Below are 71,257 nucleotides of genomic sequence, written 5' to 3' on the forward strand. Positions count from 1 at the left end.
GATCACAGCATGAGCCACCAGGCCTGTGTTTGGCTGTTCTCATGCAGCACTTTTGAGTCTTAGCGATGTACCAGGCAGTGGGCAGGAACTTACAGAAGCCCGACAAATAGCCAGGAAAGACAGACAGTATTATCATTTTTTTGTTGCACAGATGAGAGTGAGAAGTGAATAGTGTGTGCATGTGTGTGTGTGTTATAAAACTGTGGGGGCAATTGTGTATGTGGTACATGCTATATGGCATGTGTGTGTGTTTGCACGTGTGTATGCATGTGTATGCACATGTGCACGTATGTTGGAAGAGTGAAAGGTGGCTCAGTTTTGTAGCATGTTCAGTTGTGAACACGGCCCACTCTTTTTCTCCTTTCCTTTCCTCTTTATTGTGATATCTCAAATCCATTTCCAGAAAACTACCTGAGGAAGCCACAAATTCTCTCTTTTGTTATTGTTTCTTCTCTTTTTAAATCATATTGTTTATTTTGTTTTTTTGCATGTTTGGTTTGGTTTTTTGAGCCAGGGTTTCTCTGTGTAGCTTTGGAGCTTGTCCTGAAACTAGCTCTGTAGACCAGGCTACCCTCAAACTCACAGAGATCCAATTGCCTCTGCCTCCTAAGTGCTGGGATTAGCACTTAAAGGCATGCACCACCATTGCCCAGCTCTTAAATCGTATTGATAATTAACAATACATATTAACTACACAAGTTATTTTGTTTCATTATAATGTTTCTATGCATGATCCCTCTTTCTATACTGACACAAGAGAGTTTAATACCAACAATAAAAACAGACATATCTCCTCAAGGGCTGGGGCCAACTTCATTCTGGAGCAAAGGGACATGAAGAGGACAGGGAAAGGACACAGCACGCTGAGCCCTGTGCTCTGTTGTTTGTTGTCGCCCTGCTTCACACCCAGGTTCCCTTTGCACCTGCGTGTTTTTCCACTCTATGCAAACTAACTCTCCGGAATTGAAAGGCAGAAGGGTGAGGGTGCACACCATAGACGAGAAGGCCTATTGAGAAGGAAACACAAAGGACATTGTCCACAAGGTCCCATACCACAGGAGCGTCTGGCATTGGCTCTGCCACCATGGGCAAGACCATCTTGGGCAAGCTACTTCAGTCTGCATCAGCCTGCATGTCTTTACCTGCAAAGGGAAAACAACAGCAGCTCCAGCCTCACGAGCTTTTATTGCGCATGTAAAATAACAGCAAGGATGGAACGTGCTGGTCGCTCTAGAGCAAGAGCTGCACGAACCGTGGCTCTTTTTATTGGCTCTAAGTCACCCTTGGTGCTAAGAATGGAGTGCACCGCTACGTAGCTGCTATTCACAGCAGCTGGGTTAGACAAACAGGGCTCCTGTATGGAAATGGTGGCGCATGCAGACTTCTGTCATCTGAATAATACAGGGCGTGAGTTACAGAAGGAGCAAAGGAAGAAGTAGCTATAGAATTAGATGAAAATACAAATGGAAGAACAGGTGGGTAATTTTATTGCTGTCACAAGCAATTGGAAAGAATTGGGAATACAATCCAACTATCCTGATTCACGAGCTAACAGTGCTCCATGAACCTGTGTCATAACACTACCCACACTGCAGTGATCTACAGCTGGAGAGTCCTCTGGACAAGCTGCACATTTCACGGGCATTATTTCATTAAATCTTCATAACAGGGAGTAAGGGATTGCATTACCCCCATACCAATGAGAACCCTGCGATACGGGAAGGGGAACAATTTTCCCAAAGCTGTATGGCCATGAAGTATGTGGTTCAGGGCTTCAGTGAAAGTTTTTAGTGACTTTTAAGAGGGATCATGGGGAGAGGAGAATAAGCTAGCTGGAATCAAGGGGACTGGCAGACTGTCTCTTCATGGTGGAAGTGAATGTTTGATGGTTTTACAGCTGTCCAGGCTTTTAGAGCTGATCTGGTCACAGGCAGAATGAAGAAGCGTTCAGGGGGTGGAGGGGATGACACCAATAGAGACTTGTGTGACAGATCTATATGAGAATGGAGTGTTCTTCAGGAATCCACTTCCCAACCTCCAGCTGACACTCCCCACTCATCTACCCCACAGGCATTTCCCACGCCTTATCAAAAGACGTAGTCCTCTGGTAATCATGAAGGTTCTCCACTACCAGAGATTTAGATTCATCTGGCTCACCAAGTCAGCTGGCCGGCACTTTCACAGAGACCCCCAACTCCGGACGCCTCTGACACTAGCTGACTTTGAAGCCATAAATCGCCTTGAGAAGCCATTACCCAAGAACTTTAACTTTGCTGCGGATGTGCTGGACCAGTGGTCCCAAAAGGAGAAGGTATAAGACAGCAGGTCTCCACTGGCCCTGTTGTTCTGTCTTCCATGTGTCCACTATCACGAGGGCAGGAACCTGGATGGCTCCATGGGGACTTATAAGAACCAAGAGCCCATACACACTATTCTTCATTCCAATCAGTTTCTATCTTTTTGTTCCTCTCAGGGATGGGATCAGATTAATTTAACCTTGGAAACATGCTCCCTCCCTGTCGAAAATAGGCAAACCCCCAGAAGGGGTGTGTTTCTAAGACAATGGAACTGGAGAGAAAAATCTCTGCCCCAGCATACTGGGGAGCAGGTGTGGAGAAGGAGTAGTGGCAGATAAGTCTTATCTGCCTTCTATGGGGTCAGCTTTCCATGACCGTGACATAGGACCTAAGAGACACAACTTAAAGAGAAGAAAGATTTCTTTGGGTTCGTGGGTGCAGAGATTTCAGCATATGCTCAGTTAGCCCTGTGGCAGTCTAGGGCATCCCAGGGAAATGCATGGTGAGGAAGGCTGCTCGCTACAGAGCAGCTGAGCGGGAGGTCCAGGGCCTGGGGTTTGATTATTCTCTTCTTTCCACTGGGCTCTAGGGCCACAGGATAGGGACCAGTCTTTTAAGCATACACGTCTTTAGGAACCATGCCTTTAACACATGTGTCTTTAGCTGACACCTCCAAACCATAGCACATTACTTTCTCTTTTCCATTTGTTCCTGGCCAGTCTGGAGAGAGGCCAGCCAACCCCGCCCTGTGGTGGGTGAATGGCAAAGGAGAGGAAGTGAAATGGAGCTTCCGAGACCTGGGCTCCCTGTCCAGGAAGGCTGCTAACGTGCTCACCAAGCCCTGCGGCCTGCAAAGAGGAGACCGGGTGGCTGTGATTTTGCCCCGAATCCCCGAATGGTGGCTCATCAATGTGGCTTGCATGAGAACAGGTCAGTATAACAAATGTCATGGTTGTAAGTAAAATATAAAACAAAGAGACCAAAACTTGAGGATTTTCTGATCTTTCAGCTTTGTACAGCTATCCCTAAAGACAGAGGAAAAAAAGGAAAGTTGAAATTGAGAGCAAAACAGGATGTAATACTAATAACAACCTTAAGAGAGAGATCGGTACTACTGTGATAATCATTTTGCAAGGCACAGTGGTGTGAAGACGTTTGTCAAAAGTCGTTCCGCTTGAAAGTTACACAGTTAGGGATCTAGGGAGATCGCTCAGGGGGTAAAATGCTTGTTGTGCAAACATGAGGACCTGAGTTCTTACATAAACACTTGGCATTGAAGAGACAGGTGCCTGTAACCCCAGCACTGTGGGGCGGAAGCAGGCACATCCTCAGGGCCCGCTAGCTAGCCACGTCTAGACAAAACAGAGTTCTAGGCTCACACACATACACCCACACACACAAATCAAAGCTGAGAGCGAGACTTCCATGGTTCGGAGTTACACACAAAGCTCTACAGAGGCCAATGTGAATGTCAGTACTTCTTCACAGCACAGAGTGCTGTGCTCACCCCTCAACCCAGAGTGCTCTCTTCTGAGTGTGTATCTGGGTTATCTGCAACATGAAAATAAAAAAGAAGAGCAAGTATTGGGGGAAGCAGAAACTTGCAAGAATATGAAGTACTCTGGACCCAAGCTGGAAAAACATCCACTCAAATGAACTGTTATATCCAATTACACCTTTTCCCCAGTGTAGTAATATAGTGAACCCCAAGTAAAAGCTTGAACTTTGGCGGGATCAGTGAGCCATAGCCTGCAGGCTTCTCTCTTTGGGTAATAGAATTTTTTTTGCTCTGCAGCAAACATGCTGACTAAGACCAAGATCAATTCTACAATCCACAGAGTCTAACATACTCACCAGGCCCTTCACCTGAAGAATTCTCTAATTTCTGTTCTAAAAAAAAAACCCACAAACTTCAGACAGCAAATAAAATAAATGAGACTGCGTAAGGACAGATTACTGCGGAGAACAGAAAGATGTCTGTTCAATGGTATTAAAAAGCATACAGAAATGGAAACAACTTAAAAAATGATAAATAATTTATAACCTAGCAAAGATGTAAGTTTAGTTGAGGTGCTGATTGCTGATTGAATGTCTGACTCCTGATGGAGTAGCACTTAAAAGACAATTAGCCCTAATGATAAAATAATAATAATAATAATAAATAATAATAATAAATCAGGGGAATTTCATAGAATTTATATGCTCTTACTGCTAATAAAATAGATGGAAGCAGGAATCTAAAAATGTTTGGATTCACAATAAAAAAAGGAAATCAACCATGGTTGGAAGATTAAGAGTGGCTTACCTGTCATAAAATATGCACTTAATATTACTCAACATAGCTTATTTAAATTTTTAAATCTGTGAATAGAAACACATAAGCTAGTGTTTAATAAAACAGTTCATTTAGTGAAGGAAATCAGCTGCAGACCTGTTTTCTTCCCAGAATGTTAAATTATTTACGGGAATTTTTTAACTGCTTGCACTCCCCACATTGCAAACTGTTTTGATTTTTGCTTCAAGGCATACACAGTAAAGCCAAGACACTTGCCATCCAGAAAATATTTTCAGTCTGAAATCCGTGAGAAGACCCTGCCCCCACTCCCAAGGTCCAGTCTAGCCACTGAACACATTCACAAACCCCCCAAGGAAACCATACTTGTCAATCATTAAGAACAAATGATATGTAAGAGAAATCGTTTTGTATTTTTATATTCACTGGTCATTTTGAGATCCTCTAGCATGTTTTAGTAAGATCTTAACCAATTAAAATCTATTCAATCCTTTAGCATATTTTGTTAAGAGAATAAGAGCTTAACCAGCTAAAATCTACTCAGTAAAATAGCCTTGGGATGGCAGATGACTCTGTAGGTAAAAGTGATTGCTATGCAAGTCCAGAAACCTGAGTTTAAACCCTGAGGCCTAAAGGTGGGAGGAAAGCAGGGACTTCACAAAAGCTGTCATCTGTCCACATGCACACCATAGGATGAGAGTCTCCATGCACACACGCGTTCACATGCACGAGCACACACACACACAACTTCCTATTTAGCTGATTTCAGAATACTCAGCAAGGACTACATAACTATCCAGCTTAGGTCTTGGGAATAATGGAAGTGTCTTATTGGCTTTGTGACCCTTGGGTGAACGGTCATCCACTGGCATGTGATATATGCTGAGTGAGATCGTGTTCTGTATGACGTTGTCTTCATGAATTCACATTAGAGAGTCAAACCACCCTCTCTCTGCCTTACATCTAATCCTGCCCTGTGTGTTCTCATGGGCAGCTTTGAAAACCTGTCTCTGGCTAGTGTGTAGGATGAAGGGGGATTAATTAAACACTGCCCTAATCATCTAGGCAAATCTTGGCAGTACCAGACCATTGCGTCAGCGATCTGCAAGCTAGCCCTGACACACCAGCAATCTCAAAAGCTGCCTGCACCTAGGAGGGCTGCTTTGAAGGGTAATCCTGGGTTACTGAGATGGCTCAGTTAGTAAAGTCATCTACTGTGCAAGCCTAGCTACAGGAGTTCAATCCCCAGGACCCACAAAAAGGTAGAAGGAAAGAACTTAGTCCACAAACATATCATCTGACCTCCATGAGAAACACACACGCATATGCACACACACAAATAGTAGATAAATAAATATATATTTTTTAAGTCTTTGGAGAGTAGTCTCTAAGCATCTGAGCTGTACAATCTATCAAAAAATAGTGGGCAGGTATTTTTACATCTGCATATAGTTTTTCACTCTGTTCTGTTGTACTGATATAAGATATATATATATATATATTATAAAACATTTGCAAAAAAAGGTGGCACATGAAAAAAATTCTAGTATCTTGATACCTTTTAAATTTCTATTATTTTTTCCTCTCAGTCACAGGGGATTATCTTTCAAGACTCACCCTGGTTGAAAAGATTGAATGAGATAATGTTAATAGAAAATATGTCATAAAATGCAACATAAGGATTAATAACATAATCATTGCATAATCACATTCAAACATGACATTAAAATGGCTCTAGGATTAGTCCATCATTATGAACCAGATGCTGTCACTATCCCTATATTATTCGTAAAGAAGGGAAGGCCAGAGAGACCAAAGCCTCAAGGCTAGTAAGTTGCAAGACCAGGACTAGAGTCAAGGGCTGTCAGACTCCAAAGCCAGAGCTCTAATAATCCTACATGCCCAGGTCCTGTGGGATGCCCCAGGGAACCAAGACACAGCTGAGATCTGAGTTCTTCCCCACCCAGATGCAAGACCCACATTTCCCCATAGTCTCCAGAGCTCAGGAATTGTTTTCTGTTTCAGGGCTTGTCTTCATGCCAGGAACCATCCAACTGACCAGGAAAGACATCCTTTACCGGCTGCAAGCATCCAAGGCCAAGTGCATAGTAGCCAGTGAGGAAGTGGCCCCCGCGGTGGACTCTATTGTGTCAGAGTGTCCCAACCTGAAGACTAAACTCCTGGTGTCTCCGCACTGCTGGGACGGGTGGCTCAGCTTTCAGGAGTTACTTCAGTGAGTATTTGAGGTGGGAGGTGCTTGCAACAGCACAAATCATAGCTCCATCTCTGAATCTGCATATCCAATAACTCAGCAGTATCTTGAGCTGATCTAGGTGTCTTCCCCTCTGTGCATCACCTGCATGCAATGCCCTCAGAGGCCAAAAGAGGGCATTTGATCTTCTGGAACCTCTGTGCATCACCTGCATGCAATGCCTGTAAAGGCCAGAAGAGGGCATTTGATCTTCTGCATTTACAGATAATTGTGAGCTGTCCTGTGGGTGTCAGGAATTGAATCTGGGTTCTCTGCAATAACAGATGCTCTTAAACACTAAGCCATCTCTCCAGCCCCCCAAAGATTCATTTAACTAAATGACTTACTGGCAAAAGGAAGAAATACAGCTCTGTCCTGACTTTCCTGTTTCCTCCGTGGCTGGTGATGAGTGTGCTATAGAAACTGGCCTTTGCCCAGCTCCTGGGCCACAGCTATCACCAGTCTTGCTTTTATTCCTTGAACATGCTCTAGCACCAGTCGTTTTTCCCTAGTCATTTCCATAGCTGTTCCTTCTTGTCAGGTTTCAGATCACATTTTACCATTAAGTGTTGCTGTCCCTGACCAACTTGATGAGAGCCGTAGGTTCTTTTCACTTCACATCTCCGGTCCCTCTGAATGATCAGACTAGTCTCTTGCTCTCACAGATTTAGCTTCATCTAGTTCACCATTTGGTTTTGTAAATAAAGTTTTATTGGCACACAGGGGTGCTAGTTTATTTTTATATTGTCTGTGACTGCTTTCATGCAATGATGGCAAATTTGGGCATTTGCAATAAGGACCTTATTGCACACCAAGCCTAAAATGTCTGCCAACTGGCCCTTTGCAGGAAACATGACAGCTCCTGCCCTACATTATACGTTCAAAGGAAGCCAAGGCTTTGCTTGCATATTTGGCTGATGCCTTTGTCTTCTGCATCTAACCACACACAGCTGGGTGCTGATGAATACTTAACAAGCAGTTGGACAAACAGATAGCTTAACATTGGCTTTCATCATATGTAAAACAGGGATAATTACACTGCAAACATCTAATGATATTTGAGGATAAAATAAGTTAACATACAAAAAAATTTTCCAAAGTTTTTTAAAACTGAGAAAAATGATCATTGATAGCATTATACTTATTTAAGTCACTGATGTTTTGTAAACATAAGTAAGTTGTGAACCCACCTAAGTTAAATGACATTTCCTAATCTATGAAATCAGGATAATGACAATATAGGGTTGCAGCAAAGACAAATGGGATAAAGTAAGGGTTTCCATTGCTGTAAAGAAGTACTATAGCGCCGGGCAGTGGTGGCGCATGCCTTTAATCCCAGCACTCAGGAGGCAGAGGCAGGCGGATCTCTGTGAGTTCGAGACCAGCCTGGTCTACAAGAGCTAGTTCCAGGACAGGCTCCAAAGCCACAGAGAAACCCTGTCTCGAAAAACCAAAAAAAAAAAAAAAAAAAAAAAAAAAAAAAGTACCATAGCCACAACAACTCTTGTAAAGTAAAATTTTAATTGGGGCTGGCTTACAGTTCAGAGATCTCGTCCTTTATTATCATGGTGGGACATGGCAACATGCAGGCAGATATGATGCAGGAGAACTAGCTAAGAGTCCTACATCTTGCAGGCAACAGGAAGTGGTCAGTGACACTGGGTGGTATCTTGAGCATATGAGACCTCAAAGTCAGGCTCCATAGTGACACACTTCCTCCAACAAGACCACACCCACTCCAACAAAGCCACACCTTCTAATAATGCCACTCCCTATGAGTTTATGGGGGCCAACTACATTCAAACTACCACAGACATGCTTGACACAATGCCAAGAACAAATAGTAATTGCAATTGTATTTGAAGGCTGATTCCCACAGAGGATGAAGAAAATCGGAGTGGGGTTGGTTGACTTTGCATTGACTGGGTGGCTGGTGTACCTTCATTTGGAGAAAGCTGGGACTGCCAATGCAGCTTGATGGTACAGTGCTTGCCTTAGAATGACAAGGCCTTGGACTCCATTCCCAACACTGCAAAAATGGAAATTAAAAGCAGGAAGGGGTGTATTCAGGAAGTCAAAGCAGGATAATGGAGATCTTAGAAATCAGCTTAAGCTACACAGCAAGACACTATCAAGAGAGAGGGGGGAGGGGAGGGGAACAGGGAGGGAAGGAAGAGAACAGCAGAGATGACTATAAGATAGTAAGCTCAGGTTTAGGGGCAGGAGAGATGGCTCAGCTGTTATGCACACTGACTACTCTTCCAGAGGACTCAGGTTCGATTCCCAGCACCCACATGGCAGCTCACAACACTCTGTAAGCTCAGTTCCAAAGGATCCAATGCCCACTTCTGGCCTTCATGGGTCTACGTGCATGTGGTGCACAGACATACATGCAGGTAAAGCATGCCTTAAGATAATAAGTTAACCACCAGCCATTATAATATCAGGGGTCTCAGAAGATCCAGACGTCTAGCAGGTGGAGAACATGTGAGTCTCAGGTATAAAGATAAAAATCAGAAAGTTACCAGGAAAGAGTCAACTCTGAAACTCCAGAGTTTGGGACTCAAGGAAGAGAGGAAAAGCAGACTTCAGCGCAACCCCCTGCTCATCTTCCTACCTCTCAGAGAGTCTAATGTCTCTTCCCTTAGCAAAAAAGTAAACTTGTAATGAAAGCCTTGAATTAGTAGGTTTCCTTACTGAATTAAGAAATGTCCAGAGACAAGAGAAGTCCCCTAACCTAGGATGTTAGATAAATATTCCCAGCTCTGGTTCCCACAACATACGACTTCACCCAATTTTGTACAGAAAGAAAAAAAATTCAATGATCTTTTTTCTATTTTGAAGAAAGAGAGTTACCAAAACTATCTCAATATTCTGTGAAACTATTTTTGGCATTATGAGCTCAGTATGTTTATTACGTAATGGTCTCTATTTTACAGTTTCAATGGAATGGTGTCATTCATTGTTAAAATTAGTTGAGGATTGGAGATGTAACTCAGAAGATAGAGTTTGCCTAGCATGTGTGAAGCCCTGAACTTCTCCAATGCCTTGTAATCTGGATGGGGTGGCATGTGTGTGTGTGTGATCTCAGCACTTGGGAAGTGGAGGCAGGAGGATATTTAGCATCATTCTCAAATGCACAGTTTTCATCTAGCCTGGGGTCTACAGACAATGCCTCAAAACAAAATGATGGCACAAAATAAAATTCATTGAAATGAAACCTTTCACTTGAATTTTTTTCAAAAAGGGAAATGCATAATAATAAAATAATAATAATAATAATAATAATAATAATAATAATGCATGAGGCAGGGTCTGGTGGTGTATGCCCTTAATCCCAGCACTCAGGAGGCAGAGGCAAGCAGGTATCTAAGAGTTTGTAGCCAGACTGGTCTATATAGTGAGTTCCAGGGCAGTTAGGAGCTGCATAGTGTGTGTGTGTGTGTGTGTGTCTGTGTGTGTGTGTGTGTGTACTACTTCAAACGTTTTGGAATATTTATCAATTATCCATCACCGACCAAGAGCCTATTCAATATTTACTGATGTATAAATGAAAGTAATATTGTATTTACTTACTGCTGTGAGTCAGAAGTTCATACATGATTCACCAATGTCAGCTGGTCTCTGTGCCACATCATCTTGGTGCGGTCAGAATATTGGAAACAGGTTTATTCGCAAGCTAGCGGTGCTGACTGACAGCAGAGGCTCTTGAGTTCCATTCACACAGCCCCTCCTTCAAGCAAGACAATCTGAACATCATCTGGGGCTGTCCTCCTGTCCCTAAGGGCAGGAAAAACAACTGTGAAGTCTTTGCAAGCTGACCAAGCATCTGTTGTGGCATTCTGTTGTGCCAGATGAAGTCATAAGTCTCACCGGATTTAAAGATGGAGGACGTCTGCTCCATCCTTCAGTGGGAGTGGTGTTTGTCCAGGTATGGGAGGAGCTGGCATGCTGTCTGCATAGACAGCCTTATACAGATTGCTACCACCTAAAATGAATGCTTCCCACCTTAGTACTGATCCAAGTACCAAGGATGCAAACAGTATAGAGGGCTGCCATAACTGGCTGAGAAAGCTAGCATGGACCCCAGCTTAACTGTCTTTCATTGTCCCATCTTTGGTATGATGCCAGCATGACCAGGAGAGTCCCAGATGTATTGCTGCAGACATTCTATACATGCATAGTACTCATGGGCTGTGAGACAGGAAGGATGGGATTGGAGGCGGACAGTGTGGCATCCTGTCTCCATTACTCTGTATTTCTCATAAAGATGTGTGTGTGTGTGTGTGTGTGTGTGTGTGTGCGCCCGCCCATGCATATAGGCATACATATACATGAGAGTCCACATGTATGTGCATTTAAGTAAAGGCCTGAGGCTGACATAAGACGTCTTCCTCAGTCTCTCTCATTACCTTACTCATTGAAGCAGGGTCTCTTGTTGAACTCAGAACCCACCAATGTCACTAGTCTTGGTACTAGTCTGGGTAACTAGTTTGCTGTAAGGCTCCTGTCTCCACCTTCCAAGCAATGGAATTACAGATGGGCCACACACCTGCCTAGTATTTACATGGGTGGTGGCATCCAAACTCTGACCTTCATGAGCCATCTTCCCAGCCTTCATTACCCTTTTGTAAAACAAGCAAATGTCTCCTATAAGTAGGGCTTTATACGTATTGACTAAAATTCTCCCAGGCCCATTTTTAAACCAATCACTAAAAAGGAAAGAGTGATCCTGATTGGCTTAGCTTAATTATGACTTATTCTCCCCCCGCCACCCCAAGCAAGTTGCTACCTAGTACCTGAACAAAATCACACTTTTATTTGCTCAGGAAAAGGAGAGGATGGCTATTGGTCAGCTACTAGCTGTTTCTGTCAGAGTTATTGATGATTCTGAACAACAAAAACTTTTTTTTTTTTGGTTTTTCGAGACAGGGTTCCCCTGTAGTTTCTAGAGCCTGTCCTGAAACTAGCTCTTGTAGACCAGGCTGGCCTCGAACTCAGAGATCCGCCTGCCTCTGCCTCCCGAGTGCTGGGATTAAAGGCGTGCGCCACCACCGCCCAGCTTAACAAAAACGTCTTTAAGTCTGATCTCAATGTATTTGACTTTTGAGTATAAAGTTCTTCCTCTACGCCACAGTTCTTGAAATGATATCGATTTACAAAGATTCAATGCTATTTTCAATTTTTTAATATAAATTACAAAGACATTGAAACAACATGTATGCACTTTTGTTATTGACTTTGGAAGTTCTCTTGATTGTCTATTTGGCCTACAGAGAAATGAGCTTAAAAACAAGGACTTAGGCTGTTGAATTTTTGCCCTGATCTTTAGAGTCCCTCTAAGAAGGCCTGGAAGTTTCTGCTCAGGAAAGCTTTGTGGTAGGTTTAGTTCAGGACTCCCCTGTAGTGAGAGAGAAGCGAGAGCAGAACAATGACAGAGTGGACTGGTCTGTCTTCAGCCTCCATCTTGGGGTTCATCTACAGATCGGCTTCTGAAGAGCACAACTGCGTGGAGACAGGAAGTCAAGAACCGATGGCCATTTACTTCACCAGTGGGACCACAGGTTCCCCCAAGATGGCTCAGCACTCACAGAGCAGTCTTGGCATCGGGTATGCCCTTTGTGGAAGGTAGGAGAGAAAACTGTGGCTTTGTTCCTGTGTTGTTTGCGGCTAGGTCTCACACTGTAGTTAGCTCTGGACTGTAAATCACTGTGCAGCCTAAACTGACCTCAAATTTATAGCAATCCTCCTCTCCCTACCCCCAAATTTGGCATTTCAGGAGTGTACAACCACACCCACTTTGTTTTGTATTCAGTTTCCCAGGCTGCCAGGGTGTGTGTCCAGCTGCTCATGTGACACCTCTCTTTGAATGGCTATTAAGATATCTCTAACAGACTCAATGTCCCATCCCCACCATAGCTAAATGGTGCCATCTAATTAACAAATCAAGCAAGAATTTAGGACTGGTACTTGATTCATAGCATGTCTGCTTTTCTCTCCTCATTGCCAGGGGAATTTACCTACCCCAAAGGATCTTTAAAAACGTGTTTACCTAAAACTGTCACATTGCTCTGTTTAATTTTCCTTATACTGAAAGTTAAGACATTCAATGATTAATCTCAATCGTCAACCCGTAAGATCTAGAATACCCAAAGGATTGTCTTCTGTATGCCTAGGGAGTTGCTATCTTGATTAAGTTCACTGAGGTGGGAAGACCTGCCCATCGTGGGTGGCACCATTCCCTGGGCTAGAATCCTGGACTGTATAAAATGGAGAAAGTGAGCTTAGCACGAGCCATGCATCAGGCTCTGCTTCCTGATGATGAACCACGTGTTACCAGCTCCCTCAGGTACCCACTACCAGGACTTCCCAGCATGGTGGAATCTACCCTCGAGCTGGGAGCAAAACTAAGCCCTTCCTCCTTTGGTCATCATATTTTATCATGACACTTTAAAAGTAAACACCTTACCTACTCTTCCTATAACATGTGCATGCTTAGTTCATGTTATTGTATGCTTGTCCCTACTCTGTTTCCCTAAAAGAAGAGATCTGTCTGTGTGCTGCACGATAGCAGTGCCTTCTACACAACATTTGCTCATTACATATTTCGTATAGCAATGGAAAATCCCATAAAAGACACCAAACCCAGCCCCCCCGCAGTCCACTCCCAGATGACATAAGATTCAGAAAAGTCCTTTTAGGTAGAAGGGGAACTAGAACCCTGTACTTGCTCTAAGGATGCTTCCACTGTGTTGTAGGGCAAGGCTACTCCTCAAAAACACTACTGTCTACTTTCTAGTTCTATGTTTGTTTGTTTGATGTGGGATTCCCTCTGTATGCTGTGAATACCATTGGTTAATAAAGAAACTGTCTTAGGCCTGTGATAGGGTAGAGTAGAGCTGGGGGGGGGGCTAAACTGAATGCTGGGAGAAAGAAAGGCAGAGTCAGAGAGAAGCCATGGAGCTGCAGTCAGAGACAACCGCGCTGAAATTTTTCTGGTAAGCCATGACCTGTGGCGATACACAGATTAATAGAAATGGATTAAATTAATATGTAAGAGATAGCTAATAAGAAGTTAGAGCTAATAGGCCAATCAGTGATTTAAATAATATAGTTTTTGTGTGGTTATTTCAGGAGTCTGGGCGGTGGGGAAACAAACAAGCAGCTTAACACTTGTTTGTTTGTTTGTTTTTGCTCTGGTCTGTTGCTTTTCTGTGTGTAGGTATTGGTTGGACTTGACGCCCTCAGATATCATGTGGAACATGTCAGACACTGGCTGGATCAAGGCTGCCATTGGTAGTGTGTTTTCTACGTGGCTTCGGGGTGCCTGTGTTTTTGTGCACCGGATGGCCCAGTTCAACACTGATACCTTCCTGGATGTAAGTCTTGATCCCACAAAACCATAAAGAAGGGTTCCTCAGACTCCAGGGCTTCCCAAGGTTCTGGAAATCGGTTTTTTTTTCAAGGAGCAAGGTCTCAGGGAGTTGACTTCTGGAAGTTTCCGGTGGAGGGAGTCACCTACCACACTGTCAGAGGGAAGTGCAGGCAGCAGCTGTGGGGGACTCAGGGTTCACACGTGTGGGTAAAACACGGTAGCGGTGGAGCATATTTCTAAAAAGCAGAAGACTGAAGTTTAAACACAGCTGTGTACAAACTGTGACTTTTTTTTGCTAGCTGATCTAACAAGATAGATTGAAGGCCTCAAGAGAAATTTAGTAAGATAAAGCGAAGAGGGCTCTCTGCATCAAGTTTAGCAAGCATTCTGAAAAAGAACTGTTTACTCCACAGTTTCAAGACCTCCTTTGCAAAAATAAGGGCATTTTTTTACTTTACAAAGAGAATGTAGTTGTAAAAATCTCTAGAGGACTGTGTCATTCTCAGAGGTATACCTTACCCATACTAAAATGTTAAGCCTCTGACACGTAGCGAGAAAGTCTGTTTTGCGAATTAAGAGTCATTCTTGACATGTTGACAGTGCAGGTGGCCTGCCCCCTTGAGGACAACACTGCCCAGAATGCTTATGTTTAATTCCACCTGCGAACACATTGACCAATGCAGCAGAGCCTGCTCCTCCCCTAAGGGCTGCCCTGAAGCATGGCAGTTTCACTAGACTTACAGGTTCCACCTAAGGAACTGGAAGTGGAGCAAGCCCAGCACGGTTTAAGTCCCTCTAAAGTGCCTGTTCCTGCTCTTGCTTGCTGTTCTCTAAAGGTGGGCTGTCCTCGACAGAAATGGTGCTGCATGTGTCCGGGCTCAGTGCAGCACAGTCACGTGGGGTAAATATGGGTATGAGTTCACAAGAGTTCATCATATGAAGTTCTGAAGTTGCGTAAACCAGATCATACTTGGGATTGCTGTCAAACTCAGAACTTCACCTACTGAATCTGACAGAATATGCCTTTTGGTAGGATGGTAAATTTCTCTTTCTGTTAACTAGAAACAACCATCATGCCACTAATGACAGCTGGTGAATATTTACTTTTTTATACCATGTGATTAGCAGGCAGTAAAGGGAAAGAGAGGTTGGAAATGTCATCTCCAGCTTGGTCTCTAGCTGACCACTCTTGACATATCTGTCTTTCTGTCATCCAGACGCTTACCACGTATCCCATCACGACCCTGTGCAGTGCTCCTACTGTGTACCGGATGCTCGTACAAAAGGACCTTAAGAGGTACTGGGCAGAACTCTCCACTGGAAGCACAGAAACTGTCATCCAGCATGACAGAGCTTCCTCCACCACTCAGGGTGGCCCACGATTCTGCATCTCACAGTATTGGCATCTGGACCAATTAAGATTGTGTCCTGGAGCTATTCTGTGTGGTGTGTGATGCTGAGTAGGGGCCAATAGCATTGTTGCTCCTTTCTCGACATTCATGATAATCAAAATGTCCCAACATGTTACCTAGTACCATCTGGGGACAAAATCATATAGCAGCTGAGGATCCAGGGGAAGGGTTCAGGAGATAGTTCAACCAGTCACATGCTTGCCACTTAAGCATGAGGACCTGTGTTTTATCCCCAGAAACATGTGAAGAGAATCAGCCCCTTCACTCCAAAGCAAGACAGGAAAGCAAAAAGCATACCTTTGCATCCTTGAAGAAAAGCTAATAAAACTTGTGACTTCGGGATTATAAATGTGCTAGTCAAACCATCTGCCTGTCAGGTAGAGTCGCAATGTATTTTTATAAAACTAATTAAAATTTAGCACATGGTGTTGTGTGAAAAGCTCTTCCTGGGGAGACAAAACAACACACGTCTACTTACCCCAGATAGGCAGTCAATGGCAGACCAAAGTACAGATACCACCAAAGTTTAACTTAGTGAACCAATGAGTTTTATTGGGGTTACTTACTTGAGCTTGGGTAGGGGTTACAGGAACAGAAATGACTCAGAAACAGCAGTATCACCAAGGTGATCCTACCCCAGTGCCAGTAACAGCTCACAAAAGCTGGGGACCTGGTGCTCACTGTGCAGCCTGACAGCAGCTCTACCATGTGAAGTGTGTCCTTTCCAACTCTAACTTGGTTGGTTTAAACCTCTTGCAGGCAGCTCGGACATTTTCTGTTTCTTCCAGGCAGCTGATCTGGTCTCAGCCTTCTCGGCAGATCAGTCTGTCTGAGTCTTCTTTTCAACTTTTATTGCTTACTCTGACAGGGAGGGGTGTGAATCTGGTAAGTTTCAGGAACTTCCTGAAGCTAGTTTGAGTTATTTCCTTACAGTTTTATGAAGCTTCCCTGCAGGAAGGAATGTCTCAGCCTTGAATGAAACAGTTACACAACACATGGAAAGAGAAAGAAAAGAATCCTTGAGGCCTGTAGGCTTGGCCCTCTTCCTTTCCCACTAAGGCTGGATGTCCCGGGGAGGAATGCTGGGAGAGACACGGACAGGCCTCCCTCCTTTTCTTGTCAGTGTCGCCTTCTTGTGGCTATCAACGTGAGCATCTTGGCTCACATTTTAAGCATAATCCAAAGCTATATAGGAGTTACTTGAAGACAGAGGATATATTTTGCCCACATAGTCTCCTGTGTGTTTGAGGCCCCATTATGTATGCTGAGTCAGACTGTCCCAGGCTTTCTTGTAGGGATCCAATTGGCCACTAGTTAAAAACAAAAGTCAAGCAGGCAAGGCTTTGCTACTTGCCTGCTTGACCTCACTAAGACCCCATTCATTTCACGTCTGAGTCTGTGACAAGGATTCAGTGTGGATGACGTGCTTGGGCAATCTGCCTGAATCTGATCACAGTGCAGAATATCCTACTAGATGCTCCATTACTGGGAAGGTTTTTACAATTTCCTTAATCTCTCTAGGCCCCTCAGGCTCCCCACCTGTAAAATGGGGCCTGTGAGAAATCTAAGTGTTCCTAGATCTACCACCTAATCTGTGTTATAAATGATATAACACAATTGTAACTATAATACTGTGTTATTATTAGCATTTTTCTACCCCTTTCCCCTCTACCTTCTCCACCTGCCAAATCCAAGTTTCTCCAGGAACCTTCTTTTCGTCACTCACGTGTCCCACATGACTAGAAGATATCCAGCAATACAGGAGGCGTTCAGTAAATACTTTAGTCACGAACATTTCTGGGACCCATTTCTCCTAGCTCTTCTGTTGCTTGAGCATCTGAACTTGTGATGAAATATTCTCCCCCAAAGACCAGGCAACTCTGTCTCCCCAGATACCAGTTCAAGAGCCTGCGGCACTGCTTGACAGGAGGGGAGCCACTCAACCCAGAGGTGCTGGAGCAGTGGAAGGCGCAGACCGGGCTGGAGCTCTACGAAGGCTATGGGCAGACTGAAGTGGTACATTTGAAGGGCCAAGCTTAAGTTTGGAAGTTTTTCCTCAATGGCCATGGGAGATTGGGTCCAAGCTCCTAGAAGATACCAAAATCCTCAAATGTTCATTTTCCTTATATAAAATGGGACAGGATTTTCAAGGAACGTAAACACATCTTCCTTCATATTTTAAATTGCTAGATTACCTATGGCACCAAATACAATGTAAAATTACTATTTGAAGTTACTATTTAAATAGCTGCTTTGCTGTGTTAACTGGGAAATAACAGGACAGCAATGCTTGAATATATACAATATAGGTGCAATATTTGTTTGTTTTCTTATTTATTTTGGTTCTTCAAGATAGGGTTTCTCTGGGTAGCCTTAGCTGTCTTTGAACTCCTTCTGTAGACCAGGCTGGCATCAAACTCAGAATTCAGAGAGCCAGCTGCCTCTACCTCCTGGGTGCTGGGACCAAAGGCGTGTGCCAACACCTCCCAACAGGTGCAGTTTTTAAACCTATATTCTCCAAACCCTTAGTTGATTCCAGGGATACAGAATCTATGCATACAGAAAACTGGCTGTCTATTGGGGCTTATTCAGCCCCAGGATTAACCAGAGTCCTTGAAGTGCCCCACTCATGCTCTAAATCTTTATGACATTTCTCAGAATATCTTGTTGCAAATAGTTATCATAATTTGTGAATTGCTCAGCTTGGGATGGCTAAAGGGCAACTATTATTGGCCTTTCTGCCTCCTCCATGCCCAGGAGCTATCTCAGGGAACTTCGAGACTGATGGGCTTTTCCATTGCACTGAGAAGGACCTCCCCACCCCTTAGAGTCTCTGGGAGAACTTATTCCAGTGTATTTACAATGAAGCCTAGAAGGCATGGTTTGCAGATGAGTAGTCCTCAGCTACGTGTGGCAAGATATGCCTGTCATTCCAGTACACAGGTGACTGAGGAAAGAGGACCACACATTCAAAGCTAGCCTCAGCTATATCACAGGTCTAAGGTTACTCTTAATTATAATATAAGACCTTTAGACCTTGTCCAAAGCATAACAATAAGAAAAAAGTATGGTTCTCAAACAACACTAGATACCATATAGAAACGTAGCAGAATGCAAATCCTTAGATCCAACATCACTGGATCAGAACCTTGAGGGTGAGGCTCGCCCCAGAAGATAGCCCTGCATTCTGGGAAAATCAGACAAAATAGTGGGGAAGGGACAGGTGCAGTGTCTGCAGAGGTCAGAAGAAGAGTATTGAACCCCTGGAACTAGATTTACAGGCAGTTGTGAGCTGTCAGGCATAGATGTTGGGAGCTGAACTTGGGTCTTCTGGAAGAGCAGTTTGCATCGTTAAACACTGAAACATCTCTCCAGCCTTCTCCATCTTTTTGTTTCCTTGTTTGTTTTTGAAACAGGCTCCCTCACTGAACCTAGAACTTACCAATTAGGTTAGACCGGCTGGCCACCTCCCTGGCATTAGGCTTACAAGTTCACAACCACCACACATAGCTTTTTACGTGAGCGCTGGAGATCAAAACTCAGGTCCCCATGTTTGACGACAAGTGCTTTGTTAACTTGGCCATCTCCCCAGTCTCCAAAACTGAATCCTGTTTGTCAGAATTTATGCACCTATATAAAACATGTCCTCTTTATAGGGAATAATTTGTGCCAATCTCAAAGGACAAGAAATTAAACCGGGCTCCATGGGAAAAGGAGTGGCGCCCTACGATGTGCAGGTGGGTTAAGAAAATAGCTGGAGCAAGAAAGAAGAAAGAATGCTTTGGTTTTCCCCTCTTTGGACCACTATTGATGACCTGTTTCCATTTTATGCAAAAAAAAAAAAATGGAGGTAAAGGCTCAACTTATTTCTTTTATTCCAGATTATAGATGAAAATGGAAATATCCTACCACCTGGCAAAGAAGGGGAAATTGCCCTCAGGCTGGAGAATACTCGGCCCTTCTGCTTCTTCTCTGAATATGTGGTATGAACACGAAGAACATGTTAGTCATGCCTGAATATAGAAATGGGCCCATATTTCATTTCCACCATGCTTGCTATGTCTTTGGGCAAGTGTTAAATACAGGTTTATTTCATTAGCTGTAAAATGACGAGAATGACATCCACTCCATGAGAATAACATGGACATGAATTCTACATGTAAAAAACCCATTATAGTGGCTCTACTCGGAGAGGAAAGGTGGACAGCTGAGAGAGAAGTTGGAGGCAAGTCCCAGAGGTCACAGGAAGGCTTAGTTCTCAGATCTTTTGTGTTCTATGCTGGGAAGTGCCCTTTCTAAAAACCCTGACTTCTCTTAGAACGATGGTGTGAAAGTCACTCAGTGGATGACTCGGGGGTGTGATGTCACACCCCGTCTGTTCCAGCCAGACTAACCCCCCAAATGCCATCTTTGATTGGTAGGACAATCCAGAAAAGACGGATGCCACAATCAGAAGAAATTTTTATGTCACTGGAGACAGAGGAGTAATGGACAACGACGGGTATTTCTGGTTTGTCGGCAGAGCTGATGATGTCATTATATCCTCTGGGTTTGTAGATTTGCTTTCTTAGAAAGGGATGACATGGCAGGGTGGGAGATGCCCCGCTTGGGGAGTGTGGCAGGCAAAGGCTCCTCTCCTCTGCAGGTACCGGATTGGACCGTTTGAAGTGGAGAGCGCACTGATAGAGCACCCAGCAGTAGTTGAGTCGGCTGTTGTCAGCAGTCCGGATCCCGTCCGAGGAGAGGTAGAGCGCTTGTCAGAACTAACGCAGCAATTTCATTATCCAGTTCCGTTCATGTGTCTCCGGCAAAGGCCAACTCAGGGGTACTCCTTAGACTCTCATCAGAGGGTACATGTATGCAGGAAATCTACGTTACAAATGAGTTCTATCCCAAAGAGGTCTGGGATTCTTTGGGTGGCCCATGACAGGCAGAAACACCCTTCAATTCAGGGATCTAATTCACCCAAGCACTCCTGAGATATTAGAGGCTCAGTCTCTCTTGTCTGCCTCAGATCCTTCACGCGACTTCCTCCCATCACGTACCAGGCAGCTCCAGGAACAAGTAAGCATAACTCCTCCTTACTCCACCAGGAAGCAGTGAGTTCTCTTGCAACTGTTTCGATCCCATCACATACCTAGCCAGTGTGGCTCCGCAATTGGTTTAGCCAACTGGCTAGACCTGGACAATATGCTAGTCAAGGGAAGTAAGAGCCGGTCGTCCTGCGGAACAGGGCGAGGGGAATATAGCTTAGACAGCCTGGGTGCTGCTGTTCTGTGGGCAACAGACACCTCATAAGCAAAAGCATCAGACTTCAACTCCCACACAACTGTTACAGCTCATTACGGAAATGAAAACAGAACATTGTGCCAAGGTCCCCCCCAAAATTCCCGTGGGTCTGCTTTAGAGGAACATCTCCCTTTCCTCCTGGAGGTTTTCTGAAGACTTAGCAAGCAGAAAAATGTTGATCAGTATGGCTATCAGTACTCTCCCACATCTTTTTCTGTGCCCCCCTCTCACATGCCAGTGACCTTCCACAGGGGTATTCTAAACAGCCTCCTCTTGCCCCCTCCACTCTTGATCTAGTCCAATCTCCAAAATATCTTTCTCCTGCCACCACATCCTCATCTTTCCAATGTAACTGATTTCAACTGAATTCCAGAATTTGTCAGATCTCCTTCAGATCATATGCTTTAGAATCTCCATTCGCCCTGCTCAACATGCCTCTTAACTGTAGAATGGCATAAATGTTCACCTCTAAATCAAGGACTGCCATATACAATCAGCTGAGCAGAAATTCCAAGTCCAGGTGATAGAAACAGAACTCATCACACCCCACATTCACAGTCCAGTCCTCTGGAAAGAGATCCCCCACTGTACTTTATAATCGGGACCCAAGTTCATTCGGCACCTCTGGGCTTTGCACTGCTATGAACAGTCAATGCCTGTGTCCAGCAATGGTTCCAAGCCCTGCATGTGTCTTACAAGCCAATGGCTCTTCTGCACAGGTGGTGAAAGCGTTTGTAGTATTAGCTGCACCCTTCAAGTCCTCCAACCATGAGAAGTTAACTGCTGAGCTTCAGGATCATGTGAAAAATTCAACAGCACCTTACAAGTACCCAAGAAAGGCAAGTGCAAGTTACCTTTGTCTGTGATGGATTTGACTTTAGACTTGTTATGTATCCTAAAAGACGCCTTTTGAGTTTTATTATGGAAGTTTTTATTCTAAAGTGTCTTATATTTAGAATATTACAAATGATGTTTTTAAAAAAAACACTGCAGGGGCTAAAGGTATGATTCCTTGCTGGGTGAGGACCCCAAAACCCATGCAAATGCGGGGTGGGTATGCTGGCCCACCTGCCTATAATTCTAGCCTTGGAAGGCAGAGAAAGAATATTAGAACAAGCTGACCAAGGTGGAGATACGAGAACATCAGAACAGGCTGGCTAGCAAGACTAGTCATAACTTAGTACTCTGGATTTAAGAGACCTGGCCTCCATAATTGGATGATCCCTGTCCCCAATACCAGGTCTCCACAGACAGAAGTATACATGTGCATGTGTACCCACACAAAGCTATGCTCACACACATGCAAAGAAAACACATACACATACAAATGGTAAAAAAGATTGACTGCAATACTAAGACTGTTTTCAGGACTAAGTAGGCCCATTTTAAAAGGGGACAATGAATGGAAGTGAATGAATCACCACGTACCTAATTTTTAGAAGTGGCACCCGATCTGAAGAGTAAACTAGGCTATGGTAAGCCTATAAGCCCAAGATGTTCAAGTGGCCTCCTTCAACTCTCAGAAGAACAAGCACATATGAAGACAAAGATGGCCACAGAACCTCCCAGCACTGGAGTACCATCAGCCGCTACGGAATGACAAGGCCACTCCATCTCTGCTGGCATCATTTGGGCCAATATGTAGTTCACGTGATTTGATCCAACCATCCTCACACTTTCTCCATTAAAATGAGTAAACTGGTAACTCTTTTGGCTTTCAGAAAAGAGATGTGAAGGCACTTAAAGATACAGTATAATCTTGAGAGAAGAAATCCAAAACAAAAGTTTATAGGCAAGTCAGGGTGTAAGGTGAAAGCTCCACATAATCGATAAACTACCCCTAAGATTTTCCTCAGATTCTTTAGTTCCCAGCTCTTAAAGACCCATGGTTTTAAAAAGGGGCCTTTCTCTGAATCAGATGTAGAAGGCAGTTGAGTTCTAGGTCTAAACAGAGGAAAGCCAAAAAGGGGGGGGGGGAGTGAAGCGATTATTTTGGCAGAACACACAACGCTGGGAGCCTTAGTCAGTGTCTCCTATGCGCAGACAGCAGGGAGAAGACTAATGGAACAAGAGCTTCATGGTGTGTTTTTCTATCAATCAGGTGGAATTTGTTCAAGAACTCCCGAAGACAATCACTGGGAAAATCAAACGCAATGTGCTAAGAGACCAGGAGTGGGGCCGAGCGTAGCTGGATGAGAACGAGGAGGAACCATGTCATGGAGCAGTTGTTTTAGTACTTGCTTCCTGAAAATTCAGTGACTACACACATTCTTAAAATGCTTTAGGATTTTGTTTTTTCCTGTTAGAAAAGTTTTTGTATTGTACATAGTTAATAAAAAAACAAAACAGCAAAATCTAAACATATTTGAGAAGGATACCGTTATGATGCTCAAACCAACAGAGTGAAGGGTTTAAAATGGCCAGGGTCTAACGACTGCAACGTGAGACATGCCACCGATCTGTGCCTTATTCATCTTGTCCTGATTAATCCAAAGTAAAGGTGGGTGGTCTCGGAGATGTGGTAAGACATCTGCATAACTAGTCTTTAAGAAATCAGCCCGCTCAAGCAGATTAAATACTGTTCAGATCAGGAACAGAAATGACTCAAAGGCCAGTCAGTGAGTTTTTAATGAAATTCAGTATGAGACTGGTGTTTGTTCTGAAGTAAATATTTTAAATGTGCTTTTTATCTAGGATTAATTATTCATGAATAAATTTTAGCATCTTTACTTCTTGGGACTACGAACCTGGATTTTTAATACACAATCATACATCTAAGCATTTTTATGATAAACATACCATACACATAGAAAGCCATTTAATATGGGACAGAAAAAAAAGTACAGAATGCCAAACTTTACAGAACAAATTGATTTTTATTTTTTAAAATATCAGAAATTTGAAAACAACCTGAACGTTCAGTTGTACCAAGAACAAAATGCAAGTAAAAATATTTGAAAACCATGTTCATCTTTGGAGAAACATGTCTTACAGTACCAGGCGTAACTCCTTTGTCTGTAGAACAGAACAGGTGCACTGGGATTTGGTTTCTGCTTCTTTATTTTGTTTTCATTGCTATAGCTTAAACAACAGACAGACAGACAGACAGACAGACAGAAGCCCACTTGATTCCTATCCTGGGACCATCTGTAAACTAACACACTGAAATGTCAGTGAAAATAAAGTCGTCAACTCTCAAAGCAAAGCAAAATGATAAATGAACTTAGACCAAGAACATACAGCACCGTACAACTGGCAAACAGCCAGGCACACTCAGGTTCCACTGAACAAAAATAAATAAAAACACAATGGAAACCAAAGTATTAAATCACAATCTGAAGCGCAGCTACTTCGCTAAGCTCCAGAACCTTGTGTCTGAACAAACGGTACTTTATCCCAGGCCCTCTGTCCTACACTATTAAAGGAAAAGTCCTTTATCTCGGAGCAGGCCTCAAGAAGGCACTAGGATTTTCTCCATTCTTTCCCAAGTGACACTAATACATATCCTTTCAAGATGGTTTCAATCTCAGACCTGAATTAACATGTCAAAACCCGAGGATGCTCCAGTCCCATCTGCATTAGCAAGGTGCTGCCAGCTCTGCTTCTCCAACATCCTCTTGTTCTGGCTTACTAAGCAAGACTCTAGCATCTAAGAAAAAATATATTCTCATGTCACTCGCTCTTTGCTTAGCCGCTTGTGCCGGGAACTATAGCACTGATATTTCCTAACTAGTATTAAGATTTAAACACAAACCTTTTTCCCAGCCCAATGTTACAGCCACTTCGCAGTCCCCACCTGGACAGTTTGTTTTGCAGTGCTCATAGGTCGCTTTGACCCTTCACGTCTCTACCTATGAGGAACTCTTGAAAGCATGACAAACTGGAAGGACAGCTTGGACAGCAAGCAGTCCAGTGAAACCCAGGGGCAGTAGCTTTCCACTGTTTTTGTACTAGTGCACAGGGTGAGTCGGCAGAAAGAGTCCTCATCCCTAACCTTACGGGAAACACCCATGGGCCTACACCTAGGACAGCCCTCTTCTCTCACATCTTCTCTAGAACTACAGCGATGGCCATCAGACTTGCTTTGAACATTGAAACAAATGTAACAAGAAAAACAAAAAGTACAAAGTCATGACAAAGTGATTCCCATATAACCCACAGTGCCACTTCTCTGTGTATCCAATGAAACGGCAGGCACAGCTGAGCCGTGTGCAGCAATAACTTCCTCAGAATGAGAATGTCCTGCTGATTTCCCACTAAGACTCTGTGCAGTTCCACGTGAGTTGGCAGTGCTTAACGGGTAACTAGAGAAAGTAATCAGGAGGCAGAGGCCAGTGCCCTCTTACCACCCCCCCTAGGGACAGTACATGGGGCTGCACACACTGACATAAAGGCCTGAAGGGCTCTGACAAAACTGTCAATGGAGGCTGTGAGATCAGCATGAAGCAGCACACAAAAGTCAATACATATTATCACAATTTTACATTGAACCCCAATAGCTTGTTGCAGAACCCCAGCTGAGACCCACCTCCCCCATAGAATGACCTATGAGAGCTCATTTTCATTTGACTTCGGTCCTTCTGAGACTCCACTTTCAAGCTCAGGTTTAGCTTCTCCCTCACTTCCTGGGGGGGTTTCAGACCTTGGTTTTCTCTGCTCCAGCTCCTCGCGGCTCTCTGGTGCCACCTGCTGGCTATTTTTCCCTTCTGAAGGATCACTTTGACTCACCTTGGCATCAGGTTCCAACTTTGCTTCTTTACCATTTCCCAGCTTTGGGTGAGGCTGTGAGTCTTTCGTACTCTTCACTACCTCCTGGAGGTTGTATTTTCTAAATAGCACATAATCTTTCACAACACTCAGGCAACACACAGCTTTGATGATTTCTACTACCACCGTGTACTCTGGATTAGTGAGATCCACTTTATTTTCTGAATTGAGGCTGCCCACTATTCCTGTAACAAAAATAGGAAAATGAGCTAAGAAGGAAGATTTCATTAAGTCTGATATAGTCAAACAGGCTTTTATCCCTTACCATCTTGGATTTGTTAAGACAGGGTTTATTAAGAAGTCATTGTTCTATGTGGCCATCAATCAAAGTCTATTAATACTTTATTTTCCAGACAGGGTCTCTATGTAGCCCTGGCTGGCCTGGAACTCACTGTGTAGACCAGGCTGGCCTTGAATTCAGAGATTCACCTGCCTCCACCTCCCAACTGTGGGATCAAGTGCCTGGATCCATCAACGCTTTTAATAACTAAATACAAATGAAACCTTGAGACATTTAATAAGGAACATTTGGTGGAGTGGAGAGATGACTCAGCATCTGTTCAGCTAGACAATCACCTGTTAACTCTGGCTTAAAAGGCTATGACAGCCTTTTCAGGCCTCTGTGGGCAATGCACTCATGTAAGCAAACCCAATTAAGTGTGAATCAAAATACTTAGGGAAGAAAATAACATCTGTATTTAACAGATGTTATTAGTTGTCACTATCCCTAAACAAGACAGTTTAATTTTCATGGAAGTTCCATCAGACTTAGTATTCTAAGTTATCCAAAGATAATATATAATATCCAAGAGAATATGTGCTGATTATATGCAAATACTACACCAAAACAGTCAGTTTATATAAGACTTACCTGGGCACTTGCAGGTTTTGGTAGTCCTAGGGGATCTAATGACCAATCTCCCATGGGTATGGGTAGACAACTGTACTTTCCCAAATATCTTTTTACCAGAGACTCTGCCTCTCATCTATAAAATCACTAGTAGAACCCACCTGCCAATTCTTTAATAACTTCTTCTCTATTCATATGGCTGTTATTTCGAGATTTGTAGACAATCTGAAATGTCCCTTTGTTTGGGGCTTTAAACCAGGGCTCCAAAAATGTTTCTGCGTATTTTTTCATGTCTTCTAAGAAAGCTTTGCATGTGCCTGAGATGGGCAGCATTCTCAGAATAACTCGCGTCTTCTTTTTCTTAGTTTTGTACATATCCTGTAGAATATGATGCACCAGTTTCTCGGGTTCTAAGAGAAAAAGAAAAAACCAAGGTTCTGTACCAACTAGTGTTTCTCTAGTGCCTATCATATATCCAGGACTTTAACTTTCCATCATCTATACTGCTTTTGCTATAATAAATGTTGATGTTCTCGTAATACAAACTAAGAGCAACAAGCATTCTACAGCACATTTTTACAAAAACAAAATCTGTACTTTACTTGAAGACTTACTCAACCCACTAGTTACTGTGTACAGAAATCCAGCTTTAGCTGGGAAAGAATCCCAGCACCATGCAGCACAGCACAACACAGTGAATCACAGGCTACTACTTCCCAACTACATGTCATCGGAGACGTCAGTGTTAGTATTTTTGAATTAGTGATCATATTTGAAAGTCAAAGGAATTCCATTTCCAGGTCTTTAACTAATTGGATCAGGCCCTCCATTTCTAAATGGCAATTAAGCCTGGTACTAAGTAGAGGCTGCTCTTTTGAGACAGAATATATACTTTCATTCTGCCTTAAGTTACATACAAATAAAGGACCTAGCACTGCCAGGTCCCCACTCTTAAGTTAACGCTACCCTCACCACCTTCCACTTCTCCATACTATTATGTGACTAAAATAACACACTTCCAAAATATGAAGTAAGAAACAAATTCCCCAAATGTGGTATATGTCATCTGAAAATGGCTTCAGAAACATCTGGCACGGATCTACTGCTGATGGAACGTGGGGGACGTTACCACAACGTTACTTGACAGCCATACCATGAAGCCACTGTCTAGGCAGTATCTGCTAAGACAGAGATGCCCAGATACCATGGGATCAATGATCTCAGGGGTGTTATTTACACACACCTATCCCAAGGGTCCTGATGAAGACTACATTGTTTGCTCCGCTCTCCACTGACTGGAATCTTCTTAGCCTCATCTCCATAGAAGCCTTAATGTCTCCAACTTCTTTCTTCAAGGCAGCCTCCGCATCATCGTCTTCTCCCTCGCTCCCAGAGGGCTGCTGATTCTTGTCTATAAACTGTTTACATAAAACCAGTGAGCGAAAGTGGCACAACAGCTCACGTTAAAACACTGCAATTAACTATTTATGTGAAACCCCCAACGGCACAGGTCTCAACATTAGCTCTAAATGGTTTTATTAGGATATTAAAATAATACTGCTTCCAAAATGTAGGTCACACAGTGAATTCCCTGAATGTGGCATGTATCCTCTAAAAATGGTTGCAGAAATACATTGACAGAGGTGGCAATGTGTTCATTAGACTTTAACACCACCATTGCCTATCACTGAGGTCGACAGGGTGCTCTTTTTGGTAAGATGAGAACCAAGTCGGGTGGTGGTGACGTACACCTTTAATCCCACCACTCGGAAGGCAAAGGCGGGTGGCTCTCTGTGAGTTCCAGGCCAGCCTGGTCTACAAGAGCTAGTTCCAGGACAGGCTCTAAAGTTTCAGAGAAACCCTGTCTTGAAAAGCAAAAAAAAAAAAACAAAAAATTAGAACCAAATGCATAAGGGAACTAAAACCATGACTCTGCTCTACTAAGAAAACAAAGGCACAGAAGTAGGTCAAGAACTTGCTTAAGCCTGGCACAGTGGCCAATACTACAATCCTTACAAGTGGGAAGCTGAGGCCAGGCTGAGGTAGCCAGCAGTCTTCTCTCAGAAACAGAAGGAACACAACAACAAAAAGGAACTTGCATACGGCACTAGCATAGATAGGACACGCGCTCCTACCTAGGGGGTTTTCATTTCATTCAGGTAATAAAAATAACTGTGCACACTGAAGGCGCCGTAACAGGTTTATACTCTGTCCACTCCTCTCCAATAATGGGGACCGCTGCACTATCTTTCTCCACACTTCGGGGTGTGCAGAATCTAAGTGAATAATATCAGCTTCCAAATGGCCATAGAATGAGATTTGGGATTCATCAAATTTTTATTTTCTGAAATGTATTTTCAAGTGCACTTGGAAAATTAGCATCCCGTATCAAACTTCCACTATCTAAGAGAGATTTTAGCTTGTACCAACTTCACACGGTCGCAAGAAGCGCGCTTCTGAAAGTTCTTCAGCACACTACCTGGTCCACCGGGGGCAATCAATAAGTGGGAGCCACGGTCATTAGTGATGTCAAGAAACGCCCCAAAGGGCCAGCCCACAAGTACACACCCACCAGGCAGGCGACCTCATCAGCAGCCACACCGGGGGAGGGGAAGGCAGGCGAGGTCGTTAAAGCACCTTACAGGTGCATCGAAGCAACCGCCGCCTCCGCTCCCCGGAAGAGGCCTGCAGGCGGTTCGATCTCCCCGACGCCGGTACCTTTTCGGGTCCGTACATGTCGTCGCCATACTCGTTGAGCAGGCTGTAGGCCTCCTCCACGCACTTGCGCTCGTTCATGTTGCAAGTGATGAGGATGCCCTGAAGGCCGGGCTCCAGCTGCCTCGGTCCGCCTGCGTCACAGCGCCGGGCCCGCTTGGCCGGCAGGAACTGGGCCTTGCCTTTGCGCTTTCCGCCACCAGGCTGAGAGGACGGCTGAGCAGGGGCCGCCATGCTGCCTATGCACCACGTTCCTTGGCGACTACGTCTGCGCGGACGCAGAGTGCTTGCGTCACACGTGCGCGACAGCCTGCCCTGACGATCCTGCCCGTCACCTTCGGCGGCCCCGCCCCGCCCCGCCCCTCACGCGGAATGACAGCCGCTTCAAGGCAGAGCCAGCGTGTAAACGTAGAATTTGGACTCTAACTGGACGTAAACGCGCTCACGAAGAACTGGTTTATTTACTTATTCATATTTACTGATTTTTTAAAGTTAATATTTATCGTGCTAGGCACTATCTAAAATGCGGCGGTCGGGCCATCAGCAGGCTATGAAGTTTATTATCCTAATAATAAGCCAAGGTTTCTTGGGCGGGGAGAGATTGTGTCTTTACAAATCTGCATATCCAATACAATTTCCTCTGATGGTGCTGTAAGACTACACCAGATGTGCAAAGAAAAACAAGACACGGGAAACTGAAGGGATTCAGTTAAGGCAGACCCTGGTGCCATGGGAACATTAAACACTGGGTTGTAAATGTGCCTATATACTGTATTCATCAGTTTCTGCAAGCTTCTGTTAGACACTCAAGTCCTGAGACATGGGAGTGCCGTATGTAAGCTGTTCTGTCAGGGAGCACCGTGTAGCACAGGCCAGGGAAGAAGGCACTCTTTCCTGAAATTTTAAGGTCTATGTGGCAGCAGGAAGGTCCAGCCTCTTTTGATGGACTGAACCCTGAAAAGCCACACAAAGGTATTATTTATTGAAAGTTACACAAAGTATTTCCACATACCAAGGTCCCTAATCTCATTTACATGTCTTTTTTTTTCTTTTTTTTGGTTTTTCGAGACAGGGTTTCTCTGTGGCTTTGGAGCCTGTGACTAGAATCACGAAGGCAGGTGATGCTCTCATTTAATGAGCATCACCTGCCTTCGTGATTCTAGTCCTGTAATATGTGTCCTTTGCAATACACAGTAACACAAGAGCCCCAGGTGTGGCTGAGACGTCATGTAACCAATGTCATAGGTACAAGACCCCTTCAGCAAAACAATCACTGTTTCCCACAATGATTCTTCAAGGTCAAAGTACTTTTAAAAACAGTAGCTCATTCTAATATCCACCCCAGATACAGTGAACGCTAAATCTTACAGCATTCCCCCTTTTGCTTAAGCTCATTTAACTACGTTGAAGGTTATGCAGCTGGATGGTGAAGACGGCCTTTTCTCTTTCGTGTTGTCTCATAGTCCTACGTACATAAGTCTGAATACACTTGAAAGCCTCTAAGATTTTTACAGCAAAAACACGTATAACAATTGCTAGAATAAGAAAACTTATTAAATGATTCATAGGATTAAATGAAGCTATGATATCTGCAAGGGTTTCTGTAACATCCACTCCAGACACATCAGGTAACTTAGTTAATTTAGTCCTCAAATCATTTGAAAAGTGTTCGAGTGACTCAGCCAACGCATCTGAACATTTTCCCAAACACACTTGTTTCAATAAACCTTAAAGGTGTAAAACAGTAAGTTGTGACATTGCCATCACATTTTCACTTAATTTGTTCCTTTAAAGTCTCTAGCTGATCTCCCAAAGATAAACAGCTTGTCTCAAGTCAGCTATAGAATTAATCATCTCACTATCTTATTCTGTTGAGCCTGAAGTTCTGCAGAATGCTGATGTTAGTCTCTAACAAATTCAGCAGTTTGAATTTCTTTCGGAAGGGCCATTCTGGCTGTTGCAGCAGAAGCAGTCAATGCAATAATTCCTATAACCACAGCAATAATCAGTCCAACCATCTGACATTTTCTTCTTAACATTCTTTCAGTGAGTTTCTGGACTAGAATCAGCACAGGCGAGTCTTGTCATGGCCTTGACAACTTTACCAGTATCCAGACTGCTGGCCTTGCCCTAAGAATATATAAACTTTGGAAGTGACATCCAATAACATACTAGAATTAAAGCAGGTATGGAGAGTACAATGTTCACAAGTGATACTATAATTATTAAGGTGCCATTGTATAGCTCCTTTCAACAATATATAAGGCAATGGTACACTTGCTACAGAAGTGTGACTTTGATTCAGTCTAAAGGACAACGTATACTCAACATCATTAACATTTAACTTTCCAGAGCTTAAGAGGGCATAAGGCACTTGTCAATTTCTGCACTGAATTGAAAAATTGTAACATAGAGCCTGACATTCCAACTCCATCATTTATCAACACTAGAGCTAATTTCTAAAGTCCCATTCAAACTATACTGCTACCATCTTAACTCTGAGTGAGAATATTTTCCTCAAGGGAAGTTGTAAGGGCTCCAATTAACAACATCTCTGTGGGAGATGTTAATAAGCACTCAAGGATTTTTACCTTTACATTGTTGCCAATGTACCCGGTCAGATTCTTTGTTAGTAATCTACCTCTCACAAGATGGTAGATTTATAGAACTGGTAACATTAATTTCCTGTCCCCTAAAGCCAAATGCATAAAGCATATAAAATTTATCATGAAAACTCTAGGCAGTACTATGAATAAATAAAGATAGCCAAAATGTAAAAGTTATATTTAGACAGTGAGTTCTATTACCCATATGAATAAGAATTCCTTGCACTCACAGTATAATTTGTAATCTCCTTGCCCTCTTCCCTCAGCTTAGCAGTCCTTTCCTTTCTGGTCATAAGGACCAGGTAGCCAAGAGGATTCACTGAATACAACAGGGATATCCGTATCTCCCCAATTTACTCCTTTGTTAATTGGAGGGTTGGTATTATACGCCCAGTAAATATGATCAGTCCTGATTACTTGTACAGTTACTACAAACAGCATAGTGAGGAACAATGTTGTAGAATTCAAAGGTTTCTTTGCCTGTCTAACTAATGCTTCTTTTTTTTTAATTTCTTAAGCTGTTCCCTTATAGGAGGATCAGCTGTCTGTTTCAAAGGCTTTCTTTTTCCTCCCAAGAGCTGTGATATCCATTTCAGCAGTCAAGTCATCCAGGAGACCTCTCTCACTCATGTCTAAGTTTTACTAATTTTGATGATATCCACAACTTCTCATCCGAACAAACATAAGCATAACCGCAGCCCCATCATAACACCTGCACTATTTTCCATACTGATATCAAGGCATCCTTGTAGTTCACAGGCTGATTTAATTCAGCAGTTTTTTTTTCTATGATCCAATGCCTTTCAGCAGCTGTTGTCCCCGTTTCATTGGCATTTTAAAAAATTTAAAGTTAGTAAAATACTATGTCATCTGTCCTCATTGTTAGCATCCAGGCAAACCTGGCCCGGCCCCTTGAGGATCTGACAGTGTGTCAAGTATGTGTGTGTAGCAGGCAGTACCCTGTCCCTTTAAAAGGTGAAACTCCACCTACCCCTCTCTCTTCTTCCTCTTTCTCTTCCTCTCTATGCATCTGTCTGTCTGTCTGTCTGTCTGCCTGTCTGTCTGTCTTCTCTTCCATCGCTCCTATCCCTAGAGGCCAGTCACTTCCCTCTCCTTCCCCCTTCTCTCAATAAACTCCCCACTTAAAATCTGTCTGGATGGCATGTCTGTCTCTCACCCACTGCATGGGCTCTTGCCCACCAAGGTCTCTCTCGCCCACAGAATCGTTACACTCATACCCCTTTTGTTTTATAAGCATCTCTTTTAGAGGACGGTTATATCTTTTAACAACTCTTTGTCCTCTGGGATTATATGGTAGTCCTGTAATTTGTAATGTGCAAAACAAAATTGTTTCATTTTCCTGGAAACATAAGCGGGGGCATTATCAGTTTTAATTTGTATTGGTATAGCCATTACAGCCATTGTCTCTAATAAACATGTAATTACAAAATCAGCCTTTTCAGAATTTAAGGCAGATGCCCATTGAAATCAAGAGTATGTATCAATAGTATGATATTTTAATTTTCCAAATTCACCTATGTTTCCTGCCCCACAGTCAGTCATTCCTAATTTACTTGTGTCAGCACATAATTCCTGAAAAATTTCATGATTCCTGAAAAATTATAGGCACATCAGTACCTGAATCCAGTAATCCTTCAATCTCAATCCCATTTAGTTTTATTTTTCATTTGGGCCTTTCATCATTGATGACTGTTTGCCAAAATACCCTTTTCCCAGTACTTCCAAACCCTCCTGCTCTACACACTGGAGCTGATTTTAAGATATGGAAGCAATAGTAATTCTTCAGTTCTACCAACAGCTTCTATTTGCATAGTCTTTTTTATATAAGCCATCTATAAAAGCATTAAAAACTGTTTAGGATTTAAAGAGGTAAGTTTAGGCAATACTCATGGAGTATTTTTATAAAAAATTTAAAAGAAGATTCTTTTAATAGATCCCAAGCTGAAGCATGATTAATAAAAACTCAGAAACAGATATTGGTGTTCAACATGAAAGTCTGAAAAGCAAAGCATCTAGCCACTAACTCTTACCTTGATCTCAGTCCAAAAATGGCGATCCTGCCTCCAAGAATCTCAGAATGTGACTGTTTCTGTGAGCTGTCTCCTCCTGTCTTATATTCTTCTCTAGGGATGGTATTAAAGGCGTACATCACTGGGATTAAAGGCATGCATCATCTGGTTTCTATGGCAAATTAGTGTGACTTCTGGGATTAAAGGTGTGTGTTACCACTGCCTGGTCTGTAAGGCTGACCAGTGTGGCTGTTTTACTCTTTGATCTTCAGGCAAGCTTTATTTATTAAAATCCAAATGAAATGCCACTACAACAAGCAACATGTTAATGCTACTTGTCAATTGTTAACAGTGTGTAATAAACAATTTACCTGCATTTCATTTAATAGAAAAATAACTTTTGTAGGTTCTTTATCAGTAAGAGATTATTTTTATGAACTTTTAACTTAGTAACCACATTATTTAATAAGTTAACAACCTGCTCTGTTTCAGGTGTTACATTTTTATAGAATTAAACCAAGAATTTTCAGAAAGCAACTTAAAGAGGAGAGCCAAATTTTCAGTAATGATAAACAGACAAGAGAATACCCAATAAAATAGTTTAAAACCATGAATTTTGTTTTTATTTCATTCATTATGAAAATTAAACATTCATTTAAACATTAATTAGACAAGCAAGAGAAGACAACATCCTCCATACAATGAGTGACTAATACCTATTAAAATTTAAACAGCATTGACTTAGTACTTTATGTCTTGACTTTCTTTTTTTTCTTACTAGATGTTGGATTTGTTTTAATACATTTTCTTTCTCCCTTGAAGGAACCATTGATAATGAGTTATTCACATTATTAGGGAAAAGAAAAAAACATTTCCCACAAAGGGACTTTTAATATTGAGTTATTCCCACTCTGAGGGAAAACAACAACAACAACAACAAAACATTTAATCAAAGTTAAGCAAATGAATAACAAGAACCGTCTAAGCGCACGGCTGACGCACTTGCTCAGGCTGCAGCAGTGACACCGGCCTCTGAGTCTCTGTGATTCAGATGCCAGTGCTCTGTGCTGTGAAACCCACAGCCCTGAGTTTCACAAATCCTTCATTTTTTTCTATTATTGGAAAGAGCCTGTTTTTCCCTTTGTTTCTACTGGAAAGAGGCCTTTTTCATTTATTTTTCCTTCATAGGGCCTTTTTATTTCTAGGCCTTGATTTATCATTTCCTTTTTCTATGGGGAAAATTCTTTTTTCCTGATTAAATATTTCTCCTTTCTTCATCAAGAAATTTCTTTTTTCTTTTCTAATTTCCTTTCCTTCACCTTTCTCTATCGTGAAGCTGCCTCTTGAAACTTCCTTTTTTCCCCCTCTCTCTACTGGGAAGGGTCTTTTTCTTCAATTTATCCTTTGATTAGGAGTCATTTTACTTGTTGTGGCTCCTGAGATGGAGGCTTTAAATTCCCCATGTTCCTGCCCTATCCTGGACTAGTCTCGCCTACTACTACGTGTATATCTTACCTCCAAATGGGGGGTGTCTGGACCCTTCTTTCCCCATGCCTCACATCATTGGTCACCAAATGTCGGGGTGCATCATGTAGCGCAGGTCAGTGAAAAAAGAAGACACTCCAAGATGAAAATGTAAGGTCTGTGTGCAGCAGGAAGGTCCAGCCTCCACTGGTGGACTGAGCCCTGAAAAGCCATACAAAGGCATTAGTTATTGAAAGTTACATAAAGTATTTCCTCATACCAAGGTCTCTAATCTAATTTACATGTCTTACAAAAGGAGAGCATCACTTGCCTTCATGACTCCAGTCCTTCATTACGTATCGCTTGCAATACCCAATAATACAAGAGCCCCAGGGGTGGCTGAGATGTCTTGTGAAATGGCTGCAATGCCTCTTCAACAAAACCATCACTGTTTTCCACAAGGATTCTTTAAGCACTGCTTAATGGGCCATACTGTCAGGAGCATGGAAGACAGTGGTACTAAGAGTTATTTGAACTGGAACTGGCTCAAGAGTTTCAGAGGAGAAGAATTTTAGTAGTTGTCTAGAGATCATTCTTGTGATATTTTGGTGGAAAATGCAGCTGCTTTTGCCCTTTTCTGAATAGTCTGCCTGAGACTAAAGTGAAAAGTTCTGGATTATTCCATTAGCATAGGAAATCTCAAAACAGCCTACACAGACTGTTGTGTGGTTACTAGTGGTAAAACTAATGAAAATTTATAATGAAAAGGAGTAAACTGAGCAAATAAAATACAAAACATACAGATTGAGAAGGGGTGGCAGGAAGTGGAATAGAGCTAATCCTGCGTTCAAAGAGTTAAAAGGATTAAGAAAATAAATAAAGGAAGTGATGACCTCAGAGCAAGATCCCATCAGCTAAGTTTCCATAAATCTTCAAGTCAGTGGTGGTGCAACACTTTAATCTCAGCACTCAGAAGGGCAGAGGCTCATGGATCTCTGAGTTGGAGGCCAGCATGGTCTACAGAGTAAGTTCAAGGCTAGCTAAGCTTAGACAGTAAAGGTAACAAACAAACAATCAAAAAAAAAAAAAAAACAAATGGGCCGGGGTGGCGCACGCCTTTAATCCCAGCACTCAGGAGGCAGAGGCAGGCGGATCTCTGAGTTCGAGGCCAGCCTGGTCTACAAGAGCTAGTTCCAGGACAGGCTCTAGAAACTACAGGGAAACCCTGTCTCGAAAAAACCAAACCAAACCAAACCAAAACAAAACAAAACAAATGGTTGCTGCCTTCTAAACTACAGCTATCCTAGTCAGCAACTGCAACTTGGTCACTAGCAGTGGGTAGGCTGCAACAGCAGCAGTTCAAGGAAATTCTGTTCCCATAGGCACTGACACTTTCAAAGCTACGAAGAACACTTATTTAAGACTTTGCAAGTTCAGCAGTCATTTTTTCTGTGGGTCCCACATGTCCAGTTCATCTAGCATAACATCAAGCAGTCCATGCAAGGGCAGTTTCTATTTTCATTCTTCTACATGTTGATATCCAGTTATGCCAACACCATTTGTTGAATATGCTTTCTTTTTCCATTTGATATTTTTTGCTTCATTGTCAAAAATCAGGTGTACGAAGGTGTATGGATTGATATCTGGGTCTTAGATTTGGTTTCATTGGCCTTCCTGTCTGTTTTTATGTCAATACCAAGCTGTTTTCAGTACGGTAGTTTTATAGTAGAGTTTGAAGTCAGGGACTGTGATGCTTCCAGAAGTTCCTTTATTGTACAAGATTGTTTTGGATATCCTGGATTTTTTTTTTGTTTTTTCATATGTAGTTGAGTATTGTTCTTTTGAGGTCTGTAAAGAAATTTGCTGAGATTTTGATGGGCATTGCATTGAATCTGTAGATTTTTTTTTGTTAAGATTGCTATTTTTACTATGTTAATTCTACCTACCTAAGAGCATGGGAGATATCCCCATTTTCTGGTGTCTTCTTCAATTTCTTTCTTCAAAGATTTAAAGTTCTTCTCATACAGGTCTTCCACTTGTTTGTTAGAGTTACCCCGAGACAGTTTATGCTATTTGTGGCTATTGTGAAGGGTGATGTTTCTCTGATTTCTTTCTCAGCCCATTTATCATTTGTGTAAAGGAGGGCTACTGAATTTTTTGAGTTAATCTTGTATCCTCCTATATTACTGAAGCTGTTTATGAATTGTAGAATTTCCTTAGTATAATTTTGGGGTCCTTTATGTAAACTATAATATCATTAGCAAATAGTGATAGTTTGACTTCTTCTTTTCCGATTTGTATCCCCTTGATCTCCTTTTGTTGTCAAAAGGTTGCTCTAGCTAGAACCTCAAGTACTATATTGAATAGATACGGAGAGAGAAGACAAACTTGTCTTGTTCCTGATTTCAGTGGGATCACTTTAAGTTTCTCTCCATTTACTTTGATGTTATCTGTTGGCTTGTGTATATTGCCATTATTATGTTTAGGTATGTTCCTTGTATCCCTGCTATCTCCAAGACCTTTATCATAAAAGGATTCAAAATAATTTCCTTTTTCTTTCTTCTTCTTCTTCTTCTTCTTCTTCTTCTTCTTCTTCTTCTTCTTCTTCTTCTTCTTCTTCTTCTTCTTCTTCTTCTTCTTCTTCTTCTTCTTCTTCTTCTTCTTCTTCTTCTTCTTCTTCTTCTTCTTCTTCTTCTTCTTCTTCTTCTTCGTTTTTTTGAGACAGGTTTTCTCAGTAGCTTTGGAGCCTGTCCTGGAACTAGCTCTTGTAGACCAGGCTGGCCTTGAACTCACAGAGATCAGCCTGCTTCTGCCTCCCAAGGGCTGAGAGTAAAGTCGTGTGCCACCATAGCCCAGCTTCAACATAATTTCTTAATGGTAAGTTATCTAAGGTATAAAATAATATAAAACATATAAGCATCAATTATTAGCATAGCAATTACATCTTACTGCTCTACTGTATCCTATTTTGTATATTTTATTTGTAGCATACAAATAAAATAAAGCAACCCCAATAATTCTATTAGGAAATTCCTACAGCCGAGAAACACTTTCAATAATGTGACCCAATACAAGATTTACTTTAAAAAAAAAATCCACCAGGCAGTAGTGGCACACATCTTTAATCCACTCGGGAGGCAGAGGTAGGTGGATCTCTGTGAGTTTGAGGCCAGACTATTCTACAGAGTGAGTTCCAAAGCTACACAGAGAAACCCCTATCCGGAAAAACAAAAATAAATACAAAATTATAGTCCTTCTATATACAAATGACAAATGGACTGAGAATGAAATCAGAGAAACAACACCTTTCACAATAGCCAGAAACAATATAAAATATCTTGGGGTAACCGTAGCCAAGCAAGTGAAAGACCCATATAGTAAAAACTTAAAGTCTTTGAAGAAAGAATAGGAGAAGATGTCAGAAGTTGGAAAGATCTGTAGACAGAAGTTTCTGTCCTGCCTGTTCCTGCAGCCATTCAGTCCCAAAGAAACACACAGAGGCTTATATTAATTATAAATTGTTTGGCCTATTAGCTCAGACTTATTATTAACTACCTCTTACAACTTAAATTAACCCATAATTTTTATCTATGTTTTAGCCATATGGCTTAGTACCTTTTCTCAGTAAGGCATCTCATCTTGCTTCCTCTGTGTCTGGGTGGCAACTGTTTCTGCCTTTCTTCTTCCCAGAATTCTCCTAGTCTGGTTGCCTCGCCTATACTTTCCACCTGGCTGCTGGTCAATCAGCATTTTATTAAACCAATATGAGTGACAAATCTTTAAAGTGTACCACAGCATTACCCCACAGCAATCTCCTACGCTCATGGATAGGTAAGATTAATACAGTAAAAATGGCCATCTTACCAAAAGCAATCTACAAATTCAACATAATCCCCATAAAAATTCCAATACAATTCTTTACTGACCTTGAAAAGACAATACTCAATTGCATATTTAAAAACAAAAAACTCAGGGTAGCTAAAACAATTCTGAACAATAAAAGAACATCTGGAGGCATCACCATTCCTGATATCTAGCTGGACTTCAGAGGTATGGTTATAAAAACTGTCCCCCTCTGTAACCAGGCAAGGCTTCCAGGGGTGGGACTGGGACACCAATCCAGCCACAAAACCTTCTGTGTAGACAAAGCTGGCCCCAAACTCAGCAGAAGTCCATCTGCCTTTGCATCCTAAGTGCTGGGACTAAAAGCGTGTGCCACCATGCCCATTGTAGAAATTCCTGTCTTTAACTAAATTTGAGTTGGATTTTTATCACAAGCAACTGAATTTATTCACACACCACATTTATCGAGTGGCTAACTTTTGTCAGATGATCCATCAGCAGCAAACAAAACAAAAACAAATCTTATTGTCAAACTTTGTGATACGATGTACAAAAGGCTGTCAGAGGGAAGAGTGCCGTCTTAGGGAAGGCGGTGAAGGAAGTGCCTCTGGCAGGGAATCTCCCCAAAGGAGGATTTGGCCACAGGTTCTCAGGGAAGAGTTTCAGGCAGTGGGGGTACAAAGGTCTCAAGGCTGGTACATGGCTGGGTCTGAGGCGAGTAGCGGGGCTGCTGAGGCTGAAGGGCAGGGAAGCAGAGAAGACCCCACAGCTTCTTAGAGTCCTCTGAATGACTGGCACACTGAGAGACACTGAAGTGATCTGACAGTGTTGATGCTTAGTTCTTCCCAGTTACTGAACAGTTTTATCAGCCCCACCCAAGCCTCACGGTAGCTTATTCATTTCAAATACCTCTACATCTCTTTCAAGTGTTCTTTCCTCTTTCTGAGAACTTCTTCCATTCGCAGGACGAGCCCTCACAACAGCTCCTGAACTCCCGCCTCCACCTCTGAAGGGCTGGGACTACACGTGCGAGCCTCCAATTCTGGCAGTTCTCCAATTCTCAGCAACTCCTTGGACACCTTTCCCTCCTGTGCACATAGCTTTCCCAGCCTGCCATGTGTACAAATCATTACGGGTTAAGAAGGGCAGGTCGGGGTTATGTAAAGGTCCATGCTCCACCCTCCCGTGTGCCCACCAATCAAGCAAGGGAAGGCACTCGGGCTGCCAGCTCTCTGACTGTCACACTCCTTCCACTTTGATCTACTAAATCAGAGGCGAGAAATCAAGCCTCTCTTCCATGAAGCAGGTCTGCTATCACTACTGCTACCTTTCGTGAGTATCCTATTTTGCTTGCTTTGTAAAATAAGTTCAGCAAACAAAACCAGCAAATCTGGAAAATACTCTGTGAAGCCAGATGGCAAAGGTGTCTCTCAGAGCTCCTCAGTGTGAACACTGTTGAGGAAGTAGTGGGGATTGAGCCCTCACGGGCTGCAGGCTGAGTTTTCAGTTTAGGCATTTTGGAGAGGTTTGAGTTTTTAATATTGTGTAGGTGTGTTTACATGATAAAATGTTTCGGAAAAAAATGAGTAGGGGTGCTCGCTTCGGCAGCACATATAACGACACAGAGAAGATTAGCATGGCCCCTGCACGAGGATGACATGCAGATTTGTGAGGTGTAAATAAAAAAAAAATTGAGTAGGGGCCAGATGTTTTTCTCTGGACTATTTGGCCACACCTTGCTCAATTATAGATGGAAAGCCATCTCCTACATATCCAAAAGTATGCAAAGTACCTCTATGTAGTTTATGTTTGGGAAGTATAGTGATAGGAAATCTGTGACAATAAGTTCTCTCCGGGACAGGGGACACTCTAAAGTCGTGTGTTGGGGAGTGGGGTTAAGGCAGGGTCCTTGGTGTATCTGTCAAACTGCTGTCATTCTTTGGGCTAACTAGGGGGAAGGGTGCTGTGGAGATGTGGGGGATAGAAGAGCCAGCCCTCTGCCCTGCATTTACATGGACTCAAAGCTGTATCTCAGATGAGACATTAAACACTTCGAGAGTCCATCTGGCCAGTCAGTCTTCCTTAGAATTTTTCTTAGCAGCATTTCTGAGGTTTGGTGTAAAGCCCAGGTTTACTATGCAGAAGAGATCTTTTCTTTCATCTGCAAGGGATTTTACAGACCTGGAGAGGGGGCTTTGTAAGATGCTAATATCACTGAAAAGACAGGAACTGACTGAGCCTTACAGAGAAAAAAGAATGTTATGACTTTGATGAGGGGGTGTTGATACTTTTTCTTTTCCTTTTTTTTTCTTTTTTCTTTTTTTGGTTGTTTCAAGACAGGGTATTTCTGTGTAACAGTCCTGGCTGTCCTGGGACTCATTCTGTAGACCATGCTGTTCTCAAACCCACAGAGATCCACCTGCCTCTGCCTCCCAAGTACTGGGATTGAAGGTGTGCACCACAACCACCCAGCCTGACACTTCTTTTTGAGTTAAAAAAATGGTTAAGTTTATTTTAAGTTCCAACTGACTGACCAATTTTCTGTTCTTTTTTTAATGTGAAATTTTTAATGTTCATTTGAAATAAGTTCTTTTTGAAAATCTACTTGTTGACAATATCATACATGCATAATGTGTTTTGATCAAATTCACCCTCTATTATTGCCCCCAGCCCATTCCTGCTCCTGCTGAGCCCCTGCTGAGCCCCACCCCCTTCATGTCTATTTGGTTTTTTGAGACAGGGTTTCTCTGTAGATTTTTAGAGCCTGTCCTGGAACTAGCTGCTGAGTCCCTGCTGAGCCCCAACAGCCCCACTTCCTTCATGTCTATTTTGTACCCAGTGAGTTTAATGAGGGTTCTTGCATGAGCAGGGGTGGGTGGCTGTTTGTTGGAACATGAGGAATTTACCAGAGGCAACACCAATGTATTGTGAAAGATTCTGAATGAAGGAGAACTGAACTCTGATTCTGCTTGGTATCAGTTAGTAAACTGTGTTTACCTCCAGTGTAAATATTTGCAGAGTTGTTTGATAGTCTGGAAACTTCTGTGGGGAGGGGGCAGACCCGGCCTTGTTATATCACAGACGTAGTCTCAGCATTTGATATAAGCCTGCCTCAGGTATCTGGTGGAAAAATGGGTGTACTTGTCAGTTGGCTAAGAATAGATTTGAGGGCAGTGTGCTTCTATAGAATGTGGAATAATAAAACTAATGCAAAATGCTGAGCACAGTGCTGCCACTCACTTGTCAGAACTCAGCAAACATGGTGCATCCCTGAGGAGACCTTCCAAAATAGCTTCTTTTCTCCTGGTATCCATTTTTCCTTTTCATGAAACAACACATTTATTTGTTACCTCATTTACATGTGCCCGTCCATGACAGTAGAAGACTTTGTCTCTTTCATCCCCTCAATGTATTGTCTATATTTGCAACATTTCAAATTTTCAGTCAATATTTATTGAGTAAATAAATGACTCATACTAGCCTACAAAGCTTGGGTCAGGACCAGACCAAATTCTTGCCCTTTGTTTCTGTTGGACCAGGAAATGTTCATTATACTTCTTAACTATTTAAAAAAAAACATTTTTGAGAGAAAGAATCAGGGCATTCCTTTTTAATAATAGGTTACAATTTCTCAATTAAATTGCAAAATAATAGGGACAATTCAAGTGATCAGCAATTGGGAACTACCAGCCAGCTGTTCAGTATAATGCAATGTAGCTATTTTTTTTTAATATAATAGAGAGCTCTATATACTAATATGAAGTGGCCTCTAAAACCACATTAGTGAAAATGGATTCGGTAGGTGGAATGGTGAGAATTTAGGCTGCCTGTTCTTTCCAGCCTGTGGAGAAATGAGAGTCTGCACTCATATTTGAGATGCCAAGGAGCACAGTGACCCCCTGGGAGGTAAGACTGGGGTTAAATACAAACCCTTCAAGACAGGAAGGGGATAGTTTTCAAGGCGTATCTTTTATGGCTTTTGAATCATTTGAAGACATTATACAAAGAAGTAAAAAACAAGATGAGTTTGCTTCAAAGTGTCTCCTTTAGACAAAACTTTCAGTCTTCAGCATTCAGCACTGGTGTGTGAGTATGGGTGTGTGTGTGTGTGTGTGTGTGTGTGTGTGTGTGTGTGTGTTGGGGGTGGGGGGTTCAAAAGAACTTGATCCTAATCCTGTTAAGAAGTTGGAGTACAGCCAAGAGGCCAGGTAGTTGCTTCAGCATGCAGCCAGCCAGTTGCTCTCTTGCTACCTGGCCCTGCCACCAAACAGAATGACATTTGGGACCTTGAGGACTTAACCCTGGGGAAACAGCCTCAGGGTGATTTGGTTCTTAAAAGGTGGCTTTTTCTTCTGCATTGCTTTTTCTTCATAACTATTAGGTCAGAGAAAGTTCTGGGCTGTGCTTTCCCAAACCCTGAACCTGAATGAAAGTTTTACCTTGAGAAATTTCCTCCTTCAGTTTTTCTTTTAACGTTTTCTGTGAGTTCAGTTCTGAGCTGTTAGCCTGACAGATCCTCAGCAAATGCTGTAACAACAGAAAGGCATTAGGTCAGCTCTGGCCAGTGCAGGGTGACCTGAGCCACACCTGCCATCATGCACTTGAAATACAACTCCTGTAACCAATGCGCTGACTTTTCTTTTCTTTTACTTCCTCATTTTTATTAGTTCTTTGAAAATTTAATACAATGTGTTTTGATTATTTTTACCACCAGCAGCCACTCCTCCCAGATCTACAAGAAAACTGGGCACAGCAGGGCGGGCGCACATATGAGCTCACAGCAACTTATAACGGCATGGAGAAGGGAGGTGGGCACAGAGCTCCAAACCTTAGCTGGAGAGTTATTAGCAATGAACTGATTTTTACAATTGCGTTTATATTAACATAAACTGCCTCATGTAGATGATGCAAGTAGTTACATAACTCTGGTTAAAGCATTGAGGCACCTCTTCTATCAACTATAACAATAGAGTTAAAATTTTTCCCTTCTGAAAAAGCCATTTATTTGATCAACAAATATTCCCTTTATTTTTAATTTTTATATGTACTTTTTGAGACAGAATCTCACTATATAAACTAGGCTGACTTTGAACTCACAGAAGTCTGCTTGCCTCTGCTTAGCAAGTTTTGGAGCTAACGGTTAAATTATTTTTTAATTGACTTTAATTTCAATTGGATCAAAAAACTGGATCAGAAATTCATACACTTTGAATCAAATGTGGTTATGAGCCCCAGGACAGTATGAGGATGACAGTCACGGCTCTGACTCTCACAGAATTTATAGTCCAGTACCATCAGCCAACTATAGCCCATGAGATCATGCAGACTGCTGTCCACTTTAACAATTTTGGGAACTAACAGTGGTTTTCACATCTTTAAATAGTTGGGGAAGAAAAAGAGAACCAGTGTTTCATAACACATGAAAATTGCATGAAATTCAAGTTTCAGTGTTCATCTATCAGGTGTTTGGAAGAAACTGACCATGTTTATTTATTTATGTATTACCAACATCTATGGCAGAGTTGAGTATCACAACAGAAAAAAGTAAGGTCCATAAAGCCCAATATTCACATACCCTTGTTGGTGCAATGGGAACATTTTGCATTATTGAATTCAGTCTTTGGTAAACACACCTCTCTGTCAGAGGTTCTATCAGTGTCTTTACTAATAAAATGTAAAGCTGAGATTCATAGTGGCTTATTATTCAAATAGAGTAACCATTAAATACATGGTAAATAGACCTATTCCATGATTGTATGATAAATAGGCAGTGGACTTAGCCAACACCCTAAAGACTATCATTTCTTTCACTTGAACATAGAAACTTGTTGCCTGGGAAATTCTGTTATAAGATTGAAATCCACTAGTCAACAGATCTACAGTGGGACTCAAAAACTGTACATTTCTGACAAGCTTCCAAGTTGTACTGATGGTTCCTAGATCCCAGGCTCTGAATGAGTAATTCTCAACTTGGGTTATGCATTACAATCTGAGGAAAATTTTAAAAATAGTATAGGCCCACTCCCTGAAATGCCGACTTAATTGGCAATGATGCAGGCATTCAAGCTTATATAAAAAGCTTTCCTAGTGAGTCAATACATAGACAAGGTACCAAACCACTGCTCTGCTGGAGTCCTGTTGGCCCAAAGTAAAGCCATTCCAATGAGAATCCAAAGACCCAAGTTGGAGGCCTGACACAATAGGTAAAGTCTGATGCTTTTTGAGGTTCATTTTCTTTGAAGGTGAAAAGCAAGGAGGCCCAAGCAGGATGATCTCAGAAGCTCAAGATCATGGACTGGTCAGTTTCTCACACAACGAGGTGAGACATCAGAGAGCCTGGGTTTCAAGTGCATCCAATGCATTACCATGATGCCCAGCCATCACATCTGCGTAGGATGCAGTTTAGCTGATATCTGGTATCTTGTCCTGGTTGGACACTTTATCACTACAGAAATGATTCCATATAGCCAGGCTCCCTACCACACAGCTAGAATCACAGTTACAATTATGCTGTAATGATTATGAGAGCAATATCTGTTTTATTGCAGGAAAATTGTGGGAAGCATAAGGAGGAGAAACTCAGTCACAATCCCCGGAACACTAAAACTGTAGTTTTAATAGCCTCGGCCAAGTAAAATGACATTGTGATCAAACGACTACCCACAGAAGTAAGGAGTAGTAGGTGGCTGGGAAGGACCTCCCTGCACAGAAGCCCTGTTATTATATCTCCAAGCCTGGACTCGATGGTAGTAGTGTGGGCTCCTGTTGGGAGCATGGGAACCACAGCCTGTAAACCAGACAGACTCTAAACATAGACAGTGCTTTCAGGTCCAGCTGGCACTAGGCTCCTCTTAGTTTCCTCAACTGTAGATAAGCTGTGGGGTGTGATATGGCATCAGATCATAAGCCTCTGCACAGTCACAAAAAGTTGAGAAATGCATGTAGAAAGCAATAGTGTGGTAGTCAGGAGAATGGGCTGGGCCTGAATCCAGCCAATGGTTCTTACTGTTTTCGCCATCTGTAGACACAGATAATAACAGTACATACTTTACAGGGTTTCTCTAAGGATTTAATGACAAAGAATACACAAAACATCAAAGCAAATACCAATGCCCAGAAAATGATACTGAGTGGGTAATGATGGAGAATTATGGTAAAACTTAGGTGTGCTTTGTGGTCTTACTACTTTGCAAACGAAACTAAACACATGCCATTTTTGCTTGTCTTTTAGCTGGATTAGTCTGTATGGAAATCCCAAGTGCTAAAACATCCAACAGCACTGATGCTAGATAGCTCTTGTCACCATGGCAATGTTACTTCATGCTAAGTGTTTGCAGCGTCTAGCAGTTCCTGGTCCTCTAAGAGTCTTGTATAAAGATTACAGAACAGCAACCCCTCAGAACTTTTCCAACTATGAATCCATGAAACAGGACTTCAAACTAGAGATTCCAGAGCATTTCAATTTTGCAAAAGATGTCCTGGACCAATGGAGCAGTGTGGAAAAGGTATGGAACAAATGCCAGTCAGACTGCAGTGACTCAATTGCAAGCGATCATAGCCCCCAAGAGTAGTTAGCAATGACTGTAGAGAGTGTCGCTGAAACGAAGGGGTGGTTAGGGGAAGTCAGTAGTTGTTTCTGACATCTAAGGATAGAGGGGCAGTACTGATGTCCTCTAATATGCGAAACAGCCCCAGAACAAGGTCTTATCCGGCCTACAAGGCCTTCGTGGCTGTTTGAGAAACTCTAAGTTGTATTAATGTATCCTTTTTGGTTTTTCCCCCCACTTTTAAACAAAAAGGAGTAAAAAGTGATTTCAAGAGTCAAAATGAAAAGAAATGAAGTATGGATTCTTCCCTGGGGAGATGGTGGGATGTATAAATTCTAACTTTTGGGGAAAAATTACCATGATAAATGAGAAAGGACTGTTCGCAAAAATCTGACATGGTTCCCAGCATGTAGAAATAAGAACTTTGAGTGATCTGTGCTTACTCGTGTATGTCCTGACTAATGACTGACTTGTGAGTTTTTGCACAGAATTTGCTCCATGCTGAAATATAATTTAACTGTACAACAACCTCTAAGTCCATGATGGCTATGCTCTCCTCAGGCTGGAGGGAGACTTTCCAACCCAGCCTTCTGGTGGATAAACGGAAATGGAGGAGAAGTGAGATGGAGTTTTGAAGAACTCGGATCTTTATCCAGGAAATTTGCCAACATACTCACAGAAGCCTGTTCCTTGCAAAGGGGAGACCGAGTAATGGTGATTCTGCCCAAGATCCCAGAGTGGTGGCTTGCAAATGTGGCCTGTCTGCGAACAGGTTAGTAAGGCTCATGCTCTGATCACATTTCAATGGGCAGCTTGATCCACACGTCTAAGTAGCCGTGAGCTATTTACCTGGCAGCATTTAGTAACTCTGCTTGCCAGATACACTCCAAGAGTCACAGGTGCATCTCAGAAGGGTACAGCTATTTCAACATTCCTTTAATCTCTCCACGGTTAGACTTCGTGTCCTTATCATAACTAATGTTTTCTGTTAATGTTTGTGGTCATTCACATCTTCTGAATTTTCTCTAATACTGTTTGCTATGCTTGAAATGTCTTTCCCTCAAAACTAAGTACATGACCAATTCTTATTCAACCTGAAAGTGTCAGGTTTTTTTTTGTTTTGTTTTTAAAGATGTAATTATTTAATGTATATGAGTGTTTTCCCTGCCATGTGTGTCTGCATATTATGTGCATGCATGGTGCCTGCACAGGCCAAAAGAGGATGTCATCAGATCCCTGGGGAACTGAAGTTAAGAATGGTTGTGAACCCCCACATGGGTACTGGGAATAGAACCTGGGTCTTCTGCAAGAGCAGCCAGTGCTCCTAACCTCTGGGCAATCTCTCCAGCTCTCTCAATCTTCAGTTTAATGTTACCTTCTCAGACAACCATACCCTGATGTTTCAAAGTGGATACTACTGTCTTTAAATGCCTGTAATAGTTACTGTTCTATTGCTGGAAGAAACACTATGATCTAGGCACTTTGTAAAAGAAAAGCATTTAATTAGTGGCTTGCTTACAGTTACAGAGGGTTAGTCCATTTCCATTATGGTGGGAAACAGGCATGGTCCTGGAGCAATAACTGAGAGATTACATCTGATCCACAAGCAGAAAGCAGAGAGAAGGCAAGACTGGGCCTCTGGTTTGAAACCTCAGAGCCAAGTCCCATTGAAATACTGACTCCAACAAAGCCACAACCTTCTAATCCTTTCTGAATAGTCTACCAATTGGGAGCCAAATATTAATGGGCCTATGGGGGCTGTTCTCATTCAAACGACCACAGCACCCTAAAGTAGTATATATTACTATTTAAACTTTTGAGACATAGTATTTGCTTATATATATAACCTGCAGTTCCAATGACGGTTAGGTATGCTCCTAAAAGGCCATTAATACAGCATGTCTTGCACCTTCAGTGCTTAGCAGATAGTAATTTTCAGTAAAATATTTATTGAATTAATGTTCTAGTTGTCACAATATATCGCTGTATTAAGAGGCTACTCTTTCATTAGAGGATAGCTAACATATTCTATTTCATATACACATATGAGTTATACATTGGAAAAGCAGAACTTGTTTTCAAACTTTTTTTACAGAATAAGTGCACTCATGATCATTGCTTCTGTTCACTTAGTGAAGCACTGATTGGCTGGAAGGATCAAGTATACATTCATATTAATACAATAAAGGAAGGCAACAGAATGGCCTCTGGAGAGTCTTACAGAGGGAAAAATGGTACAGAGGAGCAAAGGGGTTTGTAGGCAGACTCCACCCAGGAACCTCTTCCTCTGTCTGTCCTGAAGCCACTGCACCCCTTCTCTGTGTCTTTCCTATGTGCTGCCTCTTTATTCCTCTCTGCCAACATTCCTCTCCAGTCAGGCTATGTGCAGCACTGACTGCTATTCAGATGCTTCAGGCTCTGGACCCCATGTGAGCCATCTGGTACTCCACTCGGGATCTTAAATATTTAAGCAGAATCTGATGGGTACAACTTTAGGATAAGCCAGGCAGAACAGGTCAGAGGTAACTTTTCCTGATCCCAACATGATTCCTGGGGCTCTTGATGGGAAGGAAAGCAAATTACCTTAGACTGATGAGAGGGAGACAATGAACCATAAATCCAATCGTCTTAAGAATGTTAGTGTTTGTGACACATAGTCATTTCTCCCACTTAATAAGTAAACAGCTAGAAGCTGGGGAAATGACTCGGGGTTAAGAGTACCCGTGGCTTAAGTTGTGAGGACCAGAGCTTGGGTATCAGTACCTAGCTCAGGCAGTTTACAAATGCCTGGAACTCAAGTTCCAAATGATGTAATACCTTCTTCTGGCCTCTGCAGGCACCTGAACACAGATGTGTACATATATTCATAAAGACTCAGACACAAGCATACACACACATTGAAACAAACCCTAAAAGTCAGATGTGGTGGAACACACCTTTAACCCCAGCAAAGACAGGTAAATCTCTGTGTTCAAGGCTCCATGGTCTACAAAGCAAGTTCCAACACAGCCAAGGCTGTTACATAGAGAAACCCTGTCTCAAAAACCACACACACACACACACACACACACACACACACACACACACACACTAGTTGTAAATGGATTTTTCTTTAGGCTGCCAGCTCACAGATAATGACACAGAGACTTACTATTAACTATAAAAGCTCAGCCTTGGTTTAGGCTTGTTTCTAACTAGCTCTTTTTTAATCTACATTTTCCACATGCTCAATGCCTAATCTCCATTAGGCCCATCCTAGTTATTCCATGTATGGCTGGCGGCTCTTCCTTTCTTCTTCCCAGGGCTCTCTGTCCCCCAAAGTGTCGCCTAATCTCTTCCTGCCTAGCTAATGGCCATTCAGCTCGTTATTAAGCCAATCACAGTGACACATCTTCTAGTTAATTCACTAAGTCTTTCTGAGGCACATAGGATGTGAATGTACTAGTTACAGTATCCTAATTTCCATAACAGGTTAACCTTTCTAAATATTATTCCTTTTCTATTCCTTTAGGGACAGTTTTAATTCCGGGAACCACTCAGCTGACCCAGAAAGACATCCTCTACAGACTACAGTCTTCAAAAGCAAAGTGCATTATTACTGATGATGCGTTAGCCCCAGCAGTAGATACTGTGGCAGCTAAATGTGAAAATCTCACCTCCAAACTCATTGTGTCTCAGCACTCCAGAGAAGGGTGGGGGAACCTCAAGGAGATGATGAGGTGAGTAGCCTCCATCTTAGAACAATACCCCACAGAGACAAGAAAGAAGGAGAAAAGTATCCAATTCAGTATAAGTGAGGTATATGCAAATGAAAGCAATAATTAGCAAGAATAACCAGTGATTATTATAGAATTAACGGTGCCAAGCTTTGAAGTAAGAAGGGGTCTGGTTGAGATTTTTAAAAAGCAGTCCTTGAGAAGGAGAATGGTGTACAGGAAGCTTACTAGGGAGTTCTCTTGTGAAAGAAGAGAAGGATGTAGGATTGAGCAGAGGAAGAAATTAATTTTCTATGTATTCCCTATGAAACTCTCAGCTAACACAGTAGGAATCCTGGGCTTTGAATCAATTCTTAAAGCTGTGAAAATCTGTAGTAGAAGACCCTGCAGTGATCACCGGTTTTGGATGGGTGCTGTCCCTAGCAGACTCATAATTGTGAAGGTGGCCATTCACATCACACAAGTAAAAGGGCAGAGATAGAGCTGGCTTTACCTCAGGACTGAATCCAAGTTACTGGTTCATACACCAAAGAGGTCCAAGCACATGGGTGTTCAGGTCCTCCTCAGAGGTCACAGTCAGGCACAGAAACACTGTAGACTGTCTTTTGCAGACATGCCAGCGACAACCATACCTGCGTGAACACAAGGCACAATGAAATGATGGCCATTTACTTCACCAGTGGAACAACTGGGTATCCTAAGATGATTGGACACACCCACAGCAGTTTGGTTTAGGATTATCTGTCAACGGAAGGTACTTCCATGGAGTCATTTGTGGACTGGCCTTTTAAATTTGTTTTTCAACAAATTACACATTTTGCAAATTTAAATTTCTACATACATTTGGTGCATGTAATTCCTACCACTTTAACAAATGTATACAACAGGGCTGTTTGTATTCCAGATTCTGGCTGGATTTGACAGACTCGGATGTGATGTGGAATACTTCAGACACAGGTTGGGCAAAGTCTGCATGGAGTAGTGTTTTTTCTCCATGGATCCAAGGAGCATGTGTGTTTGCACACCATTTGCCCCGTTTTGAGCCGACTTCCATCTTGCAAGTAAGGCAGACCAAAGGAGGTCCATGGTTAGGGATGTGTTAGCATTAGTGGTATCACTGATGGACTGGCAACTAAAGTAAATGCAGGGATCAGAGTTTTAAGATATCTAACCTCTGCAAAAGTCCACAAAGACAGGAGAAGATCTGAGTACATTAACATCAAAATAAAGTTTTACAATGTGCTGTGCCTCCAGCAGATCGAAACATTTCAGGTGAGACAATTTGCTCTTTCCCAAACTGCAGACCCTCTCCAAGTTCCCCCATCACTGTCTTCTGTTCTGCGCCAACTGCCTACCGAATGCTTGTACAGAATGATTCAATCAGGTGAGACGTGGGTAAAGGGACACTCAGTCAGGGGAGAGAGGAGGAAAGGGAAGCTAGAAATGAAAACACTTGGCTGTCCAACCAACACATCCGACTAGTCGGTACAGGATAGTGGGGTTTTTTCTCTCCTTCCTTCGCTTTATGGTTGACATTTTATAAAGATAGTCGCTGTGTCAAGATCAGGTTCCCACTAACAGAGAGAAGAAAGGGAAGATTAGACCATGTCTAGAGCTCTGAGTGTGGTGAGTGGTTATAATAAATTGGGTATTTAATCTTTGGGGTGACAGCTATGACTGAGCTGAGATAGTAGACAGGTAGTTCCTTTTTGCAAATTCTCCCAGAAAACAAAGTGAGAATGTATGCGTTATATCTCCCGTGATTCCATTGAAATGCTTGATTGTTGCTCTGAAAAGAAGCTACTGTCTCTGTGCTCACAGCTCAGCACTTCTGGTCTCCTGTGTTGATGCAAAGCACAGCTCTTGCTCTAAAGAGAGTAAGGCAGAGTTTGTTCTGAGCCAAATAAAACTGCTATGGGTCAAGGACACGGACTCAGATGACCTTGAATGGCATGTTCTACTGTGGAAGCAATTAATGAACTTTCATAGTCACGGAGCAAAAGGAAGGCACGAATCAATGCTTTTGCCCACTAACATTGGAGATGGCATCAGGTGGCAGCCTAGAGGGGAACCAGAAGGGGATACTTTCTGTAGATTTCTGGTGCTATAACAGTCTCAGTTTTAGAGTTGGTGGAAACCAGTGACCTTCTAGGCTTAACAATACGTTTCAAGAGTTGTATCTAATAAAATGAGGATAAGATTAGATACATGAGTTACTAATAAATTACTATTGAAAGCCAAGGACAATTTTGGCCCTCTATCCCTGACATTCCATCTCACCACAATCATGAAGTGCCGCCACTAAGCCTGTGAGATCTTCCACACTCATTGGGCAATCTTCAGAGAACTTCAGTTCACAGTTGGGAGGTGATTTTTAATAGACTTAAAATATCGTTCTAAGAGCTGGGCAGAGTGGTGGCACTTAATCCCAGCACTTGGGAGACAGAGGCAAAGTTCAAACCAGCACGGTGTATATAGCAAGTTCCAGGGCTACATGTTGCAAATGTGGTGTGTGTGTGTTGTGTGTGGTGTGTGGTAACTATGGGGGTACCCTCCCGAAAGATGCCATGGTATTTGTTTGCAACAAGTGATTCTCCGAGGAGAGAGAGAGAGTAGAGGAAGAGAGAGAGAGAGAGAAGAGAGAGAGAGAGAGAGAGAGAGAGAGTAGAGAGAGAGATAACAGACACGAGACAACAAGACGAGAACGCTGACATTAAGGCAATCTGCTTCTAGCATCAGGGCTATACTTTATAGAGAAGATTCTGTTGCTAATTTTGTAAATTAGCATGAATCCTAATTCCCATGTCTCATCATTTTTTCTTCTCAACCTAACTCACTCCTGTGTTTTTGGAGAAGCTATAAGTTCAAAAGCTTGAAGGCACTGTGTCAGTGAATGGGGAACCAATCACCCTGAAGTGATGGAACAATGGAGAAGGAAGACTGGCCTAGACATCTACGAAGGAATAAACGGACAGACAGAAACGGTACCTGACCACTGAAGACAGGGCTAGATGTGATTATGCAGATAAATAAAAGCCAAAGTGTCTAATGTGTTCTTATGATTGCTCTAGGGATACAGAAAGGTGTGGTTAGGAATCAAGGAAAGCTTGAGAAAAATTAATTGCAAATAAATTATCATATTTTTGAGAAAAATGATTAACTGGTTGATGGCAAGAATGTCACAATATTTTTAATGAGAAAAGTATTAGCTCTATGTGACACAGAACTTTCTAAACAGTCACAAAATAGAAAGCTATGAGTTAGTTTCTGGTTCCCCGAAGCATTGAGTGTGCTGGGAGACCCCTTAGAAAGCTGATGCTGAAGCATCCCTGCCGAACCCAGCACTCTAAAAGTAGAGGTAGGAGGGTCAAGTTCAAGGTCATTCTCAGCTTGCAGTGAGTTCAAAACCAAGCCTGGGCTATGTGAACAAGCCTAAAAATATAAGATATATACCTAAAATATAAGATATATATATATATAATATAGATATATATATATAATATAAGATATATATATATAATATAAATATATACCTAAAAGTAAGATATAATAAAATGAACCCTTAAAGAACTCATGCAGATAAAAAACATCGTTGGGGCAGAGGGTTGTAATTATTGCCGAGCACTTTCCGAGCATATGGGAGACCTCAGTTCAATCCTCAGCATCGCTGAAGAGCTCTAGAGAAAACTGATAATGAAGAACATACTTATCTTGTAGAAGGGGCGATAAGACCAGCAGAGAAATGGGCAGTTGACATCTTCATTGGGTGTGTCTTATTTATACTGTCTGTATTTCTAACCCTGAGTTTTATTATCTGGAAATGTTGAAATTTCAAATGAAACAATAATAAAAATTGAAAATTATTACAACACACAACTAGCATAGTATCCATTGTGTTACGCTAAGTACAAATGTTAATATGGACATATATTTTCTCGCCTCTTTATGTGTATAGTTGTAAACTATCAATATCCATATTCCATGAGAGGAGGGATTTAGGGGTTTTCTGCTGACGCTGATGCCACGCAATTTCTGTAGGATGAATGCATGACAGATGAAGTAGTATTTTATATTACTTCTAAAGTTACCTTACTTTCTTCTTAATCAGGTGCTGATTTGTGGAAATTTCAAGGGATGAAAATTAAGCCTGGCTCAATGGGAAAGCCTTCTCCTGCTTTTGATGTGAAGGTTTGCATGTCCGCGTTACACTCACCACACCTCTTTAAATGTGATAATTCCATGCTATTTATGAATACCTTAAATTCTACGCCAAAAGAGAGATGGGTGAGAAAGGTTGGCTAATACTGTCTTACTATTGTTGCAAACACCTGTATTGTTCCATGAATTCTGGGCATTTAATTTCCAGCAATATTCTGGAATATCCTACTAATAAATCTAGAATAATCCTACTAATAATAGGACCATTCTGCAGGTGAGTATGCAGATAAAGTAAAGAACTTATCCAAGCTTGTGCAGCCAGAGCCCAGAGTGGGAACACATTCCTTCAGCAATCTGCTCCCGCAGCCAACTCTAGTCACCAGTTATATGATGAGGAAGATTGGACCTCTGACAGGATCACCCAGGCCCAAAGTGGCACAGGTTCAAAGTGGCTGCAGCACACACTTCTCTCTCTGCCTGCCCATCTGTTTTCCAGGCGTTCTTTAACCACGGCCCTATATTACCCTCTGATGCCTGGGTTTTGGAAGCATTTATTTCCCCATTTGCACACTTTGTACAGGGTTAAAGTTTCATTAGGTCAAACCAGGTTCAAAGTCAGATATAGACAAAGGGATTTGCACTAATATCATATAAAAAAGGAAGGGGAAGCAACAGTGGCAAAAAGGCAAAACTGGATCAATTTCCAAAGGACAGGGCTCAGAATCTAGGTGTAATTGAGCTTTAGTTGTAGATAGGATCATATTTCTCCAAGTTCATCATGCGGTTCACACAGGTTACTTGACTGAAATAGTCATTCTAATTTCTCTTCCCTGGTGCATTCGACTAACAGGAGTGACACAGAACTCTGGAATCTGCCTAACAAAGGCATTGGCTAATGACAAAAGCAGGTTGTAAAATTGCCAAGTGATCCTCGTATTCCTGTCTATAATTGTCCCAAAGGACATTACCAAAACCAGTACTGGTGGTAGAAGTGAGAAAAATTTTTACTATCTTTTCCACATTTTGGTTTTGCATTTTATAATATTTGTATGCAATGATAATTAGGTAATAATACATTTAAGATTTAAAGTAGGGGGCTGGAGAAATTGTTTCAGAGGTTAAGAGCATTGTTGCTTTTCCAAAGGTTCCAAAGGTCCTGAGTTCATTCCCAGCAATCACAATGTGGCTCTCAACCATCTGTAAGGAGATCTGGTGCCCTGTTCTGGCCTGTAGTGCATACATGCAGACAGAACACTGTGTACACAATAAATAAATAAATAAATAAATCAATAATTTAAAAAATGATATAAAAATTTAAAGTATAGTTAAAATATTTTTAAGTGTATATTCTTGCCAAAACGATTCAAAGGTAAAATTTCAAATGTGGCATTAATTTAAACTTGCTTTAAATAAAACCGCCCTGTTTTATTTCTAGATTTTAGATGAAAATGGTGCTATCTTCCTCCTGACAAGAAGGGACCATTGGTGTTCAAGTCTTCTGAGCGACCATTTGCCTTTTTACTCATTATGTAGTAAGAACTTTATTTTAAAAACTTGTTTTCTATTTATTCTTCAAAAGCATAATCCCAGCATATGGGATACAGAAGCAGGAAGGCCACAAATTCAAAATCATCCTCAATTACTACAAAGCAAGTTTGAGGCCAGTCTAGAATACTTGAGACCTTAGACCAAAACCAAACAAAGTATTTGGTAACATTCCAATTTTTACAAAACAAGCCTAGGAACTTTGTCTTTCCTTGAGATATCCATAGCCCTGGATAATAATCCTAAATACAGGCAATTAAAAAAAATAACATTCTTGCCAGATAACACTTTGGTGCCCTTCCTTGGAAGGGAACCATAAAACGGGGCTCTTATCTATGATTTCTTAACATCTGAAGATCCTTTCCAACTAGCAAACAGAGTACACTTAACTTCCCTGACATCTGATTAGCTCTCTACCCACTCCAGTGGAACTAGAGAAATAAGGAATGGGGCCAAAAAATTAAGTAAATTAGTCTTGCTAGCTTCTTATATTTAATCATGGTATACAGATTAGAGCAAAGTTTATATCAATATCCTAGAGGTCCAGATAATACATGATAGTGAACTTTATGGAAGGCAGCAACTTTATTTTTTTTCTTTTTATGCCAGTTATATGGTCTCTTACATAAAACAAACCAAAACAAATAACACTTCTGGTCTGAATTAAGCAGTGGGCTTTCTTTTAACCCTTCTCTTTTTCCAGCAATTGTTAGGTATTGTTTAGAAAAAGGCTTAATTCTACCTACTCTCCAGGACTTTGGGTTTGCTCCTACATTTATCTTATTATCTACATAAAACATTCTCCAGGAGTTGCACTAAGTCCTTTTGTAACTGTGATTTCTTTCTTTATGTTGGGCTAGATCCATGCTGGCAAGTCATTCCTACTTCACTATGGTTCCTACTTCATTCTGAGGCTTCTAAAGGAGCCAACTTTCTTTCTTGAATGTTTAAAAATGACTGGAGAAAAGAGTCACATTCATAATAATATTAACAAATGCTATTTGCTTTTCAGGATAATCCTTCAAAAACAGCCTCAACTCTACGAGGGAATTTTTACATCACTGGGGACAGGGGCTATATGGATGAAGATGGCTATTTCTGGTTTGTTGCGAGATCAGACGATTATATATTATCCTCTGGGTAAATTTCCCTTTCGTGTGTGCATGCCTGTTCATCAAGCATTCTGGGGTGCATCTATAACTCACCCTGAGGAGTTCCCGTCATGTTTCCTAGCTACCGAATTGGACCATTTGAAGTAGAAAGTGCCTTGATTAGAACATCCTTCCCATTGCAGAATCAGCTGTTGTCAGCAAGCCCAGACCCTGTCAGAGGAGAGGTAAGAGAACTGATTCATCTCAGACTTTCAATTTTGTTGACAGCTAAACACATACTTCACTTTGTGATTTTGTGTGTTTCTAAGCCAATAGCATATATTTGGGCGCGATTTCCCTATATATAGGCATATGTGATATTGAGTATAACTTTCCTTCCAGTCTCTCCTTCACCCTAGGTTTTTGAGACACGGTGTCTCCCTGAAATTGGGGCTCACTGTTTAGGCTAGGGCTGTGGGTGGGCTAGTAAGGCCCTGCCTGCTACCTATCTCCTCCCCGTGGTTGCTGGGGCGGCAAGAAGCTGCCCTGCCACGGGGCCCGGGACAAGCAGCCCCACTTTCTTAAGCTTTTCTCACTGAGCCATCTTCACAGCCCCTAAACAGAGACTTTTAAACAGTACTGTACTTCAAAAGAAACTAGGGTGGCTCTCCTCCCAAGATTATTTTCCCAAGAGGACTTGATGCCAGAGGATAACCTGTGGTCTTCACGGATGGCCGATCTCACTCACAGGGGCCTTAAACTCTTGTCATCCCGGGGTCCATCCCTCAGTTCTATCTACCTAGGCAAGAGCTTTTCTTGGGATAGGGTTGTTGTGGAGCCTTTAGGACCAGGGGGGCTTTAGAGAGCGCCAGGTATTCCAGTATGATAGTCAAGCTCCATAGGTGGGTTACAGTTCCTCTATAGTTCTAGAGGCTTGGTGTCTTGTTGGTGTTAGCCAGAGGGAGGGGAACGTTTGCCCTTCCCAACATTGGTGGGCTGCAACCCCTGCTGCTGGAGGATGGAGGTGGGGTCCCAAGGCAGCCATGCCCAAAACAGCAGTGTGCTGCACAGGGAGCCTTACTCTCTGTGCAGATCGGCCTGCTCTAGGAAACGGGCCCTGCTCTAGGAAAGGAGCCCTGCTATAAAAAAGGGGCTCTGCTTTAGGAAAGGGTCCCTGTTCTAGGAAAGGGGCATGCTCTAGGAAAGGGGTCCTGCTCTAGGAAAGGGCTAACCAGATCTTTGATTAGGCAATAAGTTCTAAAAGAATTGATTAAAATCAGATAAAATGAAGACTTAGACATTATCCCAAATATTGGCTTTATTTGCTTATGACAGTCCTGCAGCTTACTGTGTAGTGTCTCCTGTTGCCTACTTTAAGAATTCCTAATACAGTTAAGCCAAACCTACATTTGACAATCCATGATTTTTAGCTTATTCTCAGGGGAATTATCTAAAAAACAAGTAAGGTTTTTTAAATGAGCCATTTTCTTAACTTCTACATCTTTTTCCTCAGCTGATTTTCACACGTCAGCTTTTAAGGGATTTACAGGCTTGCTTTGGTTTTGAAAATCTTATTTTCAGGGAAATTAGTGGAGAGCTTGTCTAGCATATGCAAGGAGCCTGAGATTTGATTCCTAGTCTTCCTCTCTGTCCCACCCCCAGGGCTTTATGCTTAATTATGTTTAAAAAATGATTTATTTGTATTTTATGTGCATTTGTGTTTTGCCTGCTGGTAAGGATGTCAGATCCCTTGGAACTGGAGTTACAGACAGTTGTGAGGCTACCATGTGGGTCCTGAAAATCGAATCTGGGTTTCTCTGAAAGAGCAGCCAGTGCTCTCAACTGCTGATCCATCTCTCAGCTCCTAATTACATTTTCAAGAAATTTAAAATGTGTGAAATGTATGCTTCCTGTAAGCTATTTTTATTTATTTACTTTCTTGCTTGAAAAAGGTCATGTGATGTAGTTCCTCCATTCTCTGCTTCAAAGTGGGGGGGACTAAACCTTGCCTGCGGTAGGCAAGTGCACTAGCACCTGGCACACCCCAACCCTGGTCCCTAACCTCAGGTATGACAAAGAATGTGCTTATTGTTCACATTCTTCCAATGAGACCAGCATATGCATTAAGAGTAAAACAAAGTTTGTGTAAAAATATATCTAATCAGTAATAAAAATACAATCTGAACTAAGGAATATCAATGTCACAAGAAGAAAAGCAAAACACAGGGAATTATTCTAAATTGAAGAACATTAAAAGACACAAAAACAACAAAATCCTGGAATTACAACTGTGCACTACTCCTGGAGGATACCAGAGTATTATGGTAGAATAAATCTTCCTTTTAAAGACAAGATTTCCAAAAGGGATAAAGAGACTAGATGCATTGCTATTTACAAGAACAATGTTGAATATTGTAAATGCTACTTTAAAACAGTGGACTGTGGCAGAAAGGAAGGAAGGGAGGGAGGGAGGGAGGGAGGGAGGAAGAAGGAAGGAAGGAAGGGAGGGAGGGAGGCAGGGAGGGAAGGAGAGGAGGAGAAGGAAGGAAGGGGAGGGAGGGAGGGAGGAAGGAAGGAAGGAAAAAACGAGGGGTGGTGGAAGGAACAAAGGCATGCATGCAGGCAGGGTCACCTCAGAGGCTAAGGTACTTGCTGTTCTTGCAGAGGAGCTGGGTTCACTTCCCAGCACCCACACAGGGCTCAGGACTCTAACTTCAATTTTCTAGTGTCTGTTGCTTTCTTCTGGCCACCATGGCATCAGGACTGCACACAGTGCACATACATACATGTAGTGAAAACACTCATACACATTAAATAGAAACAAGAGGTAGGTCCCTCTTCTGGCCACCATAGCATCAGGTCTGCACACAGTGCACATACATACATGTAGTGAAAACACTCTAGCACCATTAAAAGAAAACAGAGGTAGGTCCTCTCTGGCCACCATAGGCATAGGTCTGCAACAGTGCACATACATACATGTAGTGAAAACCATACACATTAAATTGGAAACAATAGGTTAAGTTCCTAGAAAAAGAAAGGGATAAAAGAAATGAAGGAAGGTTTGTGCCGAGATGGCTAGCCTTAAATTCCTTAGCAATGCGTGGCTCTAAGAATTTGACAAAGGCCACTGCTGGACCTTGGACTTATGCAGGGATGATAAAATGCTGTCCACTGGCATCCTCTAGTTAACAAAAACTACAAAAACATAAAAAAAATTCAGGGCTCTCAGTCACATAACTAACTGATTGAAGACACCTATTTCAAATAGCCAACACTGCTGGTGGCTGCTACATGGACTGGCCCGAACCACAGACACTTCTCAGAAAAATCTAAGAATTTGCATGAAATTTTCAATAAAACTTAAAGCTCTATCATTTTTGCAAAGTTACATTTATTTATTCACTGTGTGTGTGTGTGTGTGTGTGTGTGTGTGTGCATGCATGTTTGTGCTTGTGCCATGGTGCTTATGTGGAGGTCAGAGGACAACTTTTGGGAGTTGGCGCTCTCCTTCCACCACGTGAGTTCTGGGGACCAAACTCGGGTGTCAACTTGAAAGCAAGTGCCTTTCCCTCCTGAGCCACCTTGTTGGCCAACATGATGTGTTTTAGGTTTAAAAAAACACCAAAGTAAAGCAAATAAATACAAATGCTCTACGTCTTTGTACTTTTGCTCCTGCACCTGAGATCTATCGTTTTTTGATGGCTTCCTATGTTCCAGAAGTTATGCTAAGCCTCACATTTAGGCTAGCTTTTCAAACTCTTGCTTCTTTTATAAAGTAAGAAACCGAGAAACAGAGAGACGGTCTTAGTTCATCAAGATCACACAACAAACTCCTTTGGGTCCAGGTTGTCTGACTTCAGTGTTCATAATCTTTTTTTTTGTTTTGTTTTGTTTTGTTATTTTGGTCTTTGGCTTTTTGAGACAGGGCTTCTCTGTGTAGCCCAGGCTGGTTAGGAACTCACTGATCTGCCTGCCTCTGCTTCCTGAGTGCTAGAATTAAAAATCTGTGCCACCACTGCCCAGCTCAGTGGCCACACCCTTAAGCATACTGTTACAATAGTTTTCATGAAGTTACTTTTCTGTAATGGCTTATAGAGACTTAGGAAGATAAGTACATGTTATAAAAGCTATAAAACTTATCATGGAAACCAAGGCCTGTAAATGGTTTTAATTTTTTTCAGTTAATAAAAATGCTCATAAAGTTGCAAAAGTAGCAAAGACATAATAGGATAAAATTCAACTCACAAGAAACACATGATAGCTGCATTCTTACGGGTGTAGTAATAGTAAAGGGTTTTTAATAAAACAAAAAGGGTAACTGGTCATAAATTGTTTAAAAAACCACTTCACTCTGGTAAACAATTTTCAACATGAAAAACTTTTAGTTACAAGTTGTCAATTCTTACCAAATGACTTTTTTTTTAAAGATTTCTTTGTTATCATGGATAATGTTTTGCCCACAGGTAAGCCTGTGTGCCAGAAGAGGGCGCCAGATCTCATTTAGGTACCAGGGTGGGTTGGCAGGAAACTGAACTCAGGACCTCTGGAATAGCTAGTGTTGCTCTTAACCTCTGAGCCATCTTTCCAGTCCACCAAATGACTTTTCTAAGTGACTGTTTCAAATAATTTTTGATTACACTTTCCTGTCAGATTAAAGGGTGGAAAGTAAAATTAAGATTTGAGTTTCCTAGCCAGGTGGTGGCAGTGCACACCTTTAATCCCAGTACTTGGGAGGCAGAGGTGGATCTCCGTTTGAGGACAGCATGGTCAACAGAGCAAGTTCCAGGACAGCCAGGGCAATACAGAAAAACCCTGTTTTGAAAAACTAAGATAGTTTCCAAAGTAAAGGGTACTTAGTCCTATAAGGGCCTCTCTGGACTCTAGCCCATGTTGGAACTCTGGATTTGGCGGGGAATACTGATTGCCTCTCTAGAGGTACGCATTTGGGGTGGAAGTAGTGAGTGGAAGTGTTGGCAGTGCCAGGAAAGAATAAAACAATTAGACAGGATCCCACACTTAAGCTTCTTCTTCTCCATTAAAGGTCCTAAAACTCTGGGCAGATGTCCCAAAACAGTCTGAAAGAATGGGCTTTAGGAAACGGGATTTGTGGGTATAGCAACAGCCATCGTCATTTCTACTCCTGCTTCTCGGTCATGCACGGGTCAGAACAATAGCGAAGTGGCTAACGGAATCATTACAGCCTTATAAGGATGTATGAAAAGGGCTGGGTGTGTAGCTAGGTGCTCAGAGGTGGAATGTTCGTTGAGTGTGCACAAGTTTCTGGGTTCAATCCTTACTGAGGAGGAAAAAATGAGCCAAGTAGAGTAGTGTAATCCAGTACTTGGGAAACTGAGACAGGAGAACCCGTGAGGTCAAGGCCAGCCTGATATACAGACAAGACTGTCTCAAAACCCACCAAAGAATGCCTGGCCTGAGTGAGCTGCTCCCTGCCATGGGGGCTAGGCTGGGTAGGCCCGAAGAGGTTGTACTGAGTGCACTGCCTTAAGTACTCAGGTACTAACTGTACTTCGTGTTTCTAAGGGGAAGCCAAGGACAGAGAAAATCAAATTCAGGTCAGAACACACATTACAAAATACAGTCAGAGCGGGGTTCAAGGGTGATTCTGAGCAAAGCAGGCCCCACCAGCTCCGTGGTACCAAGAAGACTAAAGGACTTCCTGGGCACTTAGGAGCATGAGCACATAGCGGGGCTAAACACCCACGACCCCCCCCCCCCACAGTTCATGCCCCATAAGGAAGATTTACAGGGAATGAAAGCACACAGGCACATCAAGGCAAGGCACCAAACACATAGCTCACTGATGCTTTACATATTTACTTTAGGTAGTAAAGGCTTTTATTGTTCTGAATCCTGATTACAAGTCACATGATCAAGAACAACTGAAAAAGGAGATTCAGGAGCACGTGAAAAAGACTACAGCGCCTTACAAATACCCCAGAAAGGTGGGTAGCCTTGCTTCGACTGCATTTGCTCAGTGCTTTGGAAAAGGTTTGGCTATTTGCTTTTTCCTTTTTAAATGCCCTCTCCCCTTAAACATGCTATACAAAAGGTTCCCAACACAATGATAATAGACGTAAAAAATTTTGAGATAAAATGAAGCCCCTAACATACTTTAGTCAATTAGCTCATAATACTAAATGTGAAAAACTTCAACCATCCTTTCACCTAGCCATCAAACAGAGCTGTGCTGGACTAACTTCCTTCCTCCCCCATACTGCCAACAGGTGGAATTCATTGAAGAACTGCCAAAGACTGTCAGTGGGAAGGTCAAAAGAAATGAACTGAGGGAAAAAAGAATGGAAAACTATTTAAAAAACTAATTATTCAGATATCTATAAACAAATTAGTGACAGTCTGCAGGAACCACAGGTTATATGGGCAAATTGCTTCTAAATATTAAACTTAAAGTACTTTTATTAATAACATCAGAGGCTGAATCTGAAATCAAAGAGTCAGTGAATCCTTCTATGTTCACGTCAATGTTCCTGCAATTTGGCAGCATAAAAGAAGGTTATCAGGTGCTGAGAGGTTTTAAAACTATTTTAGGAAAGTGTCTAAATCAAATTTCTATCGCACTGATTTTCAAAATGTAACTGAATAGTTCTAATGTGTTAATTACAAATCAGAACAAATATTAAAGCTCTTAAAAAAACTAAGTAACTTTTTAGGAAATTGTCATAATTCTTAGAATATTTACCTAAAAGTTGAATAAGAATTTTATTAGTCATATTTTCACTGAAGTAATTTAAAAATAGTTTGAAATTTGCTTCAGGGTCTATAAGAGGAAGCTGTCATGTGCTATGGCTACTTAGTAAATAAATATGGTTTATAAAAGTATTTTTTCTTGTGGTTCATGATAGTTTGATAAATTCAGCAAATGATAATATATGAAATATAGTTCTGTGACATTATCCAAAAACACATTAGGGAATTTAGGGAATGAGGATTCCTACAGGAACAGACAAGGGACAGGTGTCAGATAACTACTGGGCAAGAGTAAAGTCATACAAATTACTTCCCCTCTGTATGAACTGCTCCAGTGTAGCTGTGGTTGCAGGTACGCTGAGACCTTGAAACTTGACCCTGATACTTTTATTTTCTGGTATAAAAGTCACATGAAGCTTATACTGAAGTAAAAGACAATTTAGAAGAGAATTTATCAATTTCTCATTGAAGGTCGGAGTCATAAAGAATTTTTAATAGGAAAACTTAAATTTCTATCATGAATATTGCTTGTCTCTGGAGAGTTGAAAGTGAGTCCTGAGGAACAAGATAGAGCTCTGCTATTGGCTCTTTCCTTTTGAAGTGTTTGTTCCCATTTAAAATAACTGCAGCATTTTCTGTCTTCCTGGAACGTCCCAACAGGGCAACAGTAGAAGGCTTTCCCATGGTTTGGCCCATTATTGGAAAAACAACCGCTTAGACCTTCTGCCACACTTGCATAAGGGAGGTGTCATCTTCCCACTCTTCCAAGGCTCTTGTAGGTTAACTGTGGATGTCAATACAGAGGAAAGAACTTTCCGGGAAGAAGTTCCTGGGGAGCACGTAGATGATGCAGACTTTTCATCATAAATAGTGAAGATCTGCTTTCTGGCTCGTGGGAAAGCTGGGGGACTAGATGAATTCCTTTTAGTACCACCTAAAAGAAGAGGTTGTTTCCTCAAAAACGAAGGATGTGAGGCATTGGCATTAAGACTGTTGATGGTAAGGGCTTTGCATTCGGGTAGTTTAAAAGCAGAAGCATCTGAACTCGGATGTTTGGCTTCTTTTACATTATAGACTGTACTGTGAGGACCCTTATACACAATAGACTTAGATGTCTCAAAGTTTTGAGGAGTTTCCTTGAGATTCGTCAAAGTTTTCATAACTAAGGATTTCTGGTTCTTCTAAAACTATCGATCTCTCTCCAGAATTAAATGAAGTCTCTACATTTGTGTTACTAATATGAGGCAGGCATCTTTATCTTGTTCGGCCTGAGATGCTGGCAGTAAAACTACATCTTCCCACTCAGTCAACATAGGTAAACAGTCAGCGGTAGAACCCACTTCTCCATCAGAAACAACATTAACAGGTGGAATGGTCGTAGACACAAGTACCAAGTTGGAGTTACGTGCCAAGGACCTCGAAGTGTCATTCAGTGCTAACTGTTCACTTCTTCTTTGCTTCTGCATAAAGAGAGGTGGATTCAAGGTGGGAGAAGACAGTTGTTCCACAGAGGTCGAGGGCTTAGAAGTAAAGGCGTTAAGCCACATTTGATATTGTGAAGACCCTTTGGTCTTAGCTGCAACTGGTCCTTTATAGAGGAATTCACACAAACTAAATTCATTTGAGCATTTTCCTGGGTATTTACTGTACTTTTGGGCTCCTTTTGATGTATACTGGGACCCTGGATGCTACTTGCAGGCAGATGCTTCTTCAGCTTGATCTGTGCCCAAATTTCTGACCAAAATCTTAGGATTCCTCTTAGTGAGAACCTGTGATTCCACAGACAAATCCACTGCTTTAGAAACTGTATAATTTCTTCGGTAGACATTACATATGCCAAAAAAGAGGGGGGAGGAGAACCACTGGTGTGAAATCAACATTCTAATGAACCTATGATTACTACCCTAGAGCTGAACTGACACACTCACCTTGTTCAAGGACCTGGTAACTTTTATTACAACCATCCCTGATCATTTTCCAAGCAAGAGCAGTGTTCCGAGAATCATCTAAGCCTGAGGAGATAAAATAGCAAACACTGAATGTTGTAGAACTAACATAAGGAAATAGTAAAAAACAAATCACATTTAAGCAGAAATGGGGGTATATGTTAGTTTTGTAACCACCTACTGAATTAAAAAAATCATAAATCGGTCTGTGGGAAATTGTGACAGCTTATATACAAGGGCTTGTGTTTACACAGGTGAGAATTTGTTAGACAGCTTTCCAAAATGTGACCAGCATTCCATACAAACCATCATTTGTAAAAAAAAAAAAAAAAGCTCCTGTTCAGTTCTTTTCACTAGTGCATCATATATCTGGCACTCGTGTTTCTATTTCATGTACTCATTATTTATCTATTTACTTTAAACCAACCAGAAGTACTACATGGTGATCTTTATCTAAATTCAAATTCAAAGTGCTACGCAGAGGGCTGGATCACTTAATTCAGGTCAGTATGGTCTACAAGAGTTGCAGAACAGCCAGGACTGTTACATAGAGGAACAGTGTCTCAAAAACCTGGAAAAAAAAAAGCACTACCCCTACATGAAACTAATATCAAACGATTTGAAAGCTCACACTACTACATAATAAAATATCAGTTTATACGAACCAGAATGTTCTCGTCCTGAAAATTCTATTCCCACTTCCTGCAACGCACCATTTAGTCCTTTGGGTTTTCGCTTAAAAAAAGCTAATAAACAAAAAAAGACATTTTAAAATATAATGATTATAAAGGCTATGAAATTATTTCCTACAGCTTTTAGTTCTATCAGATTTGGGATTTATTACTTATGTGAACATTCCAAAAGAAAAATACCTCATTGTAGAAATTCATACCAGTAAGATAAAATATAACCACTTCTCAACAAAACAAAGTGAACAGGCTTCATCTTTGATGCTTACCTTATAAGTTGCTCTGAGATCAATCCAAGAATTCAGGAACCCGGGTTTTAGCAGCTGCTTTCTTCTACACTCATACTCTAGGCAAACCCCCAAGTCCCAGTCTGCATTAAGGGCATGAAAAGTCAGTGATGTCAGTGCTCTGCCATTTACAAGTAAAATATACAAGACAAGATGTAGGAGAGCAGTGAGATAATATCACTATGCTAATAACAATGCTCATATAGTCTCTATTATTTTACACCTTATATAACTCACCATTAAGAAATTAAGTTGACAATTTCAAAATCATATCTTCTGCATGTGTGCAGGAGCATAGGTGTGTGGGTGTGCTTGTGTGCTGGTGCAAGTGAGCAGGTGTGCAGATCAGAGGGCAGCCACAGGCGATCACTCAAGTGCTACCCGTCTTATTTTGAGACAGGGTTTCTTATTGGCCTGAGAATTGTGATTTTAAAAATATGAATGAATTTGCATTTCTTGGCTTAGTACCTATGAGGCCCTTGATTTTCTTCCCCAGGTCAATGAGGTCGACGAGCATAATTGTAGGTTAGGAAGACTAAACTGGAAATAAAGGACTACATAGTGGTAACGCTACTGCTCTTTTGGTAAGTGGGGCATATGTATGTGTGGTATGTGTGTGCCACATGCTCACAAGTGTGGGGGTGAAGGTGTATGTGTACATGTGTACGTATGGAGGTAAGGCGGCCATCAGGAATAAACCGTTTCCCACCTAATCTATTGAGGCAGAGTTCCTCACTGAGCCTCAGATTTGCTGTTTTAGGTCCTCTGACTAGCCAGCTTGCTCCAGGGATTCCTTGTCTCCACCTATTTACCTGAAGTTAGAGATAGAACACTGTGCCCATGTGGCTTCTATGTGGGTTTCTGAAGATCCCAACTCTGGTCCTCATGATTGTTGTAACAAGACTGGTAATCTGCTGAGCCACCTCCTCAGCCTCAATGCGACCCATCGGGACTACAATCAGAACTCATGGTTTTACCTGACCAGGTCACAAAAGCACACAATTTACTTCAAGAGAAGAAGGCTCCGAATCTCCAGGAGCAAAAAATATTTTCTTCCTGCTGCTGAATCTTATGAATCCATTTACAGAACTGAAGATAAGCAAATCTTCAGAGGGGACTCCTTCATCAACTTGAACCTGATTGGAGAGCCAAAATCTGATTTTAACAAATGAACTTCTAAGCTACTGAGCATTTATCACAACTCTGTACTATGGGGACAGAACAAAAGAGAGGTTCTGACTGACAAACAGTTTACCTAGCACAACATGCCGACATTACAGGAAACACTGCAGTGACTTGAGTTCAACGAGGTGAGAGAAACGAGGCTGGTAACGCCAGAGTCTCACAGAAGTACACACTTTACGTCCAGTCTCACGGAAATAAAAGACATCGAGTAATGCAAATACACTGTTTCTTCTGGAGCCCAAACCCTGAACTTCCCACACACTAGGTGAGCCCCCTAAACAGAGCTACTATCCTGACCTTTATGTTTCTAGCCATTAGTCTGATATTTTCAAGATCCCATGGACTTTCAGAGGGGACATTATTTCTCTTAACACTGAAAAATGTAATCCTAAGTGTTACATAACTTTTAGTTTTCTTTTGAAACTTGTTTCTGAACTTTTTAAATTTGCATCATACCTGCTTTCTCCCTGTCAGTTCTGTGCAAAATTCAGAAAGAACTGGATGCTCCTGAGGCTGAACATAAGCATGGAACTCAGATTCAATCTCTCCAGTTGCCGTACTCAACAAAACTGCTGGAAAATTCAACTAGTGGAAGAATCATAGATTAATACTTAAGTATATTGTATTTATTTTTTTTGTTTATTTTATTTATTGGGTCTCAATTTGTAGTCCTGGCTGGTCTGGAATCAATATAGATCAGCAGTTGTCAATCTGTGGGTTGGAATCCTTTCTGGATAGTAAATATTTAAATTATAATTCATAACAATAGTAAAATTAGTTAGAAGTAGCAACAAAAATAATTTTATGTTTGGGGTTACCACAACATGAGGAACCGTATTAAAGGGTCTCAGCATTAGGAAGGTTGAAGAAGCACTGACCAAGCTGGCTTCAAATCATAGAGATGCCCCCTGTCTCTGTCTCTGAGGCTGGGATTATGGTGTGTACCACCACACCCAGCCTGAATATGCAAATCCTCCTAAACAGGCCCTGCTTCATAACAGCACCTAGTCAACAATCATGGCAGTAAAAGCTTCTTAGAGTAGCCAAAGCCGTGAGAAACAAAGTTTAAGAAAGCTAGGTCAAGGAATAAGTCAAAACTCAAAGCTATGTGTCTGGTTTCACAACTAAATATGAGACAAGAGTTAAAATGTACTCTATTATTGTAAAGCCATTTTCAGTTTCTATCCAAGCAAAGTTTTAAATATAATCCTAAAACAACTAGCTACTTTGCATGATCACATTCAAGTATTTGGCATTTTAATATCCTTTTTTAGGCAACACAGTGTTTATATTAAACTACCAGCTTCTGGCATCCTGCTTTCTTATTGGCTGATTCGTATCTAGGAACTTTAAGAAGACCCCATTGTGAGCACAAGCTTGGGACCCAGGGCAGTCCAAACTTACTTATTTCAGGACTCCTGTGGTGTTTCCCATCTTTCCAGCATGTGGACTCAAAATCAATGACAATTAAGTAGTCATACACTGTTCTGCAAAAGACAAAGTGTTCTTAGTACACATTCCAAGTTCAAGGTTTCCAAATGAAAAAACATGGGACTTACTGAATCTGCTTCTTCCTGGATTCCCACTTGCTGGGGCAACTGACTTTCTCCTAATTAATCCAAGCTGCCTAAGAATACAAAATCAGTAAGATCAATAAATTCATTTATACTCCAGTTAGAATCAGCTATCAAACTAATAGCACTGAACAAATGGTAAAATTCTCATTAAGGTACTATAATTGGAGTTGGGTGTGGGGCACACACTTGTAACTCAGTGCTCAGCAGGCCAAGGCCGAGCAGTTTGAGAGCAGGTTAGCTGACACAGCAAGTCCCTCTCTCAAACAGCAGCTGTGTAGAGTTTACAAGATCGGGATTCTTGGCTAAGTGCCATCCTCTCTTGGATGTCCCATTTTGCCTGCACGGGCCTTCCAGTGACTATTGCCAAACACTCATTTTGCCTGTCCTTGTTTTATAGCAGCACTGAGGAACTCAAAGGACTGCAAAGACGGTTAAAACCAGTTAGGTAGGCCAGCCTGGTCTACAAGACCTAGTTCCAGGACAGGCTCTAGAAACTACAGGGAAACCCTGTCTCCAAAAAACCAAAAAACAAAAAAACAAAAAAAAAAACAAAAAAACAACCCCCCCCCCAAAAAAATAAACCCGTTAGCTATTGCTGTACTTTTTCTGTTCTAAAGCGATGATGACTCCTGTTCCTAAAGTAAAAATCTAGGTGAGGAAGTAAGATAACCAGAGTTTGACAGGAAGGCAATCTATGATGAAAAACCAATAGCAAGATACTGGATCCAAAGCAGCAGACAGGGTGAACCATGGTCTCAGATGCAGGTGAGACAAAAACCCTGATGAGTACAGCTTTAAACTAGCAGATGCCTGGAGCAGTGTTTTAGCTTTTTGAAAACGACAAGACCAGGACGTGATGCTCTGGGGTTAAAAGCTGACATTACTGATTACTTCATCAGCAAATATTACAAACTAAGGTGGTACCCGCCTTTAAACAAGTCTAGGCGTTAGATATGTCTGCATCCCTTATTTTATGCTAAAGATGGCCATAGTAGGTTAACCGGTTGGTAGGAGCTCTCCAATCCTGAAATCCAGGCTATTCACTAACACATCACATTGCCTTTTTTTTGTTGTTGTTTTGGACTTGGTTCTGTTGTTGTTTTGAGACAGTCTGGTTATGGGGCCTCGGGCCTGCCCCAACATTTCCTCACAGACCAGGCTAGCCTCGACTTCCTTCCGCTGGTATTGTAGGCGCGCTCTGTGTCGACAAACCTCATAGCGTGTCCAAAAATGTAGGGTCCGCTGTAATTGGGCTAGGCAGGTGGCTCGGACGCAATGGGTGCAGTGGCACCTGCCCGCGAACAATGTGCACAGCACAGTCACATTCCAGGGGCTTCCCAGACCCGAAACGGCACGCCGCCCAAGAACCCGGCTCCTCGGGCTCCTCCAGGCTAGCGAGGATGGCGGCGTGGGGCCCGAGGCCGACCTGTTCAGACCCAGACAAGCCGCCTGCGGATGAGCGCCGCCAACCCTCCGTGGTGAAACCCCTAGCGTACCGCGCCAGCCGCTTGGTCGCCATGCCAGACCCTCCGCTCCTCAGAGTCCAACGGCCGGAAGTCAGCTGCCCTCACTTCCGGTCGGTTTAAACGTCGGCG

General features: G+C 42.0%; 3 protein-coding genes and 2 pseudogenes across 3 annotated transcripts; 3 read left to right on the forward strand and 2 right to left on the reverse strand.

The window, feature by feature from the left end:
• The first annotated feature begins 2,113 nt into the window (after positions 1-2,113).
• Positions 2,114-23,105, forward strand: Acsm4 (acyl-CoA synthetase medium chain family member 4). Its single transcript, XM_038338303.1, has 13 exons — positions 2,114-2,311; positions 3,017-3,227; positions 6,616-6,823; positions 12,326-12,469; positions 14,064-14,220; positions 15,434-15,513; positions 17,521-17,644; positions 19,285-19,365; positions 19,510-19,611; positions 20,050-20,177; positions 20,274-20,373; positions 21,637-21,756; positions 23,019-23,105. The coding sequence occupies exons 1-13, from the start codon at positions 2,114-2,116 to the stop codon at positions 23,103-23,105; spliced, it is 1,740 nt and encodes a 579-aa protein (XP_038194231.1).
• Positions 23,106-23,773: 668 nt separating this feature from the next.
• Thumpd1 (THUMP domain containing 1) lies at positions 23,774-29,533 on the reverse strand. Its single transcript, XM_038319395.1, has 4 exons — positions 29,253-29,533; positions 27,778-27,952; positions 26,696-26,944; positions 23,774-25,869 (listed from the first exon to the last, which is right to left on the reverse strand). The coding sequence occupies exons 1-4, from the start codon at positions 29,481-29,483 to the stop codon at positions 25,463-25,465; spliced, it is 1,062 nt and encodes a 353-aa protein (XP_038175323.1). The 5' UTR covers positions 29,484-29,533; the 3' UTR covers positions 23,774-25,462.
• Positions 29,534-40,784: 11,251 nt separating this feature from the next.
• Positions 40,785-40,880, forward strand: LOC119806031 (annotated as a pseudogene).
• A 5,607-nt stretch (positions 40,881-46,487) lies between these two features.
• Positions 46,488-63,585, forward strand: LOC119807351 (acyl-coenzyme A synthetase ACSM3, mitochondrial). Its single transcript, XM_038319386.1, is given in 19 exon segments — positions 46,488-46,697; positions 47,301-47,511; positions 50,251-50,458; positions 51,067-51,176; positions 51,179-51,209; positions 51,360-51,516; positions 51,759-51,773; positions 51,775-51,839; positions 53,312-53,333; positions 53,335-53,439; positions 54,564-54,582; positions 54,585-54,643; positions 56,049-56,074; positions 56,076-56,145; positions 57,171-57,298; positions 57,392-57,494; positions 63,096-63,215; positions 63,498-63,560; positions 63,562-63,585. Coding segments are annotated over 19 exon segments (1,737 nt in total). The 5' UTR covers positions 46,488-46,496.
• Positions 63,586-63,689: 104 nt separating this feature from the next.
• The window catches only part of LOC119812068, a 7,604-nt pseudogene continuing 36 nt past the window's right edge, over positions 63,690-71,257 (reverse strand).

Source organism: Arvicola amphibius, chromosome 1 (genome assembly GCF_903992535.2).
Source record: "Arvicola amphibius chromosome 1, mArvAmp1.2, whole genome shotgun sequence".
Taxonomy (NCBI): Eukaryota; Metazoa; Chordata; class Mammalia; order Rodentia; family Cricetidae; genus Arvicola; species Arvicola amphibius.

Excerpts from the sequence above, each read along its gene's own strand:
- Acsm4 (XM_038338303.1), top strand. The coding sequence starts at position 2,114 with ATGAAGGTTCTCCACTACCAGAGATTTAGATTCATCTGGCTCACCAAG. Across the intron at positions 6,824-12,325 it reads AGCTTTCAGGAGTTACTTCA|ATCGGCTTCTGAAGAGCACA; the intron begins GTGAGTATTTGA and ends GTTCATCTACAG. Across the intron at positions 20,374-21,636 it reads CGGATCCCGTCCGAGGAGAG|GTGGTGAAAGCGTTTGTAGT; the intron begins GTAGAGCGCTTG and ends TCTTCTGCACAG.
- Thumpd1 (XM_038319395.1), bottom strand. The coding sequence starts at position 29,483 with ATGGCGGCCCCTGCTCAGCCGTCCTCTCAGCCTGGTGGCGGAAAGCGC. Across the intron at positions 27,953-29,252 it reads ACATGTACGGACCCGAAAAG|TTTATAGACAAGAATCAGCA; the intron begins GTACCGGCGTCG and ends TTATGTAAACAG. Across the intron at positions 26,945-27,777 it reads CATCAGGACCCTTGGGATAG|AACCCGAGAAACTGGTGCAT; the intron begins GTGTGTGTAAAT and ends TTTTTCTCTTAG.